The following is a 72,089-nucleotide window of genomic DNA, read 5'->3' as shown; positions in this document are numbered from 1 at the left end:
AAATTCCTCAAGGAATTGTGTACTAAAAAAAGGAGGTTAATAGGTAACGAAAGAGTAAATGTAGGAGAAAATGTCTCCGCAGTACTACAAAAGAAAGTTCCGCCCAAATACAAAGACCAAGGTATGTTTGCTATTTCTTGTGAGATAGGTAATGTAAGCATTAAGAAAGCCATGTTTGATTTAGGGGCTTCTATTAATGTTATGCCTTATTCTATTTATAAGTTGATTAACGCAGATCCTTTAAAAGAGACAGGAATAATAATCCAGTTGGCAGACAAGTCAGTCGTCTATCCCGAAGGGCTGCTTGAAGACGTCCTTGTTAAAGTTAACGAATTAGTTTTCCCTGCAGATTTCTACATTATTAGTATGGAAAATGATAATTCAACTAATTCGTCTGACATTTTGCTTGGAAGGCCGTTTCTAAGTATCGCAACCGCAAAAATAGATGTTCGAAGTGGGACGCTGACCATGGAGTTTGATGGCGAAATTGTGAAATTCAATGTCTACAAGGCTATGGGTCATCCTAACTCACTATTGAATATTTCTAGCATTGATATTTTAGATTGTTTAACTCAATCTTATTCTGAATATCATGACTTTGATGAGTTGGAAACTGTCCTTTTCAGAAACATTAACATGGAAGTTTTACATCATCTCGAGAAATTCGCAGTCATTAAAGGTCCGTTGCAAGAAATCGTTAATCACTTGGATATGCAACCTTCGTTGACAAACCGAGGTAACCAATTTAAACTATTACCTTCCCAAACTAAAATGTTACCCTCGGTTTTACAGCCACCGATCTTGGAGCTTAAAGCATTACCGGACTATCTTAAGTACGTCTTTTTGGGAGAGAAAGACACCTTACCGGTAATAGTGTCAAACAAGTTAACCAAAGACGAGGAGGAAAGTCTAGTTCGAGTTTTGAGAGATTATAAGGAAGCTATTGGTTGGACGATAGCCGAGATAAAAGGGCTAAGTCCATCCACCTGTATGCACAAAATTTCCATTGAAGACAACACGAAACCAAAGAGGGATGCTCAACGACGCCTTAATCCACCCATGATGGAGGTAGTAAAGAAGGAGATCCAAAAACTGTTAGATGTTGGAATCATATATCCGATTTTTTACAGTAATTGGGTTAGCCAGTTCATGTCGTGCCCAAGAAAACTAGCGTGGCAGTGGTGAAAAACCAGTTAGGTGAGCTGGTCCCTACACGAGTACAAAATGGATGGAGGGTTTGCATCGATTACAGGAAGTTGAATACAGCTACCCGAAAAGACCATTTTCCACTCCCCTTCATCGATCAAATGCTCGAGCGATTAGCCGGTAAGTCCCATTATTGTTGTCTCCATGGGTACTCAGGATTTTTCCAGATTCCAGTGGCTCCGGAGGATCAAGACAAAACGACTTTCACATGTCCCTTCGGAACATTTGAGTATAGACGGATGCTGTTTGGACTCTGCAATGCTCCGGCCACTTTCCAAAGATGCATGGTGAGCATATTCTCTGATTACGTCAAGAAAATCATCGAAGTCTTTATGGATGACTTCACGGTATACGGTAACTCTTTTAACGAATGTCTCAATAATCTTGCTAAGATATTACAAATATGCCTAGAATTTAATCTTGTTTTAAATTATAAGAAATACCATTTCATGGTTGACAAAGGATTAATTTTGGGTCATATAGTTTCCTCGAAAGGAATCGAGGTCGATAAGGTAAAAACGGATATTATTAACTCATTACCTTACCCCTCATCAGTTAGGGAAATTCGTTCGATTCTTGGCCATGCAGGATTCTATAGACGATTCATGAAAGATTTTTCAAAAATCCCGCGACCACTTTGTAGTCTGTTACAAAAGGATAAAGAATTTGAATTTGACTAGACTTGTAAGGACGCGTTTGTTGTGCTGAAGCAGAAATTGGTTTCCGTTCCCATTGTGTAGCCACCAAATTGGAACTTCCCATTCGAAATCATGTGTAATGCAAGTGACCAAAGTGTGGGAGCTGTTCTTGGCCAAAGAATAGGGAAAGAACCTCATGTCATCTATTATGCTTCAAAGATTTTGGATGCTGCCCAAAGCAATTACACAACGACCGAGAAAGAATTATTAGTTGTTGTGTTTACTTTGGATAAATTCAGATCTTACCTATTGAGAACTAAGGTAATTATCTTTTCTGATCATGCAACTTTGAAATATTTAATAGGGAAAAAGGAGGCAAAACCCCGACTGATCAGGTGGATTCTACTCCTACAAGAGTTCGATTTTGAAATTTGGGATAAAAAGGGATGCGAAAACCTAGTGGCTGACCATCTGAGTCGATTACCGATTCCAGTAGACGACACACCATTGAAGGACAACTTCCCAGATGAAAACCTGTTTTCAGCAAATGCAGTGCACCCTTGGTATGCAGACATAGTAAACTATCTCGTCACAGGTACTATCCCTTCAGATTTGCCAAGGTCTAAAAAAGATAAGATAAGAAAAGATGCACGATATTACATTTGGGACGACCCTTACCTTTGGAAGCATTGCTCGGATCAGGTAATACAACGTTGTGTAGCAAAAATAGAGGTACAGTCTATCTTAACTTTTTGTCATTCTTATGCATGCGGAGGGCACTTTGGACCTAAATGCACCACACACAAAATTCTCAAATGTGGATTATTTTGGCCAAACATATTTCGTGATGCCTTTTATTTCTGTAAAACTTGTGAAAAATGCCAAAGAGTTGGCAACCTTAGTCGTCGAAATGAGATGCCACTTACTCCTATTCATATTTGTGAAATTTTTGATGTGTGGGGCATCGACTTTATGGGTCATTTCGTTTCTTCTTTCGGTAATTTTTATATACTTTTAGCTGTTGATTATTTCTCTAAGTGGATAGAGGCAAAGGCCACTCGAAATGATAATGCTAAGACCATAGTTGATTTTCTTAAAAATTCTATTTTTTCCAGGTATGGCACTCCACGAGCATTAATCAGTGACAGAGGAACACATTTTTGCAATAAGCTCGTAAGTGCACTTATGAAGAAATATGGAGTGACTCAACGAATTGCCGTAGCTTACCATCCACAAACAAATGGGCAAGCTGAAGTGTCAAATCGAGAGATCAAGTCTATTTTGGAAAAGACGGTTAAACCTAACAGGAAGGATTGAAGTTTAAGACTGAATGACGCACTTTGGGCCTATAGAACAGCTTACAAGGGACCAATAGGCATGTCACCTTACCGACTCATTTTCGGTAAACCGTGCCACCTCCCTACGAAAGTTAGAGCATAAGGCTTTTTGGGCAGTTAAGCAATGCAATATGGAAATGGAGTCTGCGGGAAAATCTCAGAAATTAGACATCCAGGAACTCGAGGAAATAAAAAACGATGCATATGAAAATGCTCGAGTTTATAAAGAAAAGACGAATGCATTTCATAACAAGTTCATCACTAGGAAGCAGTTTTCAATAGGACAAAAAGTGCTCCTATACGACTCTACTTTAAAAATCTTCGCTGGTAAGCTTCGATCCAAATGGATAGGACCGTTTATTATTACTAATTTATTTGCGAATGGTGCAGTGGAAATTCAAAGTGAAGAGACACGAAAGCGCTTTAAAGTGAATGGTCAACGACTAAAACCCTTTTTCGAGAATTTTCAAATACACACAGTTGAGGAGATTGTTCTCGATGAGCCAAAAGTTTAAATAACAGGTCGTCGAGCTAACGACGTTAAACAAAAGTGCTTTTTGGGAGGCAACCCAAATTTATTTTCATTTATTTTTAGTTTAAGTAAATTAGGATGTAAATAAATAAATTCTTATTAGTCAAATTGATGTTTTCAGGAATACAGTGGAAGTGATTAATTTCAAAAAGACGAGTAATGAAGGTGGCGTGGGCACGACTTGCTAATGTGGTGATATTCCTAAAAAAAAAAAAAACCATCATCCACTAAAATTCTTACCCAAACCCATTTACCACATACCCAAACACCAAACCCAATTTCCATTTCCTTCAAACCCAAATAAACCACCCCAACTACCCACCCAACAGCCCAATATCCATCAACCCAAACCCAATTAAATCATCAACCCAATACCTATATAAACCCAATACCTATGATTGGCCCAATAGCCAACACCATACCCAATTACCCCACCCAATCTAAAATAACCCAATTAAAAAAAATAACAAAAATAAAAATTTAAACACCCAAAATCCCTAATTTTCCAAATTCTTCTCATCTTCTTCATCTTCACTCAAACAAAACCCAACCTCAATCACCCTAGCCACCTCGACCACCGCCATCACTCCTTTCGCCAGCCAATCGTCACCATCGTCACACCTCTCTACACCCCACCTCGTGCCGCGCCACCGTCGACCTCGTTCCGCGCCACCGTCGACCACACGTCCACGCCACCTCCACTTTCTTTTCTTTTCTTTTCCTCTCCAATTTACCTATGTCGTCTGACGCCTTTTCCACCGCCGAACCATAGCCGAACAAGTCCCCAATGACCACGTCGCACTATCGTCGCCGACCAGAACCCCCACCGCCGTGCGCCGCCGCACATTGCCCCCTAACCCCCATTTTTATTCTTCTTGTTATTATTTTTCTTTTTCTTCTCTTTGAAACACCCAACCCATCACCCATCATCAAAACCGACACCCCCACCATCACCATCTAAAAAATCAGCCAAAAATGCACCACCCGTCCTCACCGCCATCGTTGCCGCCATCCTCACTACCGTGCGCCACCGTAACTCGTCACCGCCATAACCTTCTGAAACGTCAATTTTGGACGCTACGACTGAGACCATGGTTCGCACTCGCAACCAAACGGCTGATAACATACCGGCTTCACTCAACCGAAATCGACACCGATTTTTCGCGCCTCCTATCGTTGAGTTAGCCGACGACGACACTTCTCCACCTCCTCCGAGATGAACGGTCGCTCAACCAAGAGCCCGCCGATGACAAAGTCTAACCCCGACCGACACAAGCACTTCGGGCAGTCTAGAGGAAGTCGAAACTTCTAACGTCCATGTCGAGCCTACACCCACCGTTGTTGAACAAGTCTCTCAACGCCCAACCCAAAGTCATCGACAGTCGACACGTGAGCCATCGACGCCCCTGCACAACAGTACTGAAGCTGCTGAACGAAATCTCCCACCCGACTCGCCTAACGAGCACGTTTGACCACCCCGAGCAAATCAACGCAACAGACGTAGTCGAGCAAATGTTATTCTTACCGATAGTCGTTTGCAAGGATTTCTAGAGTTTTCGACATCGGAACAGCAAACACGATACAACGCCATTCGACAACGCTCGCTTCCGGTCTGTAAGCAAATGATTTCCCTACTCTTGAACTTCTAGATATTCATGATGCAGTGCTCCATTATTTTGATGCTATTGGTTGGACTCTATTTGCTAATATTACTTGTGATGCATATTATGAATTAGTATATGAGTTTTATACCACATTTAGCTTCAATATAAATGTATTACAAACTGTTGAAACACAAAATATAGTGTGCTTTCGTTTGCTTGGAAAAGACTTTCAGATGTCTGTTTCAGAATTTAACATTGCCATGGGTTTCATCAACGCTAATGACATTCAATCCGATGCCTATCATTCTGCTCTTTTAGATGTTCTCAATGACTTCGATGCTCAGCATGTTTATCGGGTTTTAACTAATTCTGACCAATTTTATAATCTAAAGACTACAAAAGATTTATGGGTGCACGAGCCTGCTTTAAAATACATACACCAATTTTTAGCATTTTGTTTTTCAGGTAGAAATGACGCATCAGCTGCTTTGACTAAGACTGAACTGTTCTTTTTCTGGTGCATGCATTTGGGTACTAAAGTTAATTTAGGATATTGGTTTGTACGAAATTTTCATGCCGTTTTGAGTTACAACCATCCACTTATACTTGGATCATTCATTTCAAATTTAGCCTCTCGACTTTTTGAGTCTGAAATTGATTTCGCAACCTTCACATGTGCATATCGTATGGACCACCTAGATAAACATTGTTTGGATTCTATGGGATTGCTTGCCAGTACCCCTACTTCGTGTTATTTTGTTCCTCTAGGTACACGAGCTGCTCGGGAAAATAGAGTTTTTCACAAACATCCGCACACTAATACGAGAGAGCAAGAGGAACACCCTTTGACTGTGGAGGCCCGTTTAAGTCGAATCGAAGCTAGACTTGAAACAATGGAAACACAAATCGCCACCATCCTCAATATCCTGCAAAGTCCCGACGCTCAACACCAATGATTTCATTAAAATACACGGGGAGTGTTCTGAACTTTTTCATTTTTAATTTATTTTGAGCTGCTGACTTTATTTTACATGCTTGAGGACAAGCATAGTTTAAGTGGGGGGGTTGGATTGATATGTTAATTTTTGCTGCATGTCTTTCTCTTTTGCATGTGTTCAATCTTATGATGAATTCTTTCGACAATTTATTCAACATTTGAGCCTTAAAACCTCATACTTAGTCGATTTAAGCAATTGGGCAAATTTCGAATTAAATGTTTAAGTATATAGATTGGTCGACATTTAGGTTTTAAAATTGGTATATGTAGCTAGAATTTTTTTGCATGAATTGATTGATTGAATAAAATATGTTTGCTTGTGCATAAATAAATTAATAAAGGTTTAGGATATGAATAAAGTTTCGAAAACGTGACCGAATTAAGTAACCGAGGCAGGGTGCTTGGGTTGTCATCTTGTCTCGCGTAAAAAGGTTCGAGTGACAAGTCGATAACTTACAAACATTCCGCTAGCTGAACACCCCATAAAATTAAAAAAAAAAAAGAAAAAAAAGAAAAAATAATACATAATAAATAAAGACTGTTTGAACTGAGTAACCGGGATAGGGTGCTTGGGTTGTCATCCTAGTTCGCGTAAAAAGGTTTGATCTTGTCTATTAATTTTCTGATGCATAGTTAATTAATAATGCCATGCAAATTATGGGATTCAATCTCAATTTAGCGAAATTGTTTAGTTGACATATTTCAATTTTATGACACTTGTTGATTAAAATGTATATTTTGAACATTTATTTCTTTTTGCCTATGTTGTTTGCATTGATTAAGGATATGGAAAAGGGGCTCGATTTTTAATAAATTGTGGAATTGATTCTAATGTTTGAAAGAACAACATGCTTGAGGGCAAGCATGAGCTAAGTAGGGGGGATTTGATAAACATGTCAAATTGCATTTTTTGTGCCTAATTTGGTTTATTGATGAACCTGAATCTCGCTAATTAAGTGTTTTTATGATTTAATTCTTGTCGGGATGCAATTGATCAAAAGCAAGTGAAAAGGGCCAAATTCAAGAAAATTATTAGAATGGGCCAAAGCGAAAAGATGGAGCAAGCCAAGGACTAGTCATAAATTTGACTTTGTAAAACCCAAAAATAGGAAATTCTATTTTAAGTTTATTTTAATTTTATTTATTTTTAATTATTATTATTTTAGATTTTATATTAATTTTCTTAAGCTATTTTTAGTAAACCCTATCTATATAAATAGGGGGTTTTAGTTATTAGAAAATCATCCATTAATCAATTGTCTTTACATTCCTATTTCATTTTGGAATTCCATTATCCACTTTGTTTTCTTTTTCTTAATTCAATTGAGCATTAGATTATTTTGTCTTCTTTTTACAAAATTTGTCTAATTCTCTTTGCAATTTTTCCTATCCATTTCCACTACCTTTTTCATATAATTTCTATCATTTCCATAACCTTCAAGCATGATTAAATTCATGCCACACTAAACCCCTTTCAGCTTTAAGCCGGTGTTAACCCCGTCAAAATACCCGTGAGTTACTGAACCCGAAATGTTTAACTCCCAACTTTCGATATTTATTATTTCTCCGGATTAAGAGTATGACTTTGTCAACTCACAAAATCAAGTCAATACTAAGTCAAAAAGACGCTGCTTGAGTTAGTGTGGCTAGACGTCATGCTTGGAATTCCAAAAGGATCGATTGTCTAATTGGTCTTCCGTGAACACATTGGCGTGCCAAGTGGGGATTGCTGTTTGTTCCGTCAAGGGAAGTAGTAACCGGATTTAAATGTCTCAATGTTTGAGGGCATTGGTTCGAGCTAGGCTCTTCTAGAACGCAAAGTCGCGGAGTTCTAAATCACGAACGCTTCAGTAGGTTGTTCGATCGGTAAGGGTTAGTTATTGGACGCTCCATAACTAATTTACACAAGGAAGAGTTGGTGTCCGAGGCGCCCTTGGTAGCTATAACTAGCTTATCGAAAAAGAGGAGTTCACCTAATTTCGAGGAACGGTCAAGACAGGAAAACTCGTGCTTAAGGTTTGAGCTAAGTTTTATTGATTTTCCTTTAAATTATTTTGTTATTTATTTTATTTCATCTTTTATTTTTATTTCATCTTTTACTTTTTACTTTTTACGTTTTCTTGTATTTATTTCGTGTTTCATATTTTATTTCCCCCCTAAACGTCGCGGGCACGACAACTTTCCAGACACTAATCTGGTCAAGAAACAAACAATTTTAAGTAATTCCAATCTCTGTGGGATCGACCCTACTCCCTATACTGCTTTAATTTGCAAACTAGGTGTAGGTTTATATTGGTGGAATCGACAGCCATCAATGTTAGATATAGTGATGCAAGTAAAAAAAAGATAATAATTATAGTAAATTAGTAGTAGTGTAAAATAATAAATAATAATAGTTTAATATAAAAATAGTGACCGATAAGAACAATGGTATATATAAAATAAATAAATAAAAATATCATAATAAAAAAGTAGTAGTAGTAAATAGTAAAAATAAATAAAGTATAACAAGCAAAATATAGTAAGAATAACAATCTATATTTAAAATTATTAACCTTTAATAATATATATACATATATATATATATATATATATAAATATTTAAGATAAAGAGTACAAAAATGATTTTTTTAAAAAATTAATATAATGATAATATAATAAATATAATAAAATTTATACATAAAATAATTAGTTTTACTTTTAAAATATACATATATAATAAGCATATAACAAATATGTAAATAAGTAAATAATATAATAATGTGAAACAACTCAAATTGATTAAGTTAAATAAAATGATATAAAACAAAATTTTAAAATAATAATAATAATAATAATATAATAAGTATAATAGGTAATAGTATAAAACAATATAATAAATAGTGGGATAGAAAAACTAAAAACCAGTAGGATATAATGGAATAAAAATAATAAATATTACAAACAAAAAACAATTAATTTTATGTTAAAAGTATTTAAATAATCAAAATGGGGCTTAATTGAAATTAAAATGGGAGTTTTTAGGCCAAAATCGGAATTAAAAAAGGTTAGGGGGACCACGTTGGACGCGCATGTGAACTAGGGGGACTAAAAATGGAAAATTTTCTTTTGCCCAATGTACAGCATTTAATACAGGACTAAAATGAAGAGGTGCGCAAATATTTGGGGCCAATTTTTAAAAAACAAAAAAGTAGCATAAAAGGACTCAATCTAGTGGCCACACGCAAACGAGGGACTAGGTGCGCCATAAGCCCCAAAAAACTTAAATGGTCCACTGTCTTTGTAATTAAAACCAAAAAAGTTGACTGTCTGCCACTAACACTAAAATTAAAGAAACCCCCCATTTCTTTAATCCCATTCTGCCGAATTCAAAAAAGAAAACCAAGGGGTTCGGCCCCCTTTCTCCTTCTGCTAGGGCGCAGCGCCCATTATCGCAGCGTTTCCCTTCCCCTGCGCGCTCATCGGCGACCGTCGGAAACCAGGTAAGGCCCTCCTAAAATCTTTTTATTTTTTAAACTCTGTTTTTCAAAAATATAAGATAAATCCACAAAAAGCTCTAAAGATTAAAAAACTAAAAGAAAAGATTGTAACCACCTTATTCTATTCGAATGTATGAAAGCTTTTACTCAAAACTTGCTGTTTTTGTATATTTCTCTCTGATTTTTGTAGTAAAAAAAAAAACGATCGCTTTACATTGTTTAGAATGGCTTTTATAGCCTAGAAAAGCAAATAAAATCTTCTATTGGTTGCTATCTGTTTGTTTCCTGTTACAGGTGTTGTTGCGGATATCTCGGAAGCACGAGGCGTGACAAAGAGGGACTGCTGGTAGCGCACGTCTCGGAGGTGCGGTGGATGGTGGAGTGGGACGTTGGTGAGAGGCGTGCGACGCGAGAGCTAAAGCAACAGCTTTAGGTTTCTGTTTGTTTGGGCCTTGTTTAGGTTTATTTTTGGGCCTGTGTTTTAGATGTAAATGGGTCTTGGGTTTGGGAGCTTTGGGCCCGGGCATAAATTTGATCCTACAGCCTTTTTTTTTGTAAGAGTTTGAATTCAGCATACCAACTTCATTCTTGATAAGAAAATCTCAAATTTAATAATATTTTATTTGATAATTAGCCAAAAATAAATATATTAAAAATACGAATTTATCTTGCTATTAGGGCTTAATTTTTTTTTTTTTTGAAAAAGTTTAAGGATTTTTTGATACATTTTAAAAGTTTAAATACCTATTTGAGTGCAAAAAAAAAAGCAGGGACTTACTTTTTCAAAAAAATTGAAAGTATTTTTATATATTTTAAAAGTTCAAGTATATAAGTAAGTGAAAAAAAAAATTAATTATTTTTTAAAAAAATTTAAAAGTTTTAAAATTTCCTACAGAGCCAAAACAACAATTAGTCTCATTAGTCTCAGAATAGTTTCCATGCAATGTAATTAATTCAAACTTTTTAAACTTTTCAATTGCCTTTTCAACGGCTTAATTAATGGAATTAATGGCTTTCACGCAATTTAATTTCGTGCATTTATCTTGTTTTTTCTCGTCTTCCTTTCCTTTTATTTTTCCTTAGTTTCTTCTCTTCTTTTCATCGGTATCGATAATTAGATTACTTCGAATTTTTTTTCAAAAACCACATCGATCTTGGTAAAGAGAATGCCGACAACAAAAAAAGAAAAATAATATTTTTCTTTAAAAATTTAAATTGATGCCGATAATGTAAACGCCGACACTTATTAAAATATATTTTTCTTTTTTTTAATCCCGAAATACACGTATCTTTTAAATGTATTTAAAAAAAAATACATATTAATATAGACATTAAAAAAACAATTTTTATCTACCAGACAAGGCAATGATTACGGGATGAAGAAGGATAGTGCAGATGGTAAGATGGTCAACACCAGCATGTATTGCAAAAAATAAATCATTTTCATAAGAAATTTTACATTTGAATATTTTTATAAATAATTAATTTATTTGGATGAATTAGGAATAGAAAAGCCTAAGCGAACCAAGACAAGGTACAAGTTGACCAAACATTTCTAGCTACTCCCATAATGCAGGATATTCGAAATTTCCTCTCTTTTACCACCTCTATTGATTTACACTTTCATGCTTGTAATTATATTATACAGGCTTTAATGTATCTGAAAAGAAAAAGACCCATTCTTTTCTTATTTTATTTCATGGTGGCGGTCAATCTTCATGGGTTGAACCATACAGGCAATTTCCCTTTTCAAATCAAACCGCCTCTGAAAACTTAGCAGGGTTTTCCATGCCTTTTAAATACCCCGCCCAAGACCTCACAATTCAATCAATTTCTTTTCTTTTCTTTTCTTTTCTCTTCAATATCATTCTTTCAACATAGAAAAATAAACCCATATTCTTTAGCCAATTACATAGCCAATCTACTTGCTTCAATGGAAACATCATCTGCAAACTCAAACTACAATATGTTACTATTGTTCCATGGTTTTTCGTGCTATTACACCGTTAAAAGCTATGTCTCAAGATATTGGTCATTTTCTCCACAATCCCAGACTTCAGGTTGGGACCTGAAGAACCAGAAATCTGGGTTTTCAAGCAAGGAAGTTTTATCTGGTGGTGAGAGATTATGCAGAAAAGAAGTGGAGATTTTGATGGGGAACCTGGGGATTTTTTGCAGCCAAGAAAGTGAAGAACAGTTGAATGAATCATACGGTTGTGAGGAGATTTCAAGATTGTTTGAAAAAGAGCCAAGCTTGGAAGAAGTGAAGTAAGCTTTTAATGTTTTTGATGTAAATAAAGATGGGTTTATTGATGCAGAGGAATTGCAGAGAGTTCTGTGTGTTTTGGGGTTGAAACAAGGTTTAAAGCTGGAAAACTGCAACAACATGATCAATAACTTTGATGACGATGGTGATGGCAGAATAGATTTTCAGGAATTTGTAAAATTCATGGAGGACAGTTTTTGCTGAATCAGTTTCTTTGTTCTTTTTTTTTTAATCATTAAATATTATATATTGTTTTATATATAGTTGATTTTGCTTTCTTTTTTTGGGGGTAAATGTGATTAGAAACCGAGAAACTAATAAACCTGAAAACTGGGAAGAAGTAGTTGATACTTTCTAATAAAAAAAATAGCTTGCAATTGCAGACATCAACAATTTACAATCAAATCAATGAAAATTATTTATTCAATGGATGCTTCTAGAATCCTAACTTGTGGTAAGTATGATGAAACGATATATGAACATTAGAGGAAGCTGTAGACAAGCTAAAAATCTCTTCTTGAACCAACTCTTTAGGAGGGCAACTAGTATATCCACGACTAAAGGATTCAGGGTTGAATTCAAGCCTACGGTAAGTTAATGATAAAGTCTCAAGAACAACTGCCTTCTGCATTAGATGCTTGATAAATTCAATCTCACTTTTATAGCCAAAGAAGTGATGTATGATAATTTTCTTCACATTATCCAGAAATCCAACTGTTGGTTGCCCATCTCCCCTGTTCTCAACAAACGGACGCTCCAAAGCAAAAGGTGGTCTATGCTCACCAGCCTCTTCCCAAAAGGAAAATCTGAACTGCAAATCCATCAACATGTATGAGAATTAGTGTTGTAGATCAAGGATTTCAATTGTGATGTAAGAATGTTATTGAGGTGATGGTGGGAGACAGGTGAAACTGTAAAATAACATTGTAATGACTGGGTTTTAGGACATCTCCCCCATGTCATCCTCCACATACATCAACAGTATTCTCTTTTAATACCGTTTAAATTTAGGAAACACAGAACTCACATCTATTACAATCTTCTCTAGGGAAGGGCAATGAACCAAGAAGTCAATTAGTGCAATGAGATCACACTCTTTTTCCAATGGACCAAACCAAGCAAATACCTTTAGATTTTCGAATATTTTCCATCCATTGTTGTTCACCTCATATTCTCTAGCAAGAAACTTTCACATACCAAGAACAAAAGAAGGGCATGAGAATTTCGTTAAACAATCAATATTTCAATAAAAAAACAGAACAATAATGAAGGAATACTAAGAAATAAATCTACCTGGGAAAACCAAGAATTCACACCAAATTTCTTTACATGGGCAAGATTTCTTAACCATGTGCTAGTGTCAAAGTTTTGCACATACGGATAATATCTGGATCGAAAAACTGTGGCTTCAGCAATGGAAGACAATAAACTGACTGAGATCTTCACTGAATTTCCATAGACTTTAAAACTTGACAAACTTGACGAATCAATTTCTAAATTTGAAACCAGGGTTATGCATGCATCTAACTACAAGGTATTCATTGTGTTCTCAGGTTTGGTTTCTGCTTTAGGTGTTTTAAGAATAGTAGAGGAAACCTTTAGATTGTTGAATTTGAGGAATAATGGTGTCGATATAGCATTGAAGGACATGTAGTGCAAGTGAATAAATATGTGGTTCACTATTGTTCGTCCCACAGTCATGCTTTTCTAGAACTTTGTTTGCAGTCATGAGCATTGGTCAGCTCAACTTATATTAGGAAAGAATTTGCTCAGCTTTGGTGTTTGGGTAAACCTTTCATGTATATATATATTCTAGCACACTATTCTTTGACTTTATTATAAGGGGATATAATCTTGTTGATTTCTTTAAAGATTTCAGAAAAGTTAATTTCTTTTAGTTGTTTTAAGGTTGAAATTTTAGTGTTCTCTGCAGTTTAGATCTGAAATTTATTTTAAAAAGTTTGGATTTCAAGTTCTTTTTCATTTAGAAATTTTGAAAATAAACAATTTATTAAATTGGGTTCGTTGCTTTCTTTTATAAAAGTTATATAAAATTGACAAATGATTATTATAATATATACCTTGTTTATTTTGTCCTTAATCCTTTTTCCAGAAGCGGTAAAATAATTGGACTTTGAGTTGCTTGTGGAATTGCAGTGAATTTCATCGAATGATATAGGCTCTGCTAGTATCATCTTAGGGTATTATAATTTGTGGTTATATTTGGTTTATTTCTTGCAGCATATGAAGTGTTGAATAAACGTAGTTGCTGACCCTGGTTTGTATAGCTGAAGCAAATAAATGATACCATGTTCTGGACTGTTTCTAGTTGCAAAATATTTATTTCTTTTCTATCTATCTTTTGAGCCACAACATGAGTAGAAAAATACGTCGGTCTCTGATTTTTCTTTTTGAAGCTCACTTCGCATTATTATACCTTTTTCAGATCGATTTGATCTCTAATGTTTGCTTCCTCAAATTTTGAAATCATGTTGTAGTTAGGTGTCCTTGAACATCACAACTCACGGAACTTTCTGGAGATAGCTTTGCTCGGTTGCTTCTGTGCAATACATAACCATGGGTTTGAGTTGCTTTTTTCATTCTTAGCAATTGTGCAACACACCCCTTGTCCTCCTATTGGGTTCAGCATCTTGAGAGATGGTCTAAACAAATCTGTTCTCTTGTCAGTATATGTATCCCCAAACACATCCTTCTGCTATGATAATCAGAGATTGATAGCATCATTCTTTAGCGGAATTAGGTAGAAATTTTTATCAATATATTGATCATGTGGAACCTACATCGCTTTGCTGATTATTCTTCTTACAGTTTTCATGGTGACACCCAACAATATATTGTTTAGATACATCTTCCTTCTTCTTGTTTGGATTATTGGAAGACAACTTTGTGAGAGAACAAAAAGGCACTTATGGTTTCATGTATAGACACTTTTAGTCAACAGCTCGTCGATTTGAGGTTGCAGTTGATGATTGAAGGTTAGCTAAGTTAAGCTCACAACTTCCAGTTATTTGAGTTAGCTGAGTTAAGCTTGCAACTCCGCAACAGCTCGCGGACTTATGCTCCCAGCTGATGATTAAAGGTTAGATGAGTTAAGCTCACATCTCCGAAACAGCTCACAGACCTACGCTCCCAACTGATGATTAAAGGTTATCTAAGTAAAGCTCAGAACCTTCAGTTATTTGAGTTAACTGAGTTAAGCTCGCAACTCCAAAATAGCTCGTGGACTTACGCTCCTAGCTGATGATTAAAGGTTAGCTGAGTTAAGCTCGCAAACTCCAGTTATTTGAGTTAGCTAAGTTAAGCTCGCAACTCCAAAATAGCTCGTGGACCTACGCTTCCAGCTGATGATTAAAGGTTAGCTGAGTTAAGCTCGCAACCTCCAGTTATTTGAGTTACCTAAGTTAAGCTCGCAACTTCGAAATAGCTCGTGAACCTACGCTCTCAGCTAATAATTAAAGGTTAGCTGAGTTAAGCTCAGAACCTCTAGTTATTTGAGTTAACTGAGTTAAGCTCGCAACTTCGAAATAGCTCATGGACCTATGCTCCCAAGTAATGATTAAAGGTTAGCTGAGTTAAGCTCGTAACCTCCAATTATTGAGTTAGCTAATTTAATATTGTAACTCCACACAGCTCGTTGATTTAAGGTTACAGCTGATATTGAACAATTCCCTTTGAGTCCGTCGATTTACAAAATTTGTTCTTATGGGAAATACAATCACAATATTCTGCATTTGAATTCTTGACTCCTATTCCACACTATCGGACAACAAAATTTGTTCAATAAAATTTCAAGTTAAAACTTATATAGTAAGCCTCAAATTAAACACATTATAAGTGTAAGTTTGTCTCAGAAGTCACTTTATAATTCATCTTCGACAAGATGGGGGACAAATTGTTATATAGCTATAATAAAATATATTATATAATAGTCTGACTTGAAGTTTGACCCAATAGGAAAACCCACTTTTATACAATTTTAAATACCCTCTTTGGGAGGGAGGAGACGAGATCTCCATTTTTTGGATCTTCTTCTTCTCTGTTTCTTCACCCAACCCTTCTCCACTTCTATTGAAACATGGTATCAACATAGATCATGGATTTAAATCGTGATTCTAGACATTTATTATAATAATGATGTATGAATGTTGCAATGAATATCGGTGATGGAAAGAGATGAAACCTTGAATAAGTGATAGGCGTCGAAACCACCAAAATTAATTCCTACAAAATAACTCTAAATAGTAATAAAGAGTGGTAGTAGGGTCGAGTCCACAGGGATTGAATGTTATAATCAACTTCCGTGTTTAACTTGTGATCAAAATTTTTGTCGTGTCAAAAGTTGTGGTAAAAGTGGTGCCCACGACTCTAAACGGACCTACTAAAAAATAAACAAATAAATCAGGGGAATTTTAAAATGTTTAGAAACTAAATAATTGAAACAACATAAATAAATAGTTAAATAAATTATAAATTAAATTGAAATTAAATTTGAATTTTATAATCAAACATTTATAAGCCTTAGCCCTAGACTCGATGGATTCTGAATTTTTGAATCGATCCTTAAAAATTAATTTACTCCTCCAAACAATAAGCTAGTTATAGCAGTTAAGAACGTCCTAACCACCAATTCTTTCTCTCGTAATTGGTCCCGATACGACCTACAATCTAACCCTTATCGATTATCTAACCGAGATACATGTGTTCCCAATTTAAGATTCCGGCAGCCTTGCGTTCTGAAGAACCCAACTTGAATTAACGGCCTCAACTGCTTGGGTCGTTTAAACCCGACCACTTCTTCCTTGATTTGTTCTCGGAGATTCGAATACAGCACGGCCGACTCGTTTCTCCAACTATCAGCAAACACGACTCCAACCCAACATGCACTTTTTGAGAGAAGGAAGGACTTGAAAGGCAATTAAACGAATTTTGAAAGAACAAAGAAATGGAAATGGAAACAACGTAATGCTCACGCCCAAATTAGAAGAAAAAGAATAATTTCTCTTAAATTCCAAATGAAAATCAATTATGTAAAATTAAAATGTGTCTTTTCTAAGTACATTAAAGCCTTATTTATATACATAGAATTTACTAATTTTGGCTTTAACCATTCAACGTATAATTAAAATTAAATAAAAAAATATTTTTTTTCTATTTTTGGCTTTTACAAAGTCAGAAGAATCTGATGAGCCATTGGCTTCTTCTACATTTTTTATTCGGCCTCATTTTATTGATTGTGTTTCAATTTGGTCCTTTTCTGCTCGTTTTTTACTCTTAGCGTCTCAATTGTATCCCTGACAAGATTAAAATATAAAAGTACTAATTTAGCAGGGATCAATTCAGAAAAAAACCGAATTAAACACAAAATATTATGCAAATTAACATGTTATCTATAAGACATCTCCCTTGGGTCAGCTTATGTATCGGGATTAAATCGTAACCTCTGCAAATATTTACATCAAAGGTATTCTCTTCTTTGGGCATTCTCTATTGATTTGGATACTAATCAATGGATGCCCAAAGAGAATAATACGTTTAATATAAGCATATGAATATATGGTGATACGAGTGAGATGTCCCAAAATTTGTTCATTACACCGGAGCCGCTATCTAAATATTATCATGAAAGATTAAAATGAAAAATCGGCTTTTTTACTAAAATAAATTTAAAAAAAAATATTTATCAAAATAGGTTGCCTGCCCGATTATATACGAAAATGGGGTTTTTTTTTATTCTCGCCTATCTAACAGATGCGAATGATTATTTTATATTAATTTTTTTTTAAATAAAATATTATTTTTTTTATTTTCGGAACAGTAATTGCGCCTACCTGAGAGGCGCGACTAATCAAGCCTTTCTTTGAGGCGCAAATGGTGGGGCCCACATTTTTCATGAGTCATTAAAATGCATACTTTACTTGGATGAAGTATTTATTAGCAGATTCACTAATATGATTATATATATATACAAGCATGTATCATTATAAAAATAAAATTTAAATACTTATACCTAATAAAACATGTATCTCATTACAATAATAGTTATTTTCCAAATAACATATTATTTTATAATTTTATTTCTTATTTAATATTTTAATTTAATTTTAATAATGCATACTTTATCCGAATAAAGTATGTATTATATTCACTAATATGATTATATATATATATATATATTTACGCATGCATCACATTACAAAAACAAAATTTTAAATACTTATACCCAATAAAATATATATTAAAACAACTTTATAATATTACCAACTTTCATCGACTATATAATCCACAAGTTTGCCTTATATATTACCAAATGCTAATACATGCTTCATCCGGATAAAGTATGCATTTTAATAACACATGAAAGATGTGGACATTAATATTTAAGGCAAACTTGTGGATTATATAGTCGATGAAAGTTGATAACATTATAAAGTTATTTTTAATACTGGTTTTATTAGGTATAAGTATTTAAAATTTTGTTTTTGTAATGTGATACATGCGTAAATATATATATATATATATATATATATATATATATATATATATATAATCATATTAGTGAATTTGCTAATACATACTTCATCCGTAAAGTATGCATTATTAAAATTAAATTAAAATATTAAATAGGAAATAAAATTATAAAACAATATGTTATTTGGAAAATAACTATTATTGTAATGAGATACATGTTTTATTAGGTATAAATATTTAAATTTTGTTTTTGTAATGTGATACATGCGTGTATATATATATATAATCATATTAGTGAATCTAATACATACTTCATCCGTAAAGTATGCATTGTTAAAATTAAATTAAAATATTAAATAAGAAATAAAATTATAAAACAATATGTTATTTGGAAAATAACTATTATTGTAATGAGATACATGTTTTATTAGGTATAAGTATTTAAATTTTTTTGTAATGTGATACATGCATAAATATATATATATATATATATATATATATATATATATATAATCATATTAGTAATTGCTAATACATACTTCATCTAGATAAAGTATGTATTTTAATAACACATGAAAAATGTGGGCCCCATCATTTGTGCCTCGAGAAAAGTTTCGATTAGTCGCTACCAAAGAAAGGCTCGACATCGTTCAAAATAAAAAATATTTTATTTAAAAAAATTAATATAAAAGGAGCGAATGAAAAAAATACCCTATTTTCGTATATAATCGGGCTGACAACCTATTTTAATAAATAATTTTTTTTAAAATTTATTTTAGTAAAAAAGCCAGAAAAATCAAATATAGGAAACAAAGAGTAATCACTTACATCCATTTCAATCTTCTCCATATAAGGGCCATGACTCAAGATCACAATCTTTTGCCAATGGACCAAACCAAGAAAAGACCTTTAAGATTTTCGAAAATGATCCATCCATTACCGTTCACCTTGTGTTCTCTAGCAAGAAACTTTCCATACCAAGAACAAGAAAAGGCATAAAACTTCTATTAAACAATCAAATTCAACAATGAAAAGATAATTAATGAATATTTTATTAAGAAGTAATTATACCTGACAAAACCAAGAATTTACACCAAGTTTCTTTACATGGGAAAGATTTCCAAAACATGTTGTAAAGTCCTGCTCATATTGTCTATTTCTTCATTGAAGAACTGTCGCTTCAACAATGGAAGGCAAAGAACTGAGAGAGATCATCATTAAATCTCCACAGAATTTAAAAGTAAACAAATTGGCACATCAATTTCTACATTCAAAGCAAGCTCATCTATCCATCTAAGTGTTTAAGCCTCATGCTTTGCCACCAAGAAGTCTTAAACTTAAGTAACCTATGGCACCAATCAAGTGTCAAGCTTTCAAGAAGAGGACAGTTAGATAACAAGCCATTTAGAGTTTCATCATCGATCACACAATCAAAGAGCAAAGGGTTTTCAGTGAAGCAAACGGTAGAACACTTGGTGGATCTGGATTGAAAAAAAAAAAAAACCTTCAACGAAACATGTTCCAACCATCGAATATTATCATGGGAATACAACATGTTAGGCAAAAGGCAATGTTCTTCAGGCAGTAAATGAGCTATAACTGAAAGAATCTGAACCTGTTTTGAAATGGCAAACTCAATGCAGTGCTGAACATCAAGGTCATGGTCCCAAAAGGTTCCAACGGAGAACTCAAGGCTGAATTCAAGGCTTGGTGTTGGGTCAAAGTGTTTGTGTATGAAAATGGATTGGGATTCAGTGATCCCTTGATAAGGTGTGATTGGAAAGTCAATGACAGGGGTGAACTTCCATAGGATGAGTAGGCAAAAAAAGAGAGGATGTGATGGAGAATTACATCTGGTAATGCACTGATCCAATCTTGTTCTTCACACATACTCATCAATACACACACAATAAAAGCTTTGACTATGGAAGTTCACTGGAAGATCTCAGCTGCTACTACTACTATAATATTTTATACTTAAAAACGAGATCGGTGTTCCTTATCCAAAATAATAATGACACTGATAAAAAGGCTTTCGTGTAGCGTATTTTTTTTAAAGCTTTTTTAAATTAAAAAAAGTTTTTATAATTATTATTAAATTTAATTTTGAGAACAAAGTTGATTTATGTCCGGTTTTAATTTCCTAATATTAAATTATTGAACTCGTGTTAAATAAGTGTGAGCTTTAATCATTATTTTATACAAGTCAAAACAATAATATAAATATTTAGGTAAACTAACTAGTTAGTCATCTAATTTGTGGGGTGCTTTTATTTTGATCGTCCAAAATAAAATCTTTACAATTTTATCACCCAACTTTTAAAACTTTTTCATTTTAGTTGCTCAAACATTAAATCTCTAACAGCGGTTAATTTGTACACGTCACATTATGTTTACACTTTTATTTTGGTCACCCAATTTTTAGGTCACTTTCATTTTGTTCACCCAAAAAAATATTTTTTTAAGTATTAATAGGGGTAAAAAAATTAAGAATTAAAGTAAAAAAAAAAAAGAGGTAGCAACTAAAATAATGCATTCAAAATTTGTCAAATTTTACCCCCTTACTGACAGTTCTAAATTTCAAAACATCAAAATCAATTAAAAATTATTAAAAATTTTATCCCTTCATAGCGTCTATAGATTTGATACTATAATATTGAAATTAATTAATTTAATATTATTTTAAAATTTATTTTATGTTTCTAAATTAAAATAACTAAATAACTTATTTTTATAATTGTCTATGAAACACAAATTTCTTTTGATTATATGATCTTGAATCTTCTATGCTAAGCTATAAGTAAAGAAAATCCTTGCAATTAATTTAATTAATTAATTTCATCTTCCATGACAAATAAAAACTTATAGTTACAAATTGGAAGATTTGAGATTATATCATCACAAGATTTATGTTTCAGAGACAATTATTAAATTTGAATTATTTGAGTTAATTTTATTAAGGATAATTTGGAAACATAAAATAAAATTTTAAAATTTAGAAGGAGATTAGATAAATTAATTTCAATATTATAGTTACTGATTGGTTCGCATTATCAAGGGATAAAACACTTTCAACAATTTATTTAATTTATTTTGATATTTTGAAATTTCAATATTTAAAAAAAATAGAATTTTCAGCAATGGGATAAACAAGTGTAATTTGAAAAATTTTGTGTATTATTTTAGTTTCTACCGCTTTTTCACTTTAATCCTTAATTTTTTTTCTATCCCAATAAATTCTTAAGAAAGAAAAAAAGATACTTTCTAGGTGACCAAAATGAAAGCAACCTAAAAGTATGGTGACTAAAAATGAAAGTGTAAACATGATATAACGTGTACAGTTAACCGTCGTTAGAGATTTAACACCTGGGTGACAAAAATGAAAACTCTCTAAAAGTGAGGAGATGAAATTGTAAAGATTTCATTTTGGGTGATCAAAATGAAAGCTTTAAAAATTGAATGACCAACTAAATAGTTTACCCTAAATATTTAAAATAATCTACACAACAACATAAACATTAAATATAATGAATATTAGAAAATTTTAATAAAAATAAATTAATAAAATTTTGAACAACTTCTATATATTTTAAAAAGTAAAAATTCTATAATTTAAAGGATTAAAATATTTTAAATAATGTTTGTAAATTCATAAAAAGAGATGTTCATATAACTATTATAATCCCGATTTTTTATAAAAATAACTCAAAAATAATTAATTACTTAAATAAACTATTTTTTGATAAAATACAAAAATAACTTAAAATCTACAATAAAAGTTGGTGGAGCGAAAGTGTTTGACACCACCAACATGCCACGTCAGCAATCTACATTAAAAAATTATTTTTTTGGTGGAGCCATGTAAAATGGCACTACTTGTATAAATATTAAGAAAATATTATAATTTTTTAAAGTATGAAGGGTTTAAGCAATTTTACCTTTTTTTTTTAGCCAAATAAATTGGCCCCACCAGATTCCAAGACACTAGCCTGTTTTGCCTATTTTCCTATTGAAACAGCCTAAATTTTTTATTTTTTTTCATTCCTTACTTTTTTTTATTCTTTGTCCTTTTTCATTTTTTTTCTTTTAAGTTTTTTATTTGTCCTTTATTTATTAATTTTATTTGTTTATTATTGGTTTTATAAAATTTAAAATGTATATTTTAAATATTTTATAATATTATTTTTAAAATTTTAAATATACTTTTATAAAATTATTTTTTAAATTTAAATATATTATTTTTAATATTATAAAATATTTAAAATATATTATTTTTAAAGATATAACATTTCAAATTTATTACTTGTTTTATAATATTTTTAATGCATATTTTAAAATTTTAAATATATTTTTAATTTTAAATATAATTTTTAAATTATTTTTAAGAATTGTGATTTTTAAAATTATTTTTAAAAATATTCAAATGATTTTTAAAATTCTATTTAAAATTTAAAAAATAATATTTTATTTAAAAAGTGAAAATTGAATTGATTGAAAAAATAAAAAATGATTTATTTGTTAAAAAGATTAAAATATATATTAGAAAATTTATATATATTAAAATATATATTATAACTGTCACATCACATTAGTGATATTAACAATGTGACTAGTCATTACCCTAATTGTTAGTTTAAAAAATAAAAGAATAAGAACATCCTATTTAAGAAGGTGGGGTTTAGTCCCTTCAAATATTTTGTAGAAGGAAGGAAGAAAAGAGAAAAAAAAAGAGTAAGTTATTAATAGTTTTTATTTTGTATTTTTATATTTTATAGTTATTATAATATAATAGTTAATTATATTTAATTTATGTATTTTTTAAATTATGCAAATATTAAAATATCTTCTAGAGTAAATACGGATTACACTTCATTAAGGATCAATGAAACAAGAAAATTAATTATAAATTAAATAAAAAATCATTTTGATTCCATGAAACTAATCTCTATTTGGTTGCTATTATCCCTTTTAAATTCCTTTTTGCATGAAATTGATCTCTACGTCCTAGTTATAATTTTTTATGACATTTTCATAAATTTATATAATAATTTGTTTTAATATGACAACATTTCTACTTAACTTTGCATTGTTATTGTGCTTGGTTCCATTGGTGGAGTACAAAAAGATACATTTGTCAAGTGATTTTTTTTATAAAGGTTCTCGTATGTAAAATAAATTTTGAGTTTGAATATGTCCGGTTTATATTATATGTAAAACTCTATGTATTATTATAGATATTGATTCAATAAAAATAAGTCTTTTTATTTTTATATTTTCCCATACCACCTATGTTTTTTACGATATTATTGCTTTTTTTTATGTACTTTTGTAGTTATATGGTTGCCCTTTATTTTAATGCGTAATTATGATTAGGACATAATAATCACATTTGATCTCTAGGTGTTATTATTAATATTTTATTACTATTTAATTTAACTTAAATAAAAATACTTAGAATGACTACGTTGGTATAGTATAAATGTGATGTTTTTGTTTTCTCAACCTTTCAATTTTACTTTTCAATATATAATTTTATGTTAAAATTATATAGATAATTGATTTGTCATATTTTTATAAAAATTTTATCATACAAGATGGGTATCAGGTTTTGAGGTCATGGTTTTATTTTCCCAAGTATGATTTGAACGAGCAGATCATGCCATACTTACAGTTGGCGGGATTTGGGACGTTGCATTGATCCGGAGGTTTGACCTGAGGGTGAACTTATTATCCACCTTGGTTGAGTAATGGTGTACAAAGACCTACACCTTCATTATGTCGTACGGAGAGTAGACTATCACATTAGAATGCGTTGCTATACAACTTGGGTTACGAGTTGACGGTGCTATGGTCACGAGCCAAAGTAAAGTGTTGGAACCTTCAGTACTATGCCACAGATTGCTTGGATGATCCTCTAGTGATGGGAAATAGAATTTCACATGCTTGACATTGGCATAGTTGAAAGCAAATTTTAAGGAGTTATCAAGCACTGCCACTGAGCACGAGGTGATGTGTGCTGCTTGAGCCTATATTATGCAGCTGATTGGGGGTACTTATGCCGATCAACACGTCTAATAAGGTCTACTTAAAGTACTTGCCTCTATTGGAGGATCTCTCGTGTCGATAGTTATAGTTAAAGATCGGTAGTGTTGGCCATATTGTACCATAAGCTTTGCCGAACAACAAAACATGGGGTTAGAAACGTGGCTGGTTGTTTGGGTCTGCTACAGTCATTGGCTCTATACAGGATGTCGTTTCTAGCAGCTGTTAGCTATTAACCATATTTGTGGCCACTTATAAATAGGTAAAAACAAAATTATACTTAATATTTAACAACTCATAAGTGTGGATAATATTTTCCTAAGTTTAGTTGCTAGCGTGTTTATTTCAATTTCAGATGGGCCAAGTCTCCGAGATTGGTGCGAGCCAAACATTAATCATTTATTGCCAAATGATAGAGGCATCCGCTAGAGAGAAATTAATATATATTAATATGGTTTAAGTAATTTTGATTTAACTTATCCACTTGTAGTATGTGATGTGACTTGACTCATTATGTTATATTGTGCAGTTCTTGTGGATGTCGTATTCTACACTGAACATTGCAACCCTTATTCCTCAATGGGTTTACACTGAAGCCCATGTGTGGTGCATTAACACGCCGGTGCTCAACTTCTCAACCATTGAGTGGTACAATGCCGATCGTGTTATGCGACAATTTAAGTGTAGACAATTTGTGCTGGTCGAGGCACAACAATTTGTGCTGGTCGAGGCACAACAATTTGCTGATGTCCATGGTAAGACCATGAGGGGGAAACATACAACAGATTGGAGCGTGGAACATCAATGTTATGTAGCACTATGGAATGCCCGGTATGACAAGCGGCCTAAGATGCACTCTTACATGTTTGACTTCAATCTCTCGACTGAATACATATAGTGGTACATGACTCGATGGGTGCGTTTATTTATATGGTGGGCAACTTATGATAGTACCGGATTACGGCTATAAACTTGGAAGTCAACTTATGGCGGAGCTAGAGAATCAACGTATGGCGGAGCCTGAATCAGAGGAGCAACCTTTGAACACATCTAACCAATAGATTGACGCTTTTTGTGATGAGTCGTAGAGCAGTTCATATCACCCGGACATGGCCGGTTCGAGTTCATATCACCCAGAGCAGCCACTGATATCATTTGATATGTTTGGTAAGAACATGTACTCCACCCTGCCTCAGATTATGTTCGATCTAGCTGTCGGTCCTCCTGATGTGTACAGAACACCCCAACGTCCACCCCGTCAACGAAGGCCCATAAATCGCTATACTCCGAACGATGATACCACTCCCGATTCTTTCCAATTTTCAGTTATGTAAATTTCAAGTGTTATGTAATTTTGTTGTATTGGTTTATAATTCCACAACTTATGTATTAATCTTTTTTTGTATAATTTATAATATCTTTTAAAGTATTAAAAGTTGCAACTATTAATTTTAAATAAAAGCTTAACACTAAACAATACAAAATTTATTTCCAAAATACCACAAAATGCAAAAATCGGGTACAACATTTAATTTCTTTCAGATCGTGAAGATTGACCAGTATAGACGTTTCCATGAAGACACTTGCTCCAATCGTGGCCAACTGTTCTATATATAGTGCAACGCTTTTGATCGACATGTTTTCTTATATCCATGTCATTTTGAATCCTTATTGTTGTCTGTCGACCTTTAACTCTCCTACGTAGTGACCGATCTAACAATATCTTGAACACAGGCGGTTGCATTTCCCATGTCGATGCATCCCTTAATATGAGGAATTCGTTACCCCAAATACTCAACATACATTCAAGTGTGTACACATTGTCGATATATTATTCGACATTCAAACTGTAGGTAGCACACACTGCAACCACATACGCACACGAGTACCGTAGTGTTTGGAACATCCTGCACTCACATTGCCTGTTTCGGAGTTATGGTGAGATCCTTGACCGACGATCGATGTACTCTGTCACTCGAAAAGTTTCCAAGTTCCGAGAATATAATTATGTATTCATCGACTTGGCCTTTTAAACGTTCTCTGTCATGGCATCCCTGATTTTTTCGACGTGCACGTGTCCTGCTTCTAACTATTTTGCTTGTTTCAACCCCATTTTTTACATTAAGGTTGCTAACCTGTAAAACGTGGCTGTAAAAACTACTGAAATTGGCAAGTGACGCATATGTCTTAAGACGGAGTTAACGGCCTTAATGAGGTTGGTTGTTTATGACCATATTAGTACCCCTCGTTAAATTGTTTAAGAGAAGGTTTGGACCCCGCCATATCAATCTCTAACCTCGCCAACTTATGTCTGAATCGGTTTGCTTCCAGCTCGTATCTTATGTTTTTTTTTATAAAACACATTACCACCCCAATTAGGAAATGGACTCGAAATATTTACAAATACGAATTTAAATACGATATTTTTACGCATGTTCATAATTCGTTTGCACCAATCTTTATCCTTGTACTCATTGTGGAAATTGACAGCGATGTGACGAATACAGTAGACGGACCTCCACGGAACCTTGGATTGTTGAATCATAGCAACAAGGCCTTTCGATCTGTCAGAGATAATGCAAATGTTATCTTGCCTGAAAACATGCCTCCGTAAGTTCCGAATGAAATATGCCCACGATTCGGGGTTCTTTGACTCCACGATGACGAAAGTGATTAGTAGTACATTTTTGTTACCATCTTGTACAACAGCAATTAGAAGTATTTGCATGTATTTTCTATAAAGCCACGGTCCATCAGCTTGCATTAGTGGTTTGTAGTGGGGGAAGTCCCTAACACATGGATTTGAAAGTCCAGAATAGTCTACGGAAAACTCTTTTCCCTAGTTCCAATTGTCCATTTGGGCCTCTATAAGGCACGTGTACAAGTCTATGATAGTTCCTAGGACGTACTCCACCATCGCTGAAATCCAACCTTGAAGTTCATTGTATGACGCAACCCAATCGCCATACAATTGTTGTATGGCCATTTGTTTCGCCCACTATGCTTTCCTGTACGACACTCTGTATTGGAATCAGGCTTGCATTTGCTTAATCAATGTCGACACAGGAATGATTGGGCTATCTTTCACTAGTGGCATGATGCAATTGCAAATACTTTTGGCATCCAATTCTGGTGGTCTTGAGACATACGTGTGACAACGCATGTATGACGCCTTTCTAATTTTTGTATTTTCCACTGTTAAGTCCTCTGTATAAATGCAGTCCAAACCCGCCAACCACACCCATCGTTGGCTCTCCAACATTTCCCAACATATAATGTCGACGTAGACTTGGCAACCTTGTAATCAATCGACAACTTCATACTGTACTATTTGATGGCAAACACACAATCTGCCTTGTTTTCGAACTGTTGTCCAACGAACAATCCTCTAATTGCAAATTTATCTTCAATCTATTAGTAGGTACTATATCGACATACTTAGGGAACTTGAATACATGCGCTGCATCTAGATCTACATTCAACATATTGCCCCTAGGTTCATTTCGTAAAATAATGCCACGACTCGGGTTACTGAATGAATGGTTGTGAACATCTTCAACCTCTTCCGAACTTTCATTATCAATATCGTTTGGAACCTCATCAACATCGGGGTCACTAAAATCTTGAATGTCCTGGTCAGAATCTTCACCATTATTGGTCATTTCTCCGAAATCTGCCTCTGTGCTTATTATCACCAGATGTATTTGTAAACGGGGACCAGAGGTAGGGTTGTTTTATGAACTCCCACCATAATTTGGATTTTCAGGTATCTGTGATGCCCTTCCGCATTCTAACTGGTCTGTTCATCCAACATTAAGATCAAAGTCAAATTCGCGATGTTGACTTATTGGACTAACATTCTTAACAGGCTCTAAGTCTGCTAACTCAACAAATAATTCAACTAGTTAATAGTTCTCACTCCCAATCGACCATCATATTTCCATCATAGTGCCAAGTCACCATAATCTAACTGTTGCATCTCACAAAATTGGAACGAATCTGTAGAGATTGGAAACTTGTAAAATAATCTAGACATCGCCCTTCTACAACGAAAAACTATTTTTGCACTGATCTTCCTTTTCATTTCTACCAGCTTCATATTTTTTTGAATCGCAGTCCTACTCTTTGCTGACCTTGAAATACACAACCAACGTCACTTTCTACAATTTAACCATAAAAAAGAACATGCACCAAAAACACCTTATTATTCATCTTCAACAGAATTTTTGAACTCTCTTACTAAACACAACAATTTCACCATTCTATATATACTAGAGAACCAAGACGTGCAACCATAAAGAATGGCTCCACCAAAATAAAATATTAAATATTAAATTTTCATAATAATAAAACATATTTTTAAAAATTACACTTGTAATAAAATGGTGAAGTCATTCTAAAAAATATTATTTTTAAAATTTTAAATAGAATTTAAAAAACATTTGAATATCTTTAGAAATAATTTAAAAATCATAATTTTTAAAATTATATTTAAAATTAAAATATATATATTTAAAATTTTAAAATATACATTTAAAATTTTATAAAACAAATAATAAATTTGAAAGGTCATATCTTTAAAAATAATATATTTTAAATATTTTATAATATTAAAATAATATTTAAAATTTAAAAAATATTTAAATTTAAAATAATAATAATTTTAAAAATATATTTAAAATTTTAAAAATAATATTATAAAACATTTCAAATATACATTTCAAATTTTATAAAATTAATAATAAACAAATAAATAAAACAAACAAACAAAATAAATAAAGCACAAATAAATAAAACTTAAAAAGTAAATAAATAAAAACTTAAAAAACAAAAAAATGAAAATGACAAAGAATAAAAAAAGTAACAAATGAAAAAAATTAAGTTAATAGGCATAACAAGGTAGTGTCTTAGAATCTAGTGGAGCCAATTTATGTTGTTTCACCAGAAAATGTAAAATTATTTAAACCCCATACTTTCAAAAATTACAATATTTCTTTAGTATTTATATAAGTGGCATAATCTTTTATATTGCAATAAAAAATAAAGAGCATGTATAATTTTTTTATATCGCAAGTAAAATTGAATTATCCTTTCGCTTTTCTATTATTCTCTTTTATCCTTTTATAATTTTATTTATCTTTTAATTTAAGAATAATGATATTCACCGTAACTTTGTTGAACACAAAATGATAGAAATATGTGGCTTGTAAATAGTACTATAACACATATTATACTAAAAGATAAAAAAATAAAAAAATTTGATAATAAACAATTAAAAAACTTCATCGATAATTTATGATTTGATGCAGAAAATTGTATTGAATAACTATGGCTGAGAGTACAAAAAATAGGTAGAGAGAAAAAATAATAATTAGAATTAAATTGAAGAATTAAACTTATTGATTTTTAAAATTAAGTCTAAATTAATAAAATCTATAAATATTAAAAACTAAAATTATTATTAAACAAATAAAAAAGCCACGTCAAACTTTCGACTTGAACTTAACGATACAGTGACTAAAACTCTAAAAGCGAAAAACCGTCTAACAGGAGTACGAAACCCTAGTATCAATCAAAAAAATAAAGGTGACGAAAAGCGTGACAAAATATTTCTGTTCTTTTTTATTTTTTCTTGTCTAAACACTCATCGTCTTCTCTGAGAATCGATTTCATTGTCAGGTAAAATCCCCATATTTTGCCTATTATTATTTCCCCTTTATTTACATTTTTGCCTGTTGATTTCTCTGTTCTTTTTTTTCTTTCTTTATAATTTTATTTTAATTCGAGTCTCTTTTTATGAGATCTATGTTTTTTCTGCTGTTATTTATAATCTCTTTGCATGCAATCTATTGTTTGGGGGGTGATTTTGGGTTCAAGTTATTGGATTTGAAAATGTTGTTGTTTTCTTTTTTCCTGGTCAATTTTAGAAGACCATTTATATGTATGCTGTTCAAATTTTCGGGTTTGATTTGATTTTTTTTCCTGTGATAGAATCTTTGAGATATTGTTTTCTTTTTCCTCATTATATGTTACATTAAGGATAGTTGATTAGAAGCGGGATTTTAGTTTGTTATAGAATATAAATTTGTAGGTCGAAGTTGTAATTAGTAACATTGTGAATTTGTGTAGTTGAAATGCTAAGTTATAGGAGGTGTTGAGTATTTATTTAATCGTATTGTTCAAAATAGTTTTACTATTTGCTTTCACTTTCTTGAATTTTCTGAAAAAATTAATGTCTTATGGTTGAATTATAGTATTTAAGTTAGCATTATATTCTGAATTTCATGGAAATAATTGGCAAAAACAAAGGGTGCAATTCATTTGTTTTATATGTATTGCTATTTAGAAAATAAAAAGAGGGGGTTGGGGGGTTAAACATATACTTAGTTAATAATTTGTTTATGTTTTGAAAATGAAGATGGCATTGCGAGGAGTTTGGCAACTTAAAAAGCTGATTGTAAGCTATTGTGATTGGGGAGGTAGTAGTAGGGGCATCAGGTATGATTTTAATCCTTCTTTTTTTTCCACTTGTTAACTTTTATATAAACCTCTTGAGTATTATCTTCTAAACTTTATGGCTTATATTATTTTTGGTATATTTGCTTGACACCTCTGGGGTAAAGTACTTTTTCGAAATCTCAATGTTTGTTGCATCTCTCTTTTCAATTCCAACATTGCAATGTGTTTTTCTCATCTTTGTTTGCCTAATAAAGCAGGTACCTTTTTGTTAAATGTTTTCTTGATCTGTTGGCCAAGAGTTTGTGCTAAGATTTGCATTTCAACTTTAGGTATTATTCTTGTTTATGCTGTGGAGACTTGTATCTATATATAAACTAAACTATTGAACCACTTCTGAGTAATTTGCAAATAATGAATGAATCAGCTTCTCAAGCTAGTATTAAGTTGTGTCACTTTCATCTGCGCACAATGTGGTTTGATAGTTGAAATTATGGATGATCTGAATCTAGCTGTAGGTGATTAAATAAATGATCACCAAAGTAGTGGGATAACATAGATTAAGCAGGATATCTTGGATGATGTAGGAGTTCATCTTGAGATAGGCTGCTTTCTTTAATATTTGTACAAGTATATTTGAATGCTTAGCACTTTGGGTTACATTACGGTACTCAAGTCATCTCTGCATGTGTATGCGCTGATAATTACTGTGACCCGGTGAAAGAGTAGTGAAAAATTGAACTTTGTCATTACTCATCCACCTAAGTATTTGGGGACCAAAATAGAAACAGAGAAGCACATTTCCCTCCCTTTTCTTTTGTCATGTGACTGAGGCTATTCTGGAGGGGGAATTGACGTGAGAATTCTTGAAAAAAAATTTGCTGTGGGGATGGTAAAATCTAACGGACTGTTTTTGCTAGTCATTATCACACGAATAGGTTTTCTAATGACTTAATGATACAATATTGGGATGCCTTTCAAGTAAGGTAAATGAAAAGGCCATACTTTGTTAACATTTGGTTTTTGACTCATACACCATGGTAGTCTCAAGTTCAACTCTGTTATAATTAATAATAACAAGAAGCATGTACAAATACCAATTCTCTCCTGTAAATGGATTCTGAATTCTTCAAACTCATGGTAATTTTGACATGGTTATGCCAGGGCATTTATGGAGTCTGAGTTACCAACTTTTAAAGAGAAAAACCCTCAGCTGGAGGTGGTTACTGAACTCATTCGTGGGCAGCATCCACATTTGAAAGGCTTTTACAGTAAGTTACTCTTTCTTGGATGAGTTTCAGACATGATGCATACAAGTATGCGTTGTTTTTAACCATGTCTCAAAACATGTATCTTGCCAAATTCTCAGAGAACAAAAACGAGCGGGTGGTATGCGTGAAGAATATGACTCCTGAAGATATCCTTCTTTATGGAACCAGGCTAAGAAACGCATTGGGAAGAAAGGTGGTGAAATTGAAGACAAGGCATGTAACTAAACACCCTAGTGTGCAAGGTACATGGACAACTGATGTGAAATTTTGAGACACAATAGTACCAAGTTCTTCACAATTTTGTCTGCATGTTTCTTTATTGTTCTGTGTAGTCATGATGGCAACTTTGCTGAAACATTCACTCTTTGGAGGTGAATGAAACTGTTGTGTAATGAACAAAGGCTAATGATGTCGTAATAGATGATTGGACCCAAATATTTAATAATTTTAGAGCATCTGTACGTCTTCAAAACATCATAGCATTCAACCTTCTCAGGTTTTGAACTTCTAATAATTTGTCTAATGAAACAATATATGAACAAGAGAGGAAACTCTAGGCAAGCTAAAAATTTCCTCTTCAACTAACTCTTTAGGGCTATTATTACATCTATCACTAAATTCAGGATCAAATTCAAGCCTATGATAGGTTAAAGATAACGTCTCAAGAACAACTGCCTGTTGCAACAGATGCTTAATAAATTCAATCTCACTTTTATAAACAAAGAAATGATGTACCCTAATTTCCTTCACATTATGCAGAAACTCTGTTGTTAGTTGTCCATCTTTTTTCAACTCAACAAAAGGAGGCTCCAAGGCAAAAGTTGGTCTACTCCCACCAGCTTCTTCCCAATACGAAGATCTAAACTGCAAATCCATCAAGAATCATAGTGCAAATAGAATGATGAGAAATTAGGAAACTGAGTAATTTCTCACATCTATTTCAATCCTCTCCAAAGAGGGGCAATAACCCAAAAAGGCAATTAGCGCTATGAACTCACACTCTTTTGCCAATGGACCAAACCAAGAAAAGACCTTAAGATTTTTGAAAATCTTCCATCCATTTTTGTTTACCTAATGTTCTCTAGCAAGAAACTTTCCGTACCAAGAACAAAAAATGGATATGAGACTTCAATTAAACAATCAAAATCCATTTAAAACAAAGCAACAAATATTTACAGAGAAATAAATATACCTGAGAAAACCAAGAGTTCACACTGAGTTCCTTTACATGGACAAGATTTCTTAACCATGTTCTAATGGAAAATTCTTGCCCATATGGTCTATAACTCCATTGAAAAACGGTAGCTTCAACAATCGAAGGCAAAGAAGTGAAAGAAATCTTCATTAAATCTCCACAGAATTTAAAAGTTGACAAACTTGACACATCAATTTCTAGATTCAAATAATGGTCAACTATGCATCTATGTACTAGGTGCTTAAGCCTCATACTTTGACACCAAGAAACTTTAAAGTTACGTAATCTATGGCACCGGTCAATTGTGAAGCCTTCAAGAACAGGGAACTTAGAAACCAATGCCTTTAAAGTTTCATCGTCAATCGCACAATCAAAGAAGCAAAGGGTTTTGAGTGAAGCAAAAGGTAGATCACATGGTAGGTTTGGATTGAAAAGAAAACACTTCCAAGGAAACTTGTTCTAATGATCGGACATTATCATGGGAATAAAACCTGTTAGGCAAAACATAATGTTGTTCAAGCACTGCTGTGCATAAATGAGCTGAAACTGAAAGAATCTGAACCTGTCTTGAAATGGCAAACTCAATGCAGTGTTGAACATCAAGGTCATGCCGCAAGGGTCCAGTGGAAAACTGGAGGCTGAACTTAAGGAGTTTCGGAGCTTGGTGTTGGGCCCAAGTGTTGTGTATGAAAGTACATTCAGATGGAGTGGTGTGTTTGTAAGGACTATACATTGGAATGTGAATGACGGGGGTAAACGATCCATCTCTCGGATAAAATGCTGGTTTGAACTGAATGTTTGGTTGGCAACAAAGACAATTTTGTGGAGAATTGCATCTGGCAATGCACTCATCCAATCTAGTTCTTCTTCACACACGCTCATCAATACACAAAATGAGCTTTGACTTATGAAGTTTGCTGGAATTTTGAGATCTCAGGTGCCGCTATAATATGTTATACTTTAAATGGGAATTGGTGTTCGACTATTTTATAAATACTCTCAACGCATTACCACCACTTACTTTACCTACTCACTGTATATCAAAGTGTACCGTCCCATAATATATTTCCCTTTTCTTTCCTAAAATTCCCCATGTGAAGAGTTCATGAGAATTTATCTCTGGATTTTCAGACACAAATACTTGATGAAAAAGTGTCTGGATGATTGAAATTGCAAGCACCTTCATCATTTCTAAATCACAACTTCAATTTTAGCATGAAAGCATCTCTTGTACATTAATTTACCATTTCATTTTCAACGTTACCTCTTTTTTACATCAATGGCGGAGATGGTTTCCAAAACAAAACAAAAAAAACAACACACTTCCAATCCAATAAAAAAAATTTAATTTCAGTCATAACTTAAAGAGATTCAATTGGCGTATCCTTATATGAGGAATATAAGATAGACAAGGGATCATTTAATTTCATTATAGAATAGACACAGGTCATCGACTGTAATAAGGAGGCCGACCCAGCACCGCTGCACCTCCTTGTCTAACATTAGCCCATGGCGGCTGCTGCTGCTGCTGCATGGGCATGGAAGATGCACCAGGTTGTGAAAGGGGTGATGAACCTGCAGGTCTTGCCGCATTAACGTATGTAGGGGCTGTCAACGATTGATATGTTTGACCAGGAACTGATCCATATGGCGGCCTAGCCTGAAAATTTGGATCCCAAGCAGGAACTTGTCCAGCAGGAGGTTGACCCTGTATTGCAGCTGAAGCCGAATAGTCAGTACCATGGTGCACCGGAACACCCTGAGGATTCTGCCAAGCATTTGGAGCAGCAGGCAATCCCGGAACTTGTGTTGCAAGCAAACTCGGGTCTGAGATTGTGTAATCTCTACTTTTATCACTGTATGCCTGCGGCAAAAGATGAACTCATCAGAATCATGTGACAACATTGCTATGACTCTTCATTTTTCTTTAAGTACCCATGTCACATTTTTGGATACGAATGTAGCGATCCTCCAGTGACCCTTTAAATATAGGGAAAAACTTATTAAAAAATTGAGCAGGTAACTGACGGTTATATCCAAATTCAAATAACATAGTCAAGAAGCATACAATTTAAGGCCAAGATCCCCTTTTTTTCCCAATCAAGAACAGATTCCCTTTATCTTCTAATGAAGTCCTAAGTTATTTTTCCTACATTTACTCAAAAAGCACATATTTATACCTTTACATTGAGATCAGTATGACGAGAGTATGATAGATGAAGCTTACAATAGCCACCATCATATATGCAGTGTCCCTCTAAGGATTCTTTGGCAACTGCTGCGGTTGTAACATCTGGATATAATACATTCAACATCAGTAAAATCGATCAAAATACTCTCTAACGTAAAAACATGAATTACAAAAACAAGTAATTTGCAGGTCATTACATGTCTAATGGTCCCCAAGGCACATCCCATAGACTTGGACGCTCTCAAAGTTCAAATCTTTGAGATAAGGTGTGGAAAAAAGTATCCCACAATCATCAGAAAGAGAACAAATTTCAAATAAAACCGAACAAAGTGAAGCCAAGAGAATGGTATTATAGTTATTATATAATATACACATCAATGCACTTTGCATGAAACTTTAAAAGAGAAGACATTAGATCTGATTTGCTTTTGCTTTTGCTTTTGCAAAGGTGCCGAAGATGCATTTTAACAAATTCTCTTCACAAAGAGTGGTGAGGCACATAAACTGTCCGGTCTTTCATTAGTGCCTAGGTGCCTGCCTTAATAATGAAATAAAATTTTTAAAAAAAATACCATATGTAGGAAAGGTTCGTGAAGTAGGGAAAGAATGACCAAAAAAGAGAACAAACTCAATTCTCCAAGTCCTCTTTGCATGGAAGGATAATTGGGTATCAAATCATTAGGTATGTATGGATTACCGAAGACGGAAATAAACAAATTCAGAATTCATGTAATGAAAGCATACCGGGATATTGAATAAGTGCCTGTGTTCCACCATTCTTCTCAAATATGGCAATCTTTTGGACTGTGCCAAATGCTGAGAACACCTACAATATGTAAGCAGTAGAATAAAAATATGAGAAAATTTTCAAGCAAGAACCCAGTACAGGCATGCCAATGGAGCAGCAACACAACATCCTACCTTGTGAAGAACATCAACTGTCACAGCATACTGCATATTTTCAATTGAAGCAAGTAGCACATTACTCTGAGGCTCTTGCTTTTTTCCATCAGGACCAACTACAGGCTGGAGATTACCACATATTAATGAACACCCAACGTTATAAAACAGGTCAAATGTTTGTAACTGAAAAATCTACCTGCAAAAGTCCTTCCATTGCAGTAGGATTCACAGGAAGGTAAGGATTGGTATAGTCCCTGCATAAAATGTGCAAACAAAATCAGATCACATTAAGTAAAAATGCATCACCTGATGCCAAATAGAAATTTGCATCTAGTAAGGATAAATGATTTATGGTAACGAAGTACTGCAAATGTAATAGAGATGATCAGATGACATGAAAAATTATGGGTTCAAGTCAAGAACCATCTTGTTTGACAGGAATAGTAGATCAATCACTATAACTGCATCCAGTTGGTTCCAACCATATAGCGAATAGCAACTCAAAGCTTTCAAATACATGCCAATTGAAGACTCTTAGCAAAATTACAACTCATTCTCTGAATGCTACAGCCTTGAATTCGACCAATGCTTCCAGAAACAATTCCTAATGTTCAAAGAGAAGCAACATAGATAATATTTTTATGGAATACAACAAATGAATGTTATTAATAAAAATTACATTAACATACACAAGTCTCTATCCCCCACAAGTAAGTAAAGCTTCTGCAAATTTGCATGCTGACCCACTTTCATTATATAAGAAAAATGAACATCATAGCAGAGACTATTGTTATGACTTTAAAATACTTGAAAAAACTCAGGTTCCACAACGCTGAATTGTTCAGCTAATAGAATAAATAATTGCAAGCACACAACAGTTGAATACAAGGTTCGCAATGGGAAACACTAAACAAGTTTAAAAGCAATATTCAAACATAATATCAGATTAATTTTACTAGCATGTTACATGATATGCTCCAATGATCAGTCAATTACAAAATTTATTTGTATGAAAGAAGGAGCAAAAGCTCCCCCACTCATGATGCCCCCAAAGTCGTAATTCCACAATCAACATATAAACAACTGCAACTATAATGTGATTTGAAAATGCAGGGAACTGTGGTCAAAAGATTAAGAAAATTACTAAGCGGCCATGACAACACATCTGTGTGCTGACTACCAGGCTTCACTAACACCCTAGATGACAAAAAGCATACACATTGATTAGAAACATATCAGATGCCAAAATAAATATTTCGCAGGATCATTACTTCAGATTTCGGAAATGAACATGACCAAACATTGATGAACTTTAAATAGAAAATATCATGATATTTTGGATGCACTTTTACCTGCTCCGATGAGACTGAAACTTGATATTCAGATCAGTGTGTGCTGAATATGAGATTCTCAGGTAACAAGAAGAAACATGATCTGGAAGCAAGTACCTAAATTCAAAATATCATGATAAAACATTACAACACAACCACATTTTATGAAATACCTGAACTACATATCGTACAATAAATATGAAGAGAATTAAGTGATGCTAGATGAGAAAAATGAGTATATGCGTTAAAGTAGGAGGATGCAAGGCTATAGTACTTACCTGGGAATACTTCTCCCATCCAATGCATTCCTCGCCGAAGATGCAGTTTCAGCATCAGTGAATTGGATTAATGCCTGCCAAATTTACCATAAAATGAGTATGATATTGGAAGATATGCAATCTCCAAAGATCCAGATGCATATTTTTGACATCTCACCTGGAATCCGGCAGCCTTTTCAAAAGTAGCAATCTTGTGCACAAAACCAAATGCAGAAAATACCTGAAACCAAATTCAATTAGATACAATCACAGATCATAAATTCAAAAATATAAATTAAAAGAATACTAGCAAACATCACAAGCAATAGTATAATGGGAGAAATCACTGTTAGCATATGCAAATGGATGAGAAATAAGTTCAGAATGACACCTGAGGATACATGCCTCAAGATATACCCTAGAAAGGAGCATGACGTACATGACAATATCTCCAACTTATCTCCAAGAAAGGAATTTAACTTAGGGGCATAACCATCTATGATACAACTGATTTCAATTAAAATGATGCTATTATGTAAAAGAACAAGAAAAAAATGACAGTTTAATTCATTGTATATTATGATAGTTAAAACTGATACTTTCACTGTATACTACCTTTAACTTCAGACGTATATTAGCTAAAAAGACCATCAATCAATCTGTTGACTGAAGGACACTTCATGAACTTTCTATTTTAATAGTTCACAATCGCAACAAGTATTCTCATTCAAAACAAAGCTTCACAAGATTTAGACGGACTAAAAACAGGTCAATTTATAACTATAAACAAGATATCTTCATTTACTCATAACAATAGGCTCCTTGGAGCAAGATTCATCCAAAACTCCAATTCCTTATGCAAATACCAGAAGCCCCTAAGCATAAAAAGGCTTTAACACCTTAAACTACCTATTCTTTTAGCAGAACAACAGAAAATCTGTAACAACTGGTCGCATTTATTTGAAGAAATGCATGTGCCAGAAATAATCACTTACCAAGTGAATGGTCTCAATGGTCACGTCATTAGGTTCCACACCCTCAATGGTAACCAGCAACACATTTCCAGGGGTATCTCCAGCACTTTTGTTGTTGACAATTTCATGTCTGTTTGAATATTGAATATACACAGTTTTTCCACGAATCTGTGCTGGTTCTGATGATGAAGCATAGTATGAAACCATTGAAATAGCCTGATTTAAGTCTGCCTGCAAATAAAAGTAACACCTTTTCTTAACATCAAACCATTACTGATCACCCTTTAAAAAGATTATCTAGACTTCACTAATTGAAATTAACCCATAAAATATTTACACTAAAAAATAAAACCATCATCGATCAAAAATTCCAATTGCCAACTAACCCACCAAATTTATATTTGTGATTTGATAGAAAAGAAAATAAAAATAAAATTTTATCTTGCGCATTAGTAATTAACCTTAACCTAACACAGTGGAACAAAACCATCATCCCCAAAACACACAAAAATGAATAAAAATAAAAATTCTGCCATCGACCCATCAAATCTACATTGCAAAGAACAAAATCAGCCGAAAATTAAATTATTATTGCCATGCTAAACAAAACAAACTGTCACCCAAAAAAGACTAAAATTTCCAATTTACAATTCAAATTTACACAAGAAAGTATCAGTAGATAATTGACCTCAACCTAACACAAGGCAGTATATGAATTACAAAAAAAGAAAAAAAAAAACTATTGATGGATTTAGAAGCTTACGAATTCAACAAAAGCTTGGTTTCGGTTGGCGCCAACATTGCATTTAGTATTAACGATCTTCCCAAAGGGTTTACAAAGTTCGACGAGTTCCTCTTCCGCACACTCCCATGGGAGGTTACGGAGATGGAGGACCTTCGATGGCGTCTGGGTATAATGGAACTGGGGTTGGCTTGATGTTGACATCTAGGGCTCTCGCAAGGAGGAAGTATTTGTTTAGATAGAAAAATACGGGAATTTTCTAGGGAAAATTTTATCTTTGAGGAGATGATTTATTCCTGCAATCAGTTCTGGTGGGGTTCTTTTTATATTGTTGACGTAATGCTGATGGAATTTTGGTGAGACTTGACAAATACTATAGCATTGCATTTACTGATTTGTCCATGTCTTAAGAAAAACTTTCAAAGTAACATGTTATATTTACTAATTTGTCCTTCATTTAAAAAACCTCACGTTGAAAATTGTTCGGTTGAATTCGAATTATGCAACCAGCACAAATCAAAATTGAGAAAATTAGATATAAATATTTATGTCCTCCGAAAAGAATAAAAATTATGGGGCAAAGAAATTTCACTAAAAAAGCAAAAAATCAAAAAAATGAAAGTACAAAATAGAGAAACAAATAAACATTGAACTTTAAATGCAAAGATTTACCGAAATTCTCACAAACCTTATGTTAAAAGGGCCTATTTATAAGTTCAATTTCATGTACAAAAAGTATCTCTATAATAATCAGAGTTAGATTGGAAAAATATAATAGAGTTTAATTAAGAGAAAGAACCTGGTTAAGTGAGGAACACATCGCCATGTCATGAAGTTGCTATTGGCTCGTCAAGATGTCCAAAGATGTCCATCGTTGCGCATCAAGACGTGGTGTTACTTCTCCTCAGGATGTCGTAGTTGCGTCATTGTGACAACAGCTCTTCCTCATTACGATGTCAACTCTGTTTTGTCTAAAATACCAGGCACACTCTACAAAGATAAAATAAAATGTTTAATTCATCATTTGTCACTGGAATTTAACAAAAACTTTAGGGTAAACTATCTTAAAGTCATCCAACTAATGGTAATATTTTTTTTTTATCTCCCAACTATGAAAAGTTAAAAATAGTATCATAATTATTTGATTTTTTTTTATCACCATAGATGATGGAAAGATGGTGTGAGCTTTTAAAATCGGTATAATAGTAACATTAACCCGCAACATTTGTACATTGTGTCAATTTGATCTTAATTCTAAAAAAATTAACCATCAACGCTCACACATTGTGTAATTTGGTCTTTTTTTTCTTCTAATTATGTTTTTCATCGTGGTGCTTTCACTTAAAAAGTTAAAAATATTATCAATTAAATTTGATTGGAAATATACAAAAATAGAAACATCCAAAAATCCAAGATAATAATTTTCATCTTTTTCATTCTTTTAAAATTAACCCCTCAATGTCACAAATAAAAGTGAAACTACAAAAGAAAATATACCAAATTACATAATGTGAAAATGTTAAAGGTTAATTTTTGAAATTAATACTAAATTGACATAATGTATAATGTTTAGTGCAAAGGTTAATTTTTGGAATTAATACTAAATTGACATAATGTATAATGTTTAATGCTAAAGTTGTTATTATGCCAATTTTAAAAGCTGACAAGTTTATTTTTATTAGTAATTTAACAGCTAGTGACCAAAAAGAAAAAATTGAATAATTGAGTGATTATTTTGTACTTTTCATAGTTAAGTAACTAAAAAAGAATTTACTAATAGTTGGGTAACTACTAGTGTAGTTTACCCAATTTTCAAATGTAATACATGTGGGTTTTTTTTCCAATATGTTACTTTTATTTTGCAAAAGTTATACATTTTTGGTATACAAAGTTATGGTATTAACTTTTAGAATTTAATTCGGATATTAATTACTAATATTATTAGGTTTGACTTTTCATAAATTTATTAATAGACTAAATTTAGTATTAATTGTGAATTTATTTAATTTATTAAATAAAGTGTGATCTAGTGATTTTTTTAGTCTAGTTAATTTCTTGAAAGTTAATTGTTGATATTATTAACAAATTATGAATTTTGGTTAAATTAACTCTAAAACTCGAGTTAAACTTTAAAAGTTAACATTGTTTCTTTTAAGTATTAAAATAATTTTTGTCATATATATATATATGTATCACATTGAACAAAAATAAATATAAATATCATAAAAAATAACAAACCCATATATTAAGCCAAAAAAATCACATGAGCTCACTCAAGAAATTGATAAAATAAATTGGATTTTTATGTTTGGTTTTAAATTTAATTATTTACCTTAAGCTATGCATAAGAAAATTAACAGAAATTGTTTTCAACATAATATATATATATATATATATATATATAATGAAATCATCCGATTCTCAAGTAAATGAAGTTAGAATTAAAATTAAATTACCATAATAAATTATATAAAACATGCTATAAGTTAAGACAATCTACAAAAGTAATAGGAAAAATAATTGAAATATATGAATATAGCATAAATACAAGAATGTATCGAATTCCACAAAAAATGTATTATTAACTGAAACATAAAAGTTTAAAAATTTTCATTATTGTTCAAGGGGATCTGCTCCTCCGAAAGAAATATTTAATGTGTTGTTCTCGGCGATGTCAACATGATCCCTCAATAATGGAAGGTATTATCCATTGAGGGAAGGTTTTGTCCCCTTTCATGGAGAGTTGTTTACAATTCATGGAGGGGGCGCCTGGACTATATGACCCTGTATAGGCTTTTATTGTAAGGGAGGATTGGCTCCTTCAAGAAAAGTTTTTAAAGTGTCATCCTCAGGGACACCAACCTGATCCCTCAATAATGGAATGTATTGTTCTTTAAAAGAGGGTTCAGGGTAGATTTTGTCCCCCTGGGCGAAGAGCCGTTTACGGCTCACAAAGGGAACACCTCGATAGTAAATGAACATATGGTCACCCACCAAGATACGACGTAAGTGTCTCAACCTTAGTGAGATTCAAACATCTAACATTTGGTATATAAGTCACATGTTGGGGTATATGGTACCACTTGAGCTACGCAGCTCAAGTGGTATCATATACCCCAATATGTTTAATTTTTAAGGGGGATCAGCTCTTCTGGAAGAAATTTTCGAAATGTCATTTTTTAGGACACCGACCTGATTCCTCAAAATGAAAAGGTTTACATCTATAATACCATGAATACAAATAATAATAATAAAACACGAACATATGCAAAAAAAAAAATTCAGCATCATAGATACACAAAAATGGAAACATAAGCATGAATAAATTATGGGTCTATTTAGCCACTCAAGTTTACCAGTGTTTTTATTTTGGTCATCTATTTAAAAAATATGTTATTTTAGTCACTTTAGTTAGATAAGTTGTCAATTTTAGTCACTCTACCGTTAAATGCTTTTGGTTACTAGACGAAATGCTAACACGGAAGCCTTTTGATTGACATACTAACAAATTTATCCCCTAACACTTTGCATATTCTATCAAATTGGTCCTAATTCTAAAAAATTTAACAAATTTAACTCTCAATGTTTACACATTTTGTCAATTTAATCCCCATTCTAAAAAGTTGTAAATTTAAGAACTTGAATATATATACTATTTATTATAAAAGACAAAATATAAAATATTAAAAATATATAATTACATTATAACTTTTTTTTTGAAAATCAACTGGACTTTCATAAATGGATAAATAAACAAAATAGACAATGGGTTTTAGTCTGGGCTTACAACCAAAAGCAAGAAACCAAATTAAAAAAACAGTAAAAAAAAGGCCTGATTGTTCTTAACCTAAATAATTCAAAATTTAAAAATTAAAATAGAATAACTTAAGAAAAACCGATCGTCAGTCCAGTCAATCAAAACAGCTGGATATCACTAGCCTCTGTCTTTTCAAATCCATTATCCAGCTTTAATGATAACAGTTTCCAACGTGATCTTTTAATATCTGCTATCAATATCTTTTAACATCTTCTTGAATCATCTTCATCTGTCTCTTTTAATCTCCAGCTTTCCCTTTTCTGAGTAGTGACCCTTAGATGCAGTCCCAACGGTTACCCTTCTTCTTCCCTTAGCATATCTTTTCAAGCATCAGGCAGTCTTGAAACTCCTTCCTCTTGTTCTTCTTGCCTCCGTCGTTCTCTCGCCTGATGGAAACTCTGTGGATGCAGCCCCAACAGTTAATGTCCTTCTCCTCTTCTTATCGCTTCTTTAGCAACAAAATGGGTGTTCTCATTTTCTGTTTTAGGAATAAAATAAAAACCGATATTCTGAAAGAAAACTTTTTTGCTGTTGATATCTCTGATTATCGCTCCTATAATCGATTTGTCTTGATTTATGGACTGACATTTCTTGATTACTGTTCTTGAGTCTCATTTTATATCCAAACAATGTAATCTCATTTCAATCCCTAACTGAATCGCCTGTAACCCTGCATGTGCCTCCGCTGCAAATGATGACGAAATGTTGGAGTGAATAACCGATTTAGAGGCCACGATATCCCCCTCCGTACCGCATACAACCAAGCCCGAAGCAGATCTCGAAGTTCTCTTATCGAAAGCCGCATCAAAATAAATTGTAGTTCTCATGCTCCTTTCAATTTGGTTATGCCCTCTGTCAATGCTGGTAAGAAGTATTTTTTCCTCCGCTCCATTCAACTCTGCTATAAAAATGATGATTTGTTTAGAAATATCCCTGCCTATTGTATTCTTTCTCTCATAAATGAATTTATTTCTATGGTTCTAGATTGACCATAACCCACAGCAAAAAAGACGACACTAGGCTTTGTTCCCTTGCCTGAAAATCCAGATAAGCCACTCCCACAAGCTTTGAATACTGTTGTTTGATACCCATGCAAGATTTAAACTTGACCATATTTCAGTTGTTGTGGCACAGTACTTGAAAACATGGATGCAATCTTCATCAGAAATGTGACATCGGAGACATAGAGTTTCCTCTGCGACCTTCTTACTCTTTAGATTAGATAGAGTAGGAATATAATTCCAAGAAATTCGCCAAATTGTAATTTTGATTTTTGGAGGGATTTGTAAATTCCATAATTTTTTGTAGAAATTTCTATTCTCAGTTTGTATAAAATTATTACTAGGACCCGAAGTAGTCTCTTGTAATAGTTTATAGGCACTTCTGACTGAATACTCCCCTGTCGGTTCTCCTCGCCATACTTGGAAGTCCTCATATGTTGTCGCTGCCAAAGGAATCTGCAGAATTTTTTTTGCAATATCCTCATTAAAGGTACTAAGAATTAAATCTGCATTCCACTCTCGATTATTAGCATCAATCAAATTTGATACTAACTTAATGTTCTCATTGGCAGCATCATTCTGCATTCTATCAGTTTCAGCTCCCGATATCCGTAAGTCATCCCAAACAGAGATGCGAGCACCTGTTCCTACTCTCCAGCATAACCCTTTCTCTAAAATCCCTTTAGCTGCCCAGACACTCTTCCAGGTAAACGAAGGTAAATTCCCCAAATGAGCATTGATGAAGTCCGAATTTGGATAATATTTTCCTTTTAAAACACGACTTAACAAAGAAGTAGGGAAATTGATAAGACGCCAACCTTGTTTTGCTAATAACGCTAAATTGATTTTTTCGAGACTACGAAAGCCTAAACCACCATCTTCTTTCAAATAGCATAAATATTTTCACGTACACCAGTGAATACCTTTTTTGTCTCGACTTTTCTGCCACCAATATTTTGCCATAATGCCTTATATAATTCAGCACATAAAGACTTAGGAATTAGGAAACATGCCATCCTATAAATAGGAATAGCTTGAAGAATAGCCTTTATAAACACTTCTTTCCCCCCTTAAGACAGGTATCTTACACTCCAGCTGTCAATTCGCTGCTTCATTCTGTCCTTTAAAGTCTGAAAAGATAGTTTCTTCTCTCTACCCACCATATTAGGCAACCGAAGGTACATTTCCAGGTTATTTGAACTACGTACTCCAAGAACTCTAGAAATGACTGCTTTACCCCTTTCCTGTGTATTGGTGCTAAAAAATACTATAGATTTGTCATAGTTGACACACTGTCCGGAACAATTCCCATATTCAATCAGAATATGTTTAAGTGAGCTCGCTCCTCTTTCTGTGGCTTCCCCAAATAAAATACTATCATCTGCAAATAACAAGTGAGAAACCTGTGGACCACTTCTGCTTACTTTAACCCCTCTGATTATGTTCCATTGCGTAGCGAGTCTCATAAGACTGGAAAGACCTTTCCCACAAATTAAAAATAGGAACGGACTCAAAGGGTCCCCCTGTCTTAATCCCCTTGAGGGTTGAAAAATCTCTCCAGCATGACCATTGAAAACCACCGAGTATGAGACTGTGGAAACACATTTCATTAGAGACTCAATCCATCTTAAATCAAAACCCATGAGCTTCATAATTACTACGATAAACTGCCATTCAACTCTATCATAAGCTTTACCCATATCTAATTTAACTGCCATGAATCCCTTCTTCCCCGTCTTCTTTTGTTTTAAAGTATGTAGGATTTCATAAGCTAAGAACACATTATCAGAAATTAACCTTCCTGGTACTAAAACGCTTTGTGCTGGGTCAAAACATTTTTCAATAACCACCCGAAGACAGTTCATAATGACCTTAGCTATCAACTTATAAATAACATTGCATAGGCTTATGGGGCGAAAATAAGTAACAATTGAAGGGTTTTGAATTTTTGGGATCAGAACTATATTAGTCGTATTAATTAAACTAATATCCATACCTCTATTTAGATGTTGTAGGCAAAATGACGACACCTCCTCCCCTATAATTGACCAGCACTTCTGATAAAATAAAGCTGGGAAACCATCTTCTCTTGGCACCTTTGTTGGCCCCAATTCTAACAAAGCCACTTGAATTTCCTCATTTGTGTATCTTGCTGTTAATCGAGCATTATCCTCTTCAACAATGCAGCGATCTATTCCTGTTAATATATGTTCAAAATTTCCCCTCCTTCCAGCTGAAAATAGATTCTGAAAATAGCTATTCTTTCCATTTCATTGATCTCTGATGTTTCTCTACCATCTTTAAATTGTAGTTTTTGAATAAGGTTCTTTCTTCGTCGTTGAGTCGCTTGTTTATGAAAAAATACAATATTTTTATCTCCAAATTTTACCCAATTAACTCGAGCCCTCTGCTCCTAATATCGTTCGTCCTTGTCAATCTCAAAATTAAGTTGAATCTTCGTATGAATAAGTTCTGCCAGATTTTCATCATCCCTATTAGATTTCATCAACTCGACCAATCTAGAAGTTAGCCTTTCCTAATTTATCTTTCTCCTATGCCTAATTTGATTCGCCCATCTTTCCGAGCCTTGTCTTACTTTTTCCAATTTTAGTAACAAGTCTCCATTCGAATTATCCCATATGTATCTTACCTCATCGATAAAAGATTCCTCCATCCACCAAGCTTCGAATTTGAAACTCCTTTTAGGCCTCTCATTATCTGCAGTTTCCATCGTGATAAGAAGTGGACAATGATCTGAAAAAGAATATGTTAGATGTTGAATCATTGCCTCTGGAAATATAGACAGCCAATTCTTATTAGCAACTCCTCTATCTAGCATTTCTTGAATATTTGTTTCCGTCAAGTTACCACTTCCCCACGTAAACCAAATCCCTGTATAGCCCACATCCAGTAGGTGACAATCTGCTAGCACTGAACGAAATGCATCCATGGCCTCTTCTCTCTAGGTAAGCCCTTCTCTCTTTTCATGACCATACATTATTTCATCAAAGTCTCCACAAACTAACCATGGAGGCTCCTCTGCATTACTCAAATTACTCAACAGATCCCAAGATTCGTTTCTATCTTGAGTGTAAGGAGAGCCATAGAACCCAGTAAATCACCACCTATGCCCTTTATCAATATCTTCAATGACTGCATCAATGTTCCTTTTTGAGAAACTTTGGAAAATAATTGTAACATCAACATGCCATGCCAGACAATCCTCCTCTCGAACCATTAGAATCAATGTCAATACCATTTTGAAAACAACACCTTTTACGTATTCTTTCCATCTGCCTCTTAAATATCTTTGTCTCCATTAGAATCAAAGTCATCGTACCGTCTGTGGATTCCCCAAGCTACGGACATTCAATCTTAGGATTTTCATTGCCCCTTGTCGGCTTTCCTTTTGGCAGCCGTTGATCTTAAAAAGTTGTTCACCAGTTTGCTGTCTTTCATCATCAGATTATCAGTACTAACGATATAATCATCAGTTTCTCCTCTTTGCCTCTTGTTCCCGTCTTCACCTATAAGAATTCCTTCTTCAGCATCGTGGTCCATTGAGAATTGTTGTTCTTCTATTGGTTTCTTTCCATCCCTTTTAGAGGATGTGATTCCTTCCAAGGAAATTCCCAAAACGGGATCAATCTGCGCCTTTTTTCTAGAACTTTTTAGCGCACTCCATGTTCTCCCTGCAGATGGCCTATTTCCATCTAAATATCCATCCCTTATTCGCCCTTCTTCTTCGCGTAACCAGATGCTACTTTGTACCCGTGCTTTCCTAGATTGCGCTCTTAAAGAAAGATCCCATCCCATTTCAGTAATCTCCACTCCTAACGCCATTTTTTCCCCACAAAAAGAATCGCTATGTCCGAATAGAAACAGAAAAGCGTTAGTCTTTCATATTTGAATCTGACCTATGATTTATTCCCATAGAACATAATCTGCTTCTTCCTTTTTAAAGGGGACCTTACATCCAATTGGATTCTAACTCTTAAAAAATTTTTATATCCCTTTCCCATGTTGGCACCATCATACTCCAAGAACAAGCCTATGAACTCTCCAAGTTGCTTTGCCAAAGCCTCAGAATAGTATCCTGCAGGAATATCATGGATCTGAACTCAAAATGGTAAAAAAATTAAAGGAACTAATAATGGATCTTCCCCCGCTGTAACGAATGTAATAATAAATGGTTATTAAATGTCCAAGGAGAGCCCTTAACAACCCTTTCCATATCCAAACTATGAAAGAACTGAAACAAAAATCTTTTTTCCCCAAGATCCAGAATTCTAACACCTCTGTCCTGATGCCACAGATTTGCCATAGTACTTTTAATAGCAGCAAAGTAACAGCCTACTAAACGGTAATCGCCTTCTTCTCTCGCTGGACTTGGAAAAGTTGGAATTTGTATAATCTCATCCTCCTCTTCATTTATGGATAATCCAGCAAATTCGGTCTCTGTAAACACTGATTCAAATTCACACGATGAGAAATTATAATTGAAAAAACTTTAGTTTTCAATGAACAAGTCGCCGCCAGAAAAAACAAAAAAACTTAACTTTGTCAGAGAGACAGAAATGTGCTAGGGTAGCAGACTTTTCTCCAGCCTATTACATTATAACTTTTAAGTCGTCTTTGGCCAGTAAAATTTTAGGCCTGTAAGATTGCGGCACGCATTAAAATTATGTAAATATATTTTAATTTGAAAACCTTTTAATATATTTGTATTTTTATGTCTTTTGATAATAAATAATATATATTTTCAAGTTTTTAAAGTTATATTTTTGAATTTTTAAAATTTGGAGTAAATTGATAAAATGTATAAATATTGAGGGTTAAATTTATTAAAAAATTAAAATTAGGACCAAACTGATAGAATATGCAAAGTATTAAGGTTAAATTTGTTATTATACCAATTAAAAGACAGCACGTCAACATGTTGTTTGGTGACCAAAGGCATTTAACGGTGAAGCAATTAAAATTGATAACTTATTTAATAGGAGTGACTAAAATTGACAACTTATCTAAAGAGAATGACTAAAATAACAAATTTTTAAAATAAGTGATCAAAATAAGAACACGGATAAACTTAGATGACTAAATAGGTACTTTACCCAAATTTTATTAACGCTTAAAACTGACATAAATTTATAAATATTTGAAAGATAAAATAACATAAATACATAAACATGAATTTATTTTGATCCCAAAAATAAACCTCTTAAAATATCTAATTTCTCATTACTATAATTGGCCATCTTACAATCTTTATATTTCAAGGACATATCTGATTTGCTAAAAAAATAACCAACTTCAATGTTGAATTCATTGGGATATAATCAAAGTTAGGTCGGATCCATTTGAAATTATAAAAAATCTACCGTATAAAAAAGACATTCAAAAAAAAGGAAGTTATATATAGAAAAAACTGTCCTTGGCAGTTACTATCCAGACAGGGAAGGTAGCTTCCTTTCATTTGCAAATATAGAATTTTTTTTAAAAAAAAAAAAGAAGCCATGCGAATTTACAAAAGAAAATGGCATTTAAATAACAATGAAATTTCTGGAAGCAGTTTGTGTTTTATCTTTTGTTTTGTTCAGCGCTGCTGTCAGTCAGTAGATTAGTTATCATCTACTTTTTTTTCCTTTTCCTAACTTTTTCTTTCTTTTGTCTTTTTTTTTTTTAAGTCTACAGATCTATTTTGTGGGTATTTTTGTTATTTTCACAAGTTGTGATGAATAGAAGACGATGCTTATCGTTTGCTAAAATTTCACCAGTCACCAGATATTTTTCTTAGAAAGTGGGTAGCTCTTCGTCAGTTTCTTAATATGTGTTTTGAGAATATTTTAGAATAATAAATAATTTCACGAGTCAATTTGGACTTATATATCTTAAGTCCTATATGTTTTTTTTGTTTGTTTTTCTATTGTTTAATAAATTTTCAGTTTTAGAAGTTTTTGTCTGCTCTTGTAGTACGGTTTTTAGTCTTTCTTATACATGTAATCTTAGTTTTACAAGTGATTTTATGGATAATTTTGTTGCCGTCCTCTATATCATAAAAAATCACATTTGGGCATTCCAACAAAAATGCATTTAGCCATTTTGTTTAATAATAGCGTAAGGCCATTAATAAAAGAAGATGATGGAATTCTTTTAGCATTTAAAATAAGTATGCTATTGGCAGAAATGGTTGGTTTTAAAAATTATTTAGGAAATTAGATTTTTTCTTAGATTTAAAGAAATAGATTAATTTAGAGAGAGAAATAAAAAATGCGTCCAGCAAGATGTGTTTTCGTCCAATGATAACTTTTTACAACAGTCAAAATAACCAACGACTAATTTCTAATAGTTTTTTTTTTCAAACAATTAGTTTATTTGCTATATATATCAAACTTATTTTCTTTCTTTTGCCTTAAAATCCTATTCTCTTAATCTTATTCATCCATTCTCTCAGCTATTTTATTCTCAATTTTTCATTCAATCCCTCTCAAATTCTTGTTGTCTTAATTTTATATTTCAAAATTTCTTTGATTTTATTTGATTTTATAATTTTAAAATACCAATGCCTCTTATTCGTTTGGATGAAAAACACATTTCTAGTATCCAATTGCAAATGGTAAAAAATATATTAATTTTTTTAATTTTAATTAATAACTATTAAGTTGTTGACATTATTAATTTTATTAATTTTTTATGTTTATATAATGAGACCGAAGATCGGATTATCGAGACATATATGCAATTTAAGTATGCACCGCACATTGGCTCTCTTGAAGGACCAATACTGTTAGCCTCATATGGGTGACAATGTTGAGACCTATGTGAAGGCTTGTCTTGTGTGCCAACAAGACAAGGTAGAGTTGAAAACGTCGACTGATGTATTGCAACTTTTGCCCATTCTGGAATGTTCATAGGAGAGTGTGTCATGGATTTTATTATTGGTTTGCCTAAATCTGATGGGTTTGCGAGCTTTGTTGTTGTGGTTGACAAATTTTCCAAGTATGGAACCTTTGTAATGGCGTAAATTCAATGTTATCGGAACAGTGGTTTCGTAACCACAAATCCGATTTAAAGAGAAATTTATTTCAATATTTTTGCTTGAAAATTCATATGATAGGAAAATCATATGAAAATATTGATAGGAAAATTTTATCAATTTAGTGATTAGTTAGAAAAAGAAATTATTGAAGAAATTGGGTAAAATAAGGTATCGGGACCTCTATCTCGTAAAACCAAGTCAAAAATAATTTTATAAATATTTATGAAATGTTATTAATGTGGTATTAAAATTTCGTTAGGAAATTTTAATGTTTGGGCAGTCAATTAAATAAAAAGGACTGAATTGTAATAGGTGTAAAAGTTGATAGAGTGATTAAATAGCTTATTAGTCTAATGAGAAAGGATATAAAAGGCAATTAGACCCAAAAGTTATTTGGGCTGGACGGCAAGGGTATGAAATCAGCAGAAAAATTGATAAATTAAGGGTAAAATTAGAATATTGCAAAATTAACTAAATAAAACTAGGACTAAATAGGAAATATCTAGATTTCTCTTCATTTCTCTTCAATTCCAGCAGCTAAAAACGCCATAGGAGGGTTCTCTAAGCTGGTATTTCATAATTTTTGCACCAAGTGAGTTAATCCTTGCCTTTTTCTTGTAATTTTTGTGTTTCTAAGACTTTTACAACTAGATCCTACTATTAAATTCATTAGTTTTTGATTTCATGGATGAAATTTAAAGTAACCATGGTTGAGTGCTGTAAGTTTATGATGAAATAGAATGAAATTAAAGCTTTAATTTGTTTATGAGATGATTTTATTAGGCAATTTCAATGGAAATTGATTTTTGGGACCTAATTGTGAAAATGTTTGGAATTAAAGTCTATTGCTGAAATTCTGATTCCTAAAGGTTGTAAACTAGTTGAAGGTGATAGAATAAAATGTTAATTCAGAAAAATCAGCTCAATTGAGAGGCTAATTGAGTAGGGACGAAATTATCATTTATTAAAAGCTTAGGGGAAAAATGGTAATAAACAGCTTGCACTAAAACAGTTTGGACAGCAGCAGTAGACTAACTTTGAAAAATCACCAAAAATTTTAGGAATCGAATTAGAATATGAACAAAATATGGAATTAAAGCTTATTGAGTCTAGTTTCTCATAGAAGAAATATTGTAAGCAATGGATTTGTAAATTTTGAGATATAATAAATTTTGTGAGACAAGGTCAGAATGAATTCGGGTTCCCCTGTTCTGACTTTTAAAAATTATAAAAAATTGAATAAAAATAATTAGGGACTTAAATTTATATGTCTAGAATTCTGAATGAGTCTATTTTTAATAGAAACAAACAAGAACATCATTTGAATTCTGTATAAAGAGATAATCTATTTTTAGTGAAGAAGGGTCAGAACTGTTAGACAACAGAACAGGGGTGACTTTGAAGAATAAACTGTACTGATTGGCTAAACAAAAAATTCTGAAAATTTTATGGTAAAAATATATATGAGTCTAGTTTCAGGGAAAATTAACAGATCTTAATTTGGAGTTCCGTAGCTCAAGTTATAAATAATTTAGTGACTATGACTCAAGTAGACAGCTTTGAATGAACTATAAATAATAGTTGAATTATAGAGAATGTTGCATATGAACATGAAATGTATTAAATTGATAATTAAATTTATTTATTTAGATCCAGAAGATTCAAATACGAAGCTAGATCGAGGAAAGGAAAAAGTTCGGGATTAATAGATTTTTACTGTTTACAAACAAGTATCAAGATAAGTTCGTGTAACTTGAATTATATTCTTAAATGCTTGAGATTGTATGTTATTGATGTGAATATGATTTGAGTGTTCATTATATGGAAATTTATGAAAATTGATATATTTGATAAAATGGGAAGAAATCCGGTTGAATGAAAGGAAAATTCGATGGATCTCTAAAAGGAATTGACGGTAAAAGGATCTAGCTTGACGGGTGATCCTATCTGATATAGCCCTCCAAAGAATATGTGTAAAATGGATTTAGCCGGATGGGTAATCCGAATTAGGGTCTCAATTTAGCTTTGACTGGTAATTCAGATCCAAGCTCATTAGAGTAATTGTCGTTGCGGATTTAGCCTGGACCGGTAATCCCGACAATACTCTATGAGTTTATATTGCGAGGATTTAGCTCGACCGGTAATCCCGCCGCAAGGTTGAGGTTCATGGAGTGTGCTCTCTGAAATGGAAATGTGCGCACATGAATATGAATTGACGGACGGAATTGTACACTAAAAGTGTACCTCTGAAAATCCATCGAAATTCGATAAATTCAACGGGATAAATATGAAAAATATTAAGGAATGAAAATCATGGTATTGATGAGTACATCAATCATGGTATATATATATATATTATTGATACATGGAAATTATTGTACTAACTTGAATGTTGAGTTTGTGCATGTTAGGGTAATAAAGCATTGAATGGATATATGAATGTTTATTATATTGTATTGAAAATATTAGGTAAGTATAATTCTTGTTACATGAGCTTACTAAGCACAAAGTGCTTACCCGCTTCCTTTTTCCCTGTTTTGTAGTGTTAAGAGCTCGGAGGTCGATTTGGTCGAGACACATCACATCGTCAACCTCGTGATTTCGGTATATAAAGAAACTTTATTTTGGAAATCAATGGCATGTATAAGCTAACAAAGTAAATGTTAACGTGAAATGAATGTAAAGTTAGCCATTAGTATGGTTAACAAACCTGGTTATAGATATGTGATGACGTTATCTTATATAAATGCATGAATCTATCATGAAAATATGTTGAATTGAAAAAAAAAAATTTAATTCGTAAACTCCGGTAATGCCTCGTACCCTATTCCGGCAATGAATACGGGTAGGGGTATTACAACCTTCATTCCAAAAACTGATGAGTGCCCTATTGAGGAGGCAACTCGTTTGTTCATTTGACATGTGGTGAAATATTAGGGAGTACCACAATATATTGTTAGTAATCAAGATGGATGGTTTACGGGCCAGTTCTGGACAGAGTTGTTCAAGTTGATAGGTCAAACTTGAACTTTTCTACTAGCATGCATCCATAATTTGATGAGAAAACTGAAAGAGTAAATGATTTATTGGAGACTTATCTTTGGCACTATATAAATGCCACACAGATGGACTAGCCAAAATTGTTGGATGTGACCCAATTTTCTTATAACTTGCAGCGAAGTGGGGCCACGAATCAGAGTCCATTTGAGATATTGACGGGGCAACAACCACTTACACGCAATGTTGTTGCTCCCTGTTATACAAGACTAAATCCAACAACTTATTTATAACGACCTAATTTTCAGTGGTGTTAGAAACGGTGATTTGAGATCACTAAATCCGATAAGTAAGATTGAACAATATAGTAATTTAATATTTATGAGTCAAGTAAGAATTTAGAAGAAATTGTAAATTGGTGAATTTGGTGAACTAAAAGAATTTATTAGGTTAAACGGGTAAAAAATGAGGTATCGAGACCTCAAACTTGAAAACCAAGCCATAAATATTTTAGAAATATTCATGGAGTATCATTTAGTTAGTAATAAATTTTGGTTGGGAAATTTTACCGTTTGGGTAGTCAATTAAATAAAAAGGACTAAATTGTAACAAATGAAAATTTTGATATAAGGATTAAATAGCTCAATTGCTAAAAGAAAGAGGATTTAAAGGGAAATTAAGCCTAAAAGTGAATAGGTTGGACGGCACAAGAAAATCAGTAGAAAAATAAGGGAAATAAGGGCAAAATTGGAGATTTTACAGTTTTAACATATAAAATAAGGACAAAATTGAAAAATCTAGAGGTCTCTTCATATTTTCTCAGCCAAAATGCCATATGAGGTATAGAAAAAGCTGTTTTTTCATATTTTTATATCCTGTGAGTTTAATTCTTGCTTCGTCTTGATAATATTTATATTTTTATGACTTTTACAATTAGGTCCACTTATAGAATTCATTAGTTTTTGATTTGGTGGGTGAAATTGGAAGTTACCCTGACTAATTAAGGGAATTTTATGATGAATTATTATGAAATTTAAGTTCTAATTTCATATTAAGGTGGTTTTATTAAGTGATTTTGATAGAAAATGGTATTTAGGACCTAATTGTGAAAAAGTTGTGAAGTAGAGGTTGTTATTGAAATTCAGAATATCAAAGGTTGTGAAATATTTTATAATGATAAAATAAAGTGTTAATTAAGAAAAATTAGTTCAATTGATGGGTGCATTAAGTAGGGACTAAATTGTAAAAATTGTAAATTTTGGGGTAAAAGTGTAATTTCAAAAGTTGCAGAGCATAAATTATGAAGTGAAATAGAAATGAAATAAATGATAATGAGTGAAAATATTTTACATTATAGATCAAGAATCCAAAAAAGAACGAGGAAAAGAAAAGTTACGGAATAGTCCCTAAATTTCAATATCTTCTACAAATCAACCAGGTAAGTTCATATGGTTGAATTTACATGTTTATTTGTGAATGATTGAATGATATAATGTGTTATTAAATATGAATTTGCTATGGGATTGTGAAAATTTTTATAAAATGAAAGAATAAATGTGGAAATTCAAATTAGGAAAAAAACGCAAGATTGAGTATATTCGTATCGTGACATGTGATGAATTGACGAGTAAGACCATGGTTGATCCATGGAAAAGTGTGAAACGTAGGTATGGTATTAACCATACTGAGTTGTGAAACGTAGGTGTGATATCATCCATACTAAGTTGTGAAATGTAGGTATGGTATTTCAAGGAGGAAAACCGTACTGAGTTGTGAATCGTGGCATTGAGCAACGACGTACTCAATTTCATAAGACGTTTCCTAATTTGATAATAAGTAATATATGAGGTGCAAACTAAAATGAAAAGGGATCGAGTAGTTGCTAATGTTGAGCTCAACTATGTGAAGTATTATAATAGTGGTTCTGAATGGCAAGGAACTTTAGTAAATGTTTTGTTATTTTTTGGAAATATTATGTTTGGTAAGCATTACTTTTAAACCTATGAACTTACTAAACTTCAATAAGCTTACTTGTGTATGTTCGATATTTTTATGTAGATTGAATTAAAGGGAAGTTGGTAGATCGGATCATCACAACAAAGCTCACTGTCCAAATCAATTCCAGTAGCTTATGTTTTATGCTTAAAGATTTATATGGCATGTATAGAGTTTAAATGAAATGAGGTAAAGATGTTATATACTAGTTAACAATATTTTGTACTAAAACAGTTTTTGGTTAGTAGCAATAGTTCGATTTTGAAAATTCACCATAAATTATGAAAATCGAATTAGAGGTTGAATAAGATATGAAATTAAATCGTATTGAATCTAGTTTCACATAGAATAAACGGTGTAAGCAAAAGACTTTCATATTAGGAGATATTTGAATTTTTGTGAGACAAGGTCAGAGTGAATTCGAGCTCCTCTGTTCTGACTTTGGAAAATCATTAAAAATTGTACAGAAACAACTATGGGTTATAATTTATATACTTAAAATTCTTAATGAGTCTAGTTTCAAAATAAATAAACGGGAACATCACTCGAATTCTGTACTATGAGATAATTAATTTTTAGTAAATAAAGGTCGAAACTGTCAAACAACAGAACAGGGGTAACTTTGAAGAATAAACTGTACTTTTTGGCTAATCCATAAATTCTAAAAAATTTATGGTAGAAAGATATATGAGTCTAGTTTCAAATTCTTTTTACGGATCTTAATTTATAATTCTGTAGCTTAAGATATAAATAATTTAATGAATATGACTCGACGAACAACTTTGATGTGAATATAAGTAAATAATGGAATTTATGTGTAATTATTCTGTAAACTTCGGTAACATCTTGTAGCCCTGTTCCGGCGATGGATGTGGGTTAAGGGTGTTACATTTTTTATTTGCTAAAGATTGACAAGAGCATAATAGCTTAGCTAAAGCTTGCCTACACAAGGTAAGTAAGCGCAACAAGAAGTAGGTTGATCAGAATTGCAGAGATATACAGTTTTAGGTTGGTGACTTAGTCCTTGCTAAATTGCACTTAATTTTTCACTACACCGGTTTGCACAAGGGTAGGCAAGATGGTCTACAAACTAGATTTACCAACAAAACTCAAGGTTCATCTGGTTTTCCATGCCAGTATGTTTAAGCATTTCCACGAGGATCAAGAGAATCCAAATTGAGACAATTTCGAACGAGCACCAATTGGGGTAAAGATCTCATATGATAGGATGTTGAGTGCATCATGGCAGATCGAGTAATCCGGTAGAAGTACTACAGGCCAAAGCATGAGTACTTTGTTCGTTGGAAGGGACTTCCCAATAGTGAGGTTAATTGGGAACTTGCTAAGGTCCTGGAAAAAATCTGGTTCGAACATGATTTTCATACATAACAGAAAATAAAAATTTTGAAAACCAAACCGATTTGTGATATTTATAGCAATAAACCCTTTACCGAAATCTTACCTGTGTTTTTAGCTAGGCGGATCCTTATCGTTCTTAGCTTTCAACTAAACGACCTTTTTTGCTATTCTTGTACCATGAACTGCTTTCAATGTAGGCTCGAACGATTTGAATCAAACACAGAATTAGAAATAGTTTTCTTTTCTTTTAGCGTGAAAACGAAAACCTCTTCTTAATAGAAAGCAACATAATTGTTATTCCAGAAAATATATTTAATACTTGAGAACAAATTCTCACTATTTTTGGGTAGAGTAACAATATCTTAAAGTTGTGTAAATAACCCTATAGTGCCATCTATTTATAGGGTGAAGAAGTAGAACCCTTATTGAATTGTAGAAATATTAAAATATATTTAATACTTGAAAAATATAAAATCATTTCCAGGTCAATTTCATTTTTCATTTTCATTTTTGAGAAAACTATAATTATTTCCAAATGTTTCTCATTTCTTCATTTTTACCTTTTCTATTAATTTGATTCAACATTAAATTCATTTCTAGTTTTAATGAGCTAGCAAAAGAACTGATTGGACATATGTGATTAGGGTTCAAATGATTTATAATTAAGTTATGGATTTTAGCCTATTAATTATAAACTCATGTAGTCATGAAGTTATTCCACTACAGTATCGTGACTGAGCTCTCCCTAATGGCATATCATTATGAAAGCAACTCGATCATTGCTCGTCCAATGACCTTGTCATAAGTGCGTTGCCCTCATAGGATATCCTTAATCTTTTTGGGATAATATCCATTCTCTCAATATGGTCATATTTTATCTCATGGTAATCATTACATCTTCTTTTATGAAAAATCAATTACTAGTAATCAAGTCATTCTTCGCAAAGACGAATGACCCGTGGCTACGTTTACTTTTCATAAACCTTGTAATGCCAATGAGAGCATATCATTTACCCATGTCTCGAGCTATTAATTCCACTATTGTGAATGACGCTACATACTGCAGAAGCCGTATACCAAACGCACCAATTTTCGGTTCTTTATCTATTTGAATTGAGGCTTTTACTTACATCAAAGTATACGAGTCACACATACATAGTCTGACATTCACTCAGGATTTAGGTATGCCTTACTATGAATGTCACAAATGAATAAATCCATAAACAGATTCGATATCTATTCTTTTTGGGTTCAGTTCGATGTACTATCAATCTAGTAGTCACATCTGTGTCTCTATATTTTGGGAGTCATCTGCTCTGATGCCTAAGATAAGACATTTCCCCAATTGGACTTGATAGACGACATATTAATCTTTCAATTGATTTGCTCATTTTCGATTAGACTAAAGACATGTTTAGGTTCATCTACTAATATAAGTTGTCTTTCCGTATTACGATTTGACCACTTAATACCGCTTAGTTTAATACTAGGCAACCAATAAGCTAATATTTGCTTCTATTTTACTTTACATGCAAAAACCATGCGAGGATAATATATAAAGTATTAATTTAATTTGTGAATACTTTTATTAACTAATCTATTTGAAAAAATTACAATTGTACTTAGATGAAAATATTACATTTAGGGCACCAGATCTAACATGAGGCTCTATGGCAATTCCAAGAGAAGATAGACTAGTTTCATTCCGAGGACGTGACGAGGGTGTCACGAGAATAGGTGAAAGAGAATGTCACGGGCCGCACAAAGGAGCCCGCAATTGATGCGCGTATTTCAGACCCTTCATGTTCCCTTGGTGTCATTTACACCTACAGGACTAACCCATTACTTTAAAGAGACTCAAGGCCCATCTTTTTGAATTATGGTTAAAATGTAAACACTCTAGTAAATTATATTATACCAGGATAATTATTATAAATCTTAAAGGATAAACATGCATAAAATTTAAATCCCTTAAGATTTTCTTATTTTAGATGGGAACTAATCTCAACCATTAGTGTAATTTGATTTTTACAATTGGATTTGGGGGAACTCAACTATAAATAGAGCCCTCCCCCTTGGTGTGCGCTATTTTTCTGTGGCTTTTCTGTTTGTTCGTGGTTTCTTTCTCTTTTGCTTCCCTTTTGCTTCGGTGCCTTTTAGAATTTCTGCGAGAATTCATATTTTTCGAAAGTAATGCTGATTTAGATGGATTTAAACCCAAGAAATCGACTAAGGCAGCGTAATTTGCCAGACTAAAGTTTTAGTCCTGTGAAATAGGCAATGACTCGACATGAATGATGAATAATGAAATGTACATAAAATGGGATTGTAGTATTTGCTGAGAAAACTAAAATCATGATACTAAGACAAAGCCCTAAGATAAATCAAATGTTGAAGAATCCATAAGAAAGCAAAACAATGACAGGAACTGCGTTGAATATTGCAAATATATCATCAGAGTCTTATTTTTCTCCCTATACTATAATTTATATGAAGATCTATTTAAATAATTTTTCTTAAAACATTTTGATGAATACTAAGTTAATATAATAACCAAACAATCTTTATGCTAATACTTATTCTTTAAAAATAAATCAAATGTGAAAGAAGTATATATGGCTAGCAACAATACACAACATATGAATAGTACTACTTATAGGTTTGGATGGGTGATGTAGTGCGATGCGGTGCGTTTAGCTTATTTTTTGTTTTATGCGACAGTGTTGCTACAGTATGTAATCTCACTGCCACCGCTATTTTTACACTAACACCCTTATTCTATTTATAGAAAAAGAATGTTAAAAATTGAAAGATGGTATAGCTAGCTGTTTGGATTGAATATACCTTTTGATTCCAACACATTCATTTTAATAATTTCTTTAATTTTACATTAAAACATTTGCAATTTAACAATAAAAGTACTATGGTACCTTATAATAGAAGTTAAATTGCATGTTGTCCTTTTTAATAAAAAATAGGTAAATTAGTCTCAGTATGTTAGATTAAAGAGTAAGCTAGTCCTTTTTGTTAAAAATTTCATCTATTTCTACTGTTAAAAACTGATGCAGTTGATAGAATAATTAGATAGTTACACGTGATGTGTTCATGCGTATCTAATATTAACATATATAGACTAATTTTTAACAACAGAAATAGATGAAGTTTTTAACAGAATGACCAATTTACTCTTTGATCTAATGTCTAAGGACTAATTTACCCATTTTTTTAGTAGAAAATATAAAATACAATCTAACTCTAATATAAGGCTGTATAATACTTTTACATAATTTAAATCATTTATTTTAAAAATAAAAATAAAAATAAAAATGTTGAATGCATGGTTAAAGTAAAATTCTTAAATGTTTTCTTTTAAGGTATGGTTAAATTTAAATTAGTTTTTGCAAATTAAAATTTTAATATTAGTTATATAAAATTTTGTTTTTCACCTTATCACATAAAGTTGACAATTAATGTTACTGTTGAGATTAGGTTGCATTTATTGTTCTATTCGATGACTTATGGTGTTTTTGATGTCGGAAATTAAATTCTTTTGAAATTTTCAGCTTGGAGAATCACTATTTAATTTAAAGTGTTAAAAATTTTTACCCATAAATTATGATTTTTCTGGTATAAGAAATTAAAAACTTTTAAGTTTTTCTACGTTGAATAAGAGAGTAGAGGAATAGGTAGAAAGAAAAAACCAATAATTAAGATAAAACTGACAAATTTTGTAGATGTTGAGAGTTAAACTTAGTGTTTTAGAATTAAAACTAAATTAATAAAATGTATAAATATTAAAGAGCTAAATGTATAAATATTAAAGGGCTAAACTTATTATTTGATAAATAAAATGACTAGGTCAAACTAATGTTATCAATTTAATGACATGATGACTAAAAATTTTAATTTTAAAAGCTTTAGTGACTAAATCAAAATCTTTTATAATTAGATGATTAAAATAAAACATTCTCATAATTAAATGACTATTCATGTAATTTATCTAAGAAATAACAAGTCACATTATCCAACCATTTTAGACTTAACACAACATAGTGACTAAAAATTGAACTTAAATAATTTAATGATTAAATTAAAATTTACATAATTGACTGAACAAATAAAAACACGGTAAAGATTTAGTGACTAATTCAGTTGTTTTCCCCAAAAAGAACATATTTTCAATAGCACACGACAGGATTAACCGTGCATCACACGATGTGGAAACTGGCTTCTTTTTAATTATTTAAACGCATATAGAAAACAGAATAAAAGCAAGAATGGGTCAACCAAAACCCTAGAATCAATCAAAAATAGAGGAGACGCTAGGCGTAACAAATATTTTCTTTTTTTCGTTTCTAAACACTCATCGTCTTCTCTGAGAATCGATTTTATTTGTCAGGTAAAACCCCCATCTTTAGCCTATTATTATTTCCCCTTTATTTACATTATTGCCTGTTGATTTTTCTGTTCTTTTTAATTTTTTTTTTACTTCGAGTCTTTTTTTATTATCAGATCTGTGTTTTTTCTGCTGTTATTATTAATCTCTTTGCATGCAATCTTTTATTTTTTTTTGGGGGGGTGATTTTGGGTTCATGTTATTGTGTTTGAAGAGATAAAGTGTTTTCTTTTTTCCTGGTCAATTTTAGAAGAACATTTATATGCGTGGTGTTGAAATTTTTGGGTTTGATTTGATATTCTTTTTTATGTTATAGAATCTATGAGATATTGCTTTTTTCCTCATTATATGTCATATTAAGAATGGGTTATTAGAAGCAGGAGTTTAGTTTGTTATAGAATATAAATTTGTAGGTCGAAGTTGGAATTAGTAGGTCACATTTGAATTTGTGTAGTTGAAATGCTAAGTTGTAGGGGGTGTTAAGGATTTATTTAATTGCACTGTTTTCAATATAGTTTTACTATTTGCTTTCACTTGAATTTTCTGAAAAAAATCCTATTTGACTAAAAATGGTCAAATGGTTGAATTCTAGTATTTATTCAAACATAATTTTTTTTGTGAAAATAAACTTTTGATAGACTTTGAAACAGGTAATTGTTCTGCTGATAATATGGCTGGTCAGAGAAATAGTTATGGGAAGCGGGCTCGTTCTCAGTCTGACTATCCCGATAATGGAGCAAATAAAAGGAGAAATGCTGGTGATGACAGGGAGCAATTTGTTGTTGATCCGGAAGATACTGTTTATCGGTATTTATGCCCTGCAAGAAAGATAGGAAGCATTATTGGAAGGGGAGGGGAGATTGTGAAGCAATTAAGAGTAGACACTAAATCAAAGATTAGAATTGGTGAGACAGTTCCTGGTTCTGAGGAGCGAGTGGTTACTATCTACAGCTCACGGGATGAGACAAATGCTGTTGAAGATGGTGACAGTTTTGTTTCTCCTGCTCAAGATGCTTTATTCCGGGTGCATGACAAAGTTGTTGCAGAAGATTTGCATGGTGATGAAGAATCAGAAGGCCACCCAATCACTGCTCGGCTTCTTGTATCTTCTGATCAGATTGGATGCATCATAGGAAAGGGTGGGCAGATTGTTCAGAACATACGCAGTGAAACTGGTGCTCAGATCCGCATTCTTAAGGATGATTTACCTTCTTGTGCCTTGCCCACGGATGAGCTTGTACAGGTAATTTTACTTTTTGATAGTTGAGGTTGCCTTTTTAGATAATTCTGATTCATTATGCAATCCCCCCTTCCCTCTAAAACAAAGCTCGGGCCATAGTCGTACATTGATATTGAGGGCATTTACAAGGAGTGTTTACTGTGGCAGGGCTGCAGGGGCCTGTAAACATTTCCGGTAATGGAGTTGACAAATTCAACACTTTAAACTTCAGCCTTTAGTACTGAAGTCTTTTGTTTCTATTCTTTGGGATGTCTAGATAATTCTAATATGTTCTAAGATTTTGTTTCTTTTCAATTTTTTTGTAGTTAATTTCTGTTTTAGTTTGTTTGGTTATACTGTTTATGATGTTCTCTTACAGTTGGATATTTATATATGTATTTTTGGCTTTAGATATCTGGGGAAGCTGCAGTTGTGAAGAAGGCTCTGCATCAAATTGCATCTCGCCTTCATGAGAATCCTTCACGATCTCAGCACTTGCTTGCTTCTGCCATGTCCAATGCATATACTGCTGGTGGTGCTCCGATTGTACCATTAGCTTCATTGGTGGGTCCTTACGGAGGATACAAAGGTGACGCTGGAGAATGGCCACGCTCATTGTACTCTGCTCCAAGAGATGAGAGATCATCAAAAGAATTTTCCCTTCGTATAGTTTGTCCAAATGCTAATATTGGAGGTGTAATTGGTAAAGGTGGTGCAATAATCAACCAGATCAGGCAGGAATCTGGTGCAGCCATTAAAGTTGATAGCTCAAGCAGCGATGGAGATGATTGCTTAATAACAATATCAACCAAGGAGGTCAGCTTTTAACTTTGATTATATTTCTTTAGAAATCCTCTTATGTTATGCCTTGTGCTAGGCTTGTGACAGTGTTCCAAAATTTGTGATGTATTAGTTTTTTGAGGATACATTTTCACCTACTATTGAAGCTGCTGCAAGGTTGCAACCAAGATGCAGTGAGAAGGTTGAAAGAGACTCCGGAATTATATCATTCACAACCCGTTTACTTGTGCCAACCTCACGTATTGGCTGCCTTATTGGTAAAGGAGGATCTATTGTAACTGAGATGAGGCGGATGACAAAAGCTAACATTCGTATCTTGTCTAAGGAAAACCTTCCTAAGATTGCATCTGAAGATGATGAGATGGTCCAGGTGAAGTACTTCTATAGTTTAGACAGTATTATCTTAATCATTACTTTGTATTTGTTGGTTCATAGTTGTTTTAGTTAATACTTGCATAAAGTGAACATCTCTGTTTTTTTATTATCAGATTGCTGGGGACCTTGACGTTGCGAAGGATGCCCTTGTACAAATAACAACACGGCTAAGAGCAAATTTTTTTGATAGGGAAGGTGTTGTTTCTCCATTAGTGCCAGTTTTACCATATCTCCCTATGCCAACTGAGGGAACAGATAGTTTGAGTTATGAAAGTAGAGAGAGCAAGAGGCATGGACGGGGGCATACCTATTCTGGTGGTTATGGCAGCAGTGATTTAGCTCCTAGTGAAAGCTATGGAACTTATGGTGCCCCCCAGGTATTTCTTTTGAGGACTTAACTGTTTCATGAGCCTTGTTCACGTCATCCTTTTATTAGTTCTCTTGTGACTGCCCTATTGCTCCTCTTACTGCACTGCTTATGAGTAATAATGATTCTTTATATATTTCTAGATTGGTGTTAGTAACAGTGCTTATGGAGCTTATGGAGGTTATTCATCAGGACGCAGTGGTCCCTCTGGGTGAGAAATTTTCCTTCCTTAAAAGGAACGTCTTTGTTGTTGCCTATATTACTATTCATGACTATCATCTACTACAGGAGAAATGCTTTGAGATGAGTGAGCATTGCACTATTATAAACATCATATTTAAATATGTGAACTACATGACTTAAAAGGTTTCTTCAAGGGTAACAATGCCACTTTATCCTTCCCCAAGCATGTCTACGACACACTTAGTTTTGATTAGATATGATTACTTTATTAGGATTCTGCAACAATCCTCACCAACTTTTCTTACCAGGTTATCCAGCCATAACTCTGTTTCCCGGCGCAAAAACTATGGTTACTAAATTCTTTTTGATTGGTACGTGCTGACAGACTATAGTTTTATTTTTGGTTCTGTTATGTGTATTATTATAACTGGCAATTCTCTGATTGGACCGGTACATACTAGTGTATGACAGTTGGATAACATAGCCTCTCCGATCTCCATATTTAGGGTTCTGATGCACTTGTTTTCCCTTTGTTGCCTATCCATTCCCATTAAAACAGCTGAGATTTACGAAGCCTGAAGCCCGCCTAGTGCCTACTTTGATGAAGCCTGCCTAAACCGGAAGACCAGATGAACCAGGGCCCACCTTGATGCTACTACCTAGAAGGACCAAATATATGTGGAGATATTACTATTCTCTTTGAAATTTGCCATGTCCATGCCACCAAAATACCAAGCTCTATAATATGTGCTCCCAAGAACCTTGCTAGCCGGAAATGGCTGTTGCTGCCTTACAGTTCCTTTTTTGTTTGATGTCGTTTCTGCTTAGTAGTTTTGCATTTGTTTAGTCGTTCAAAACCTTGTTGCTTCTTCCATCTTCTGACTGTTGTACCAAGTGCCTGGTTTATAATTTGTCTTCTGCTTTCTCTTAATTGTTCAGTAGTCTGAATTTATGGTTGGATCTTATCCTGAACTTAACCAGTTTACCCTGAAAAGTATTGCAGAAGACAACCTGGTTTGCAGGCATTTTTATTATATGTTATTAACATCTAAAGCAGCTCAGTAGTCCTTGAGCCGATTAATGTTTATTAATCAAGTTGTCATTTGCTTTCCTACTTAAAATTCTTGAGGGAATACCTCGGAAAACATATCTAAAAAGAACTTCAAAATGAAATACCGAACTTTCCCTTAATCATGTAACAACTTTATTGTATAATAATGTATAGCTAGTTTTGGCACGCACTATCTTAATGATGCTGGGAATTGATGCATCGAGTCGTCTACCGTTACAGTGTTGACTCTATATTGGTTTTCAGTGGTATATGTATATAGCAATGTTTCTAGGAAAATTGCTAGTTCAGGGAGTTGCAGAGCTGGATGCAGAATGATCATAAGCATGAGAAAGGGCTATGTCTTGTTTGTCTTCTGCAATCCGTAGATTTTTGGATTTTGGCATGCGCAATGATCTCAAGAGGAAGGTAAGAGCTTAAAGTTTTTGCTTCTTGTTTGTAACTCGAGAAAACGGAGCTTGTGTCTATGTTACCTGGACTCTGGGTGAGTGTTGGATATTTGTTTGTTTCCAACTTGGGTAGACCCATTTTTTAAAAAAGGCTTTCTATAAATTGAAGGGTCAGACTCTACCATGTCCAAATAAATGTAGGAGATGGATATTTTAGTGAAAATGAAGAGTCCGGGTAACATAAAGTTAATAAAGGTTTTTTGGTTAAGTGATATGGCTTTTATCTCCCAATATTATTGTTTATTACATTTTTTCCGCTGCTTAGAGTGTTTATATTCTTATGAGAACAGGCCTGGTGGCAGGTTCTGGGCGCATGCCTGCTAAGCTGGAGAGTTGATGAACTTGAGACATAAAACATTTTATTTTTAGTTGTGGGGAAGAGAGATTTGAACCTGCGAGAAATACATGCATTTATGGTTGGTAGTGTGTATTGTGTTTAAATCTAACATTTATGTAACAGTTTGGTGGAGCTGTTCAATAATCTGAACTTGTACCCTATTCTTATTCAATCTAGTTAGTGTTGGTTTCGATGGTCAACCGCAGAATGTTGTAATGGTGAGATTGGTTTCGATGGTCAACTGAAGAATGTTGTGAACGTTTTAAAGATATAAATGGTCGATATATATATATTTATTAATTTTAACGTTTATCTATAAAAATATCAATAAAAAAGTATCTTAATTTAATTAAAATTTAAATTATTTTACTATTAATTGATTGAAAAAATAAGTGCGTCTTGTTTGGAGTAAAAATCATTTATACTCTTTGCTGTGCTCGCTAAACTAATGAGTATTCTATTCACTATTACTTATTTTTGAGTAAAAACTATGATATTGGGTAAGATGATGATCGTAAGTATATAATCTGATTTGATTGTCTTTAACATGAGATTATAAGGCCAAAGATTCAAATTTCGTCCTGTTAAAAATATTAAGAGTATAAACTAAACAGGTTTTTCTTTTTTATTTTATCCCTAAAATCTACCCAGTCAATTAATAAACGGTTTCATATAATGTATTGAATGGATTAGTCACCGAATTCTTGATTGTACCGTTTAGTGCAATTCGATTCTACCCCTACAAAAAACTTCACCCACTTATCCAAAAACAAACCTTATTTTGATCACTAAGACAACAGTTTTATTTGGAAAAAATATACACAAAGTGCAATTTATTTTTAGGCTTAAAATAATAACATATCACATCATATTGACCATAAGTGGAGTTAGCTAAAGTGGTATCATATACTCCAACTATTGATCTATATGGCATAGGTTATGGGTTTGAATCCTACCAAGGTTGAGATGTTCACATTGCCTTTTGGTAGGTGGCCATACATCCAAGTGTGGTTGAGACGCGTCCCAATCATGAGTTGTACATGGCTTTTCGTGAAGAGAGGGCAAAATCTCCTCGAGGGATCATACCAGATTATATACTGAGACGTGTAGTAATTGTATGTGTGCATAGAAAATGAAGTGCTTGAAGTCTCTCGCAATCACAGGTCCCCTTTGTTTCAGGTATACACGATAGGATCCCCCAACAATTCCTTGTTCGGTCTATGTTACTCTGTAACATGAAATATTTCATTTGGATGCAAGTGACACACTACCATCATAGTGTCCACCCTTGTTGCAATTTCCACCATATCTTTCCTCGTACCAAATGTGTTAACCCTTTATCTGTCTAAACATATTTTTCTACTTGCTTTAGAAACAAGTTTGACAAGTGGAAATATGTTTCTTTCACCATCGATGTTATCGGCAAATGACACGTCCCCTTATTCAATAAGAAATTTATGCATTCCTCTAGGTTCATTATTATATGCCCGTATCATAGACCTCCATCATATGATTGAGTCCATTGTTCCTTAAGTATCTCATCGAGGTAATCAATACCTTTTGTGTTTATTGCTTGCAAATTCTTCAACATTTCATGGAATCGATGTTGGACGAGCTCGTATCTTGTCAAAGAAAATAAAGAATATCCATAAATGCAAACAATGTATATGCTAAAAAATGAATGTTTACTACATACCCATGTTAATAACATATCATCGTTCCTCATCTTTGTGGAATTGACCCATGTAATTTGCCATGATATGATGTATACAATCCCTATGGTGTGTACGATTCCATAGGCTTTCATGTTGACCAATTGTAACCTGTATTTCGGGTGCCTTATCAAAAATGATGCATATATCGAGTTTGTTAGAAAAAACCCGATTTGAAAACAGTTTTCTTGCACAGCGAAAAATGAAAATTTTGAAAACTGATTCGATTTATGATATTTATAACAATAAACCTTAACTGAATATGCACTTGTATTTTTTGATAAGCGGATCCTTAATATTTTTTGGCTTTCAACCAAACGATCTTTTCCACTATTCTCGTACTATGAACAACTTCGAATGTGGGCTCGAACCAATTTAACCAAAACACAGAATTAGAAAAAGTTTTCTTTTTAGGGTGAAAATGAAAATTCTCTCTTCTTTAAAACAAACCAGCAAAATTGTTATTCTTGAAAAATATATTTAAAAGTTGAGAATAAATTCTCACTATTTTTCAGCAGAATAATGATATCTCAAAAGTTGTGTAAATAGCTTTACCAGTACCATCTATTTATTGGAAGAGAAGGTAGAACCCTTGTAGAGTTGTAGATGATTATTTTAAATAGAAAAACAACATCTTACTTAGAGTAGGATAAGAATGAACGATGTACCCTTGTAATTTTACTAGGGTTACCGCCCCTTTCATTTTATATGAGGGGTTTTGGGCCTCTCTCACATCGGGTCCAATTACGAGTACTTCCTAGGCCTTTTTAATCCAATACTCTGTAATACGATCCAACCTAATTTAGTTTTCTATTTCCCAAAATAAACTTTAATATTTACTTATTAAATAATTTTCTCATCCCAATTTTACTCCACTAAAATTTTTGACAATTTTATCCCGGTAAAATTTTGATGATTTTACCCTCGGTAAAATTTCGAGAAAATTTGTTCAATATGTCACAACTCAACATGTTCAATATGACCAAATGATTTATTTTCATTTTCGGGTTTTAAAATAGTCCAAAAACATAAACTAATTCTTCCATAATTTTTTAAGTAATCCTATAGGACTACAAGTTTTCGTTTCAATTTTCATTTTCATTTCCATTTTTGGAAACCTACATTTATTTTCAAATGATTCCATTTCTCCATTTTGGAGAAAACCATAATTATTCCTGAATGTTTCCAATTTCTCTTTTTCTATTCATTCCATTCATTTCTATTTAAACATGCAATTCATTTCTGGTTTCAACGAGCTAGTGAAGGGACCGATTGGACATATGTAGTTAAGGCTCAAATGATTTATAATTAAGTTCCTGATTTTTACCTATTAATTATAAATCAGGAACTTAATTATAAATCAAATAGAGGAGGGACCAATTGGACATATCAAATAATGATCAAGTCATCCATAATTAAGTTTTCGAGTCTGTCACAAAGACGGACAACCCGTGACTATGTTTACTTTTCATCAACCATGTAATGCCAATGAGAGGATATCGTTTACCCATGTTTTGAGCTATAAATTCCACTATTGTGAATGTTGTTACACACTACAAAAGTCGTACACCCAACGCACCAACATTTGGTTCTTTATCTATTTGAACTTAAGCTTTTAGTTATATCAAAGTGTATGAGTCACGCATACATAGTCCGCCAATCACTGAGGATTTAGGTATGCTACACTATGAACGTCACAAATGAATAAATCCATAAACGAATTCAAGATCTATTCTGCTTGGGTACTGTTCGATGTACTGTAAGTCCAGTCAGTTACATCTATGTCTCTATCTTCTGAGAGTCATTCGCTTTGTTGCCCAAGACAAAATATCTCCCCAATTGGACTTGATAGATGACATATCAGTTTTTTAATCGGTTTATTCATTTCTGATTAGACTAAGGACATGTTTAGGTTCGTCTACTAATACAAGCTATTTTTTCGTACTACAATCTGACCACGTAATACCGTTTAGTATCAGTTAAACATTAGACAACCAATGAGCAACATTTGCTTCCATTTTGCTTTACGTGCAAAAACTATGTGAGGAAAATATGCAAAGTATTAATGTAATTCATGAATAATTTTATTAACCAGCCTGTTTGAAAAATTTACAAGTGTACTTAGACGAAAATACTACACTTAGGGAACCAGATCCAACAGGGTTGTGGCATGACATGCCTTCTTAAGTTAGTCAAGAAGAAGTTCAAGACATCTGCAATTTCTTGTTAAACAATTGCAAAAGCTATAAGCATGATTTTTTTATTATTGTCCTGTGCAATGACCAATAAAAAGTAATGCTTATATCTCCTATACTTGAATGTACCATCAATTTGGACGAATGGTTTACAATACCGAAACGCTTCAATACATGGCTTAAATGTCCAAAAAAGACGATGAATTTTTTTTTTCCTTGGACCATTCGATTTCTATGATATGTAGGTTCCGTTGACAAATCGATGATGGTACCTAGGACGTATTGATTCAATACCTTACCGTTGCCACATATTATTATATGTTTTATCCCACTCGTTATGTATTTTTTCCATTGCCTTCTATTTTGCAATCAATGCATTATAGTTATAGTATGACACATTGTAATTGTACTAACTATGAATATTAACAATCAAAATCATTACGAGGATCCTAAGATTTGATTTCACCATAGGTAAGACAATGTCAGAATTCAATTTCGGATGATCCTGTGATATACTTGCAACAACACAAGTATATGAAGTGTCATATTTCTTTATTGTCCAAAATCCCATCTTCTTTCTTGCTAATGTCATGATTTTCTAGGGACATCTACTACCACGCATTGCACATTTTGCCTCATACTTTTTCGCTTGTGATTTTGTAACATGGAAATAAGCCTCATGCTTTATGCTCTACCGTTTCACTACAATAATATCTTTGGAGGAAAACTTCATTCCAACTTGTAAATTGCTGAAATTTGTAGAAGAACTTGTATGGCCTAATCTTCTATGAGGAAGTTCTAGAAATTCTAACTTATTTTGAACATCAATATTGACATGAAGCATATAAGGTGGAGGTTCATACGCCAT

General features: G+C 33.0%; 5 protein-coding genes and 2 long non-coding RNA genes across 14 annotated transcripts; 4 read left to right on the top strand and 3 right to left on the bottom strand.

Moving 5' to 3' along the window:
• Positions 1-9,546: 9,546 nt before the first annotated feature.
• On the top strand, positions 9,547-10,393 carry LOC108478687 (uncharacterized). The gene is made up of 2 exons (XR_001870329.2): positions 9,547-9,796; positions 10,088-10,393. It is a non-coding gene; the product is annotated as an uncharacterized LOC108478687 (long non-coding RNA).
• A 1,333-nt stretch (positions 10,394-11,726) lies between these two features.
• LOC128291559 (probable calcium-binding protein CML46) lies at positions 11,727-12,190 on the top strand. The gene is made up of 2 exons (XM_053026728.1): positions 11,727-12,061; positions 12,112-12,190. The coding sequence occupies exons 1-2, from the start codon at positions 11,727-11,729 to the stop codon at positions 12,188-12,190; spliced, it is 414 nt and encodes a 137-aa protein (XP_052882688.1).
• Positions 12,191-17,075: 4,885 nt separating this feature from the next.
• LOC108478906 (uncharacterized) lies at positions 17,076-20,548 on the bottom strand. Its single transcript, XR_008281886.1, has 3 exons — positions 19,620-20,548; positions 19,377-19,516; positions 17,076-17,371 (listed from the first exon to the last, which is right to left on the bottom strand). It is a non-coding gene; the product is annotated as an uncharacterized LOC108478906 (long non-coding RNA).
• Positions 20,549-30,066: 9,518 nt separating this feature from the next.
• LOC108477294 (54S ribosomal protein L51, mitochondrial-like) lies at positions 30,067-32,762 on the top strand. Its single transcript, XM_017779797.2, has 4 exons — positions 30,067-30,269; positions 31,009-31,088; positions 32,211-32,317; positions 32,416-32,762. The coding sequence occupies exons 2-4, from the start codon at positions 31,009-31,011 to the stop codon at positions 32,586-32,588; spliced, it is 360 nt and encodes a 119-aa protein (XP_017635286.1). The 5' UTR covers positions 30,067-30,269; the 3' UTR covers positions 32,589-32,762.
• Positions 32,441-33,749, bottom strand: LOC128291638 (uncharacterized). Its single transcript, XM_053026856.1, has 2 exons — positions 33,510-33,749; positions 32,441-33,181 (listed from the first exon to the last, which is right to left on the bottom strand). Exons 1-2 carry the CDS (start codon positions 33,660-33,662, stop codon positions 32,837-32,839), a joined length of 498 nt encoding a protein of 165 aa, XP_052882816.1. The 5' UTR covers positions 33,663-33,749; the 3' UTR covers positions 32,441-32,836.
• Positions 33,750-34,720: 971 nt separating this feature from the next.
• On the bottom strand, positions 34,721-40,285 carry LOC108479920 (polypyrimidine tract-binding protein homolog 1-like). 2 transcript variants are annotated; one of them, XM_017782772.2, is made up of 10 exons: positions 39,932-40,276; positions 39,190-39,399; positions 38,373-38,435; positions 38,216-38,289; positions 37,959-38,054; positions 36,803-36,860; positions 36,625-36,729; positions 36,448-36,529; positions 35,693-35,805; positions 34,721-35,376 (listed from the first exon to the last, which is right to left on the bottom strand). In XM_017782772.2, the coding sequence occupies exons 1-10, from the start codon at positions 40,112-40,114 to the stop codon at positions 34,960-34,962; spliced, it is 1,401 nt and encodes a 466-aa protein (XP_017638261.1). In that variant the 5' UTR covers positions 40,115-40,276; the 3' UTR covers positions 34,721-34,959. The 2 variants fall into 2 exon arrangements, with proteins under 2 accessions (XP_017638261.1, XP_052883195.1); XM_053027235.1 differs by having other exon boundaries at positions 35,233-35,376; positions 35,740-35,805; positions 39,932-40,285.
• Positions 40,286-62,290: 22,005 nt separating this feature from the next.
• On the top strand, positions 62,291-67,589 carry LOC108479416 (KH domain-containing protein HEN4). 7 transcript variants are annotated; one of them, XR_008281591.1, is made up of 9 exons: positions 62,291-62,517; positions 63,153-63,757; positions 64,145-64,549; positions 64,647-64,904; positions 65,023-65,286; positions 65,420-65,487; positions 65,768-65,830; positions 66,019-66,936; positions 67,268-67,589. XR_008281591.1 is itself a non-coding variant. In XM_053026981.1 (7 exons), exons 2-7 carry the CDS (start codon positions 63,185-63,187, stop codon positions 65,814-65,816), a joined length of 1,617 nt encoding a protein of 538 aa, XP_052882941.1. In that variant the 5' UTR covers positions 62,294-62,517; positions 63,165-63,184; the 3' UTR covers positions 65,817-67,589. The 7 variants fall into 7 exon arrangements, 1 of the variants encoding a protein (XP_052882941.1); XR_008281590.1 differs by having other exon boundaries at positions 62,294-62,517; positions 63,165-63,757; positions 66,775-66,936; positions 67,280-67,589; XR_001870464.2 differs by having other exon boundaries at positions 62,294-62,517; positions 63,165-63,757; positions 66,775-66,936.
• Positions 67,590-72,089: the final 4,500 nt, after the last annotated feature.

Source organism: Gossypium arboreum, chromosome 4 (assembly GCF_025698485.1).
Source record: "Gossypium arboreum isolate Shixiya-1 chromosome 4, ASM2569848v2, whole genome shotgun sequence".
Taxonomy (NCBI): domain Eukaryota; kingdom Viridiplantae; phylum Streptophyta; class Magnoliopsida; order Malvales; family Malvaceae; genus Gossypium; species Gossypium arboreum.
This window is presented reverse-complemented; position numbering and strand designations above follow the sequence as displayed.

What these genes read in the sequence shown, in the direction of transcription:
- LOC108479920 (XM_017782772.2), bottom strand. Translation starts at nt 40,114, where the DNA reads ATGTCAACATCAAGCCAACCCCAGTTCCATTATACCCAGACGCCATCG. An exon ending in ACCAAGCTTTTGTTGAATTC is followed by an intron (nt 39,400 to 39,931) that starts GTAAGCTTCTAA and finishes TTTTATTTGCAG; the next exon opens with GCAGACTTAAATCAGGCTAT. An exon ending in ATACTGATCTCAATGTAAAG is followed by an intron (nt 35,377 to 35,692) that starts GTATAAATATGT and finishes CTTTTGCCGCAG; the next exon opens with GCATACAGTGATAAAAGTAG.
- LOC128291559 (XM_053026728.1), top strand. Translation starts at nt 11,727, where the DNA reads ATGGAAACATCATCTGCAAACTCAAACTACAATATGTTACTATTGTTC. An exon ending in CCAAGCTTGGAAGAAGTGAA is followed by an intron (nt 12,062 to 12,111) that starts GTAAGCTTTTAA and finishes TTATTGATGCAG; the next exon opens with AGGAATTGCAGAGAGTTCTG.
- LOC128291638 (XM_053026856.1), bottom strand. Translation starts at nt 33,662, where the DNA reads ATGAAGATTTCTTTCACTTCTTTGCCTTCGATTGTTGAAGCTACCGTT. An exon ending in TGAACTCTTGGTTTTCTCAG is followed by an intron (nt 33,182 to 33,509) that starts GTATATTTATTT and finishes ATGGATTTGCAG; the next exon opens with TTTAGATCTTCGTATTGGGA.
- LOC108479416 (XM_053026981.1), top strand. Translation starts at nt 63,185, where the DNA reads ATGGCTGGTCAGAGAAATAGTTATGGGAAGCGGGCTCGTTCTCAGTCT. An exon ending in CCACGGATGAGCTTGTACAG is followed by an intron (nt 63,758 to 64,144) that starts GTAATTTTACTT and finishes TTTTGGCTTTAG; the next exon opens with ATATCTGGGGAAGCTGCAGT. An exon ending in TAACAATATCAACCAAGGAG is followed by an intron (nt 64,550 to 64,646) that starts GTCAGCTTTTAA and finishes GTGATGTATTAG; the next exon opens with TTTTTTGAGGATACATTTTC.
- LOC108477294 (XM_017779797.2), top strand. Translation starts at nt 31,009, where the DNA reads ATGGCATTGCGAGGAGTTTGGCAACTTAAAAAGCTGATTGTAAGCTAT. An exon ending in GGTAGTAGTAGGGGCATCAG is followed by an intron (nt 31,089 to 32,210) that starts GTATGATTTTAA and finishes TGGTTATGCCAG; the next exon opens with GGCATTTATGGAGTCTGAGT. An exon ending in ACATTTGAAAGGCTTTTACA is followed by an intron (nt 32,318 to 32,415) that starts GTAAGTTACTCT and finishes CCAAATTCTCAG; the next exon opens with AGAACAAAAACGAGCGGGTG.